Here is a 70,877-nt window from a genome sequence, read left to right as displayed (position 1 = left end):
GCTCTATTTCTTAGCAACTTAACAGTTTCTTAACAATTCTACTAACAACGATTTCTTAACAACTTAGCAACCCTCTTAACCTCTACCTATTAACAAACAACATTACTAATTAGAAACTATGTAATTGCTGCGGAATCTCTGTGATGTCTCTAAGATGTGCCGTGCTGTGGTCCGTGTGCAGGGTTGGGGCGGCAGGTGCAGGTGGGGCAGTGGGGTGGCCTTGGCCCCAGCAGAGCTGAGGGTGCAGCCAGCACGGGGATTGCAAATTGCGGCCCAGCCTGAGCAGCGCACTGGAGGCCCGCCGGGGCTTGGCTGCTGGGTGGTGGCAGGCAGAAGAGGGCCAGAGGGATGAGCCTCTCGCTGCCTGCTGCTCCGGCAGGCTCTGGGAGCGAGGGAGGAGCTGCTGGTGGAGATGGAGGGACGCTGCCGAGGCCGGGAGGTGTTTTAGCCCAGCGCTTTGTGGGTGCCTGCGTGTCCCCTGCAGGCTGTCCCTCCGGGCTTCTGGAGGGGCGGCCTTCCTCCACTTGCGGGGCATCCAGGGCTCTCCGCTTGACGCCCACCCTCCTCTTGCACTTCTGCAGCAGTGTGGGCTGGTCTCGGTTAAAGGAGGGGTTGAAGTAGTAGAGGATCTAAAAAAAGCAGAGGAGACGAGTTAGTTGCCACCACCCCAAGACTGGAAAACCCAAAAGTACAACAACTAAGACTTTGAGATACAAAAGACGATCGTGGATATTGCAAAGGTCTCTGAGGGCCGTTTGAAACCTTAAACTCAAGCTAAAATATTAAGTGATGATTCTGTTCAGTCATTGCCACCCTTGTGTTTTGCCATCTGGGAGCAGAGCAGTGTAGGCTTTTCAAAAGCATAAGAACTGCTTTTGAAAGCCAACTGCCACAACATCTCAGCAACCTCAGTGTGGAATGAGCAGGCAGGTTTTATCTGCGTTTCTAGTAGCCCGAAAGACCAACTGATACCTTCTTGAAAACCACCTGAGAAGGAAATTAATCCCAGGTCGCTCGCTACCGCCCCCACCTCCTTCCTCCTCTCTTGCCCAGGCCCTGTTTGATGGGAAGTTCCATCTCTCCCCCAACACCACTGTGAGCATTAGCAAAGTGCAGAGCAAGTGCTGTACCTGGCTGTGAGCAGCAGCTGCCGCTTCTTCTGCCAGGAATTCAGGCAGGGAGGCAGATCTTTCAGAATCCTGCTTCATTTTGGTGAAGCCATACAAGTTGAGCTGCCGAAGGAAGCTCTTCATGGTCTTCATGGCAAAGACCCGCAGAGGTCCTGTCCTGCCCAGCACCTCCTCTTTGAAGAGTCCTTCGTCGATGGCCACGCATTTTCCACTCTTGCTCCACCAAATAGACCGAAACTGGTCACTTTCCACCAGTTTCCACAGCTTCTGGGGGAAGTAGAGGGTGGAGAATTCATTGTTTTCAGCCGCCCTCTCGCTGGAAACAGGTGCACCAAAGTTGTCATCGCTGGCCATTGCTGTGGACAGCCAGGCCTGGTGCTGCCAGTCAGCAAGCAAAGGCCAACTGGCGCCGGCTGAGTGGGGGCACCAGTGGGACATTCTGAGCTGTCATTGTGATGCCCATGCTGCACAGCGGGGACACGGCAGCGTGACATCATGGTGCTGTTTGACAATGGTGGGCTGGCAGAAGGGAGCAGGCAGGGGAGACATGGCTGAAGAGCACTGGCTGCTTTTCAGTGCCAGAGCCAGCAGAGATGGGACCCCAGAGTGTGGCCATCAATAAAGTGGTTTGGAAGGGCTGTAGGTAATGAGAGGACGGTGCTGTGTGCAATTCCATCCAGGAGTGGGTGCGCAGGGGGGAGTGGGGACAGCTGCAGCGTTAGGTGTCGAGAGTGCCCTGTTTGGGCAGCATTCCAGCCGGGCACCTCTGACACCTGCAGAATCATAGGATCATAGAATGGTTTATGTTGGAAGGGACCTTGACGATCACCAAGTTCGAACCCCCCTGCCATAGGCAGGGACACCTCCCACTAAACCAGGTTGCTCCTAGCCCCATCCAGCCTGGCCTTGAACACCTCCAGGGATGGTGCTTCCACAGCTTCTCTGGGCAACCTTTTCCAGTGCCTTACCACCCTCAAAGTGAGAAATTTCTTCCTAATATCTAGTCTAAATCTTCCTTCTTCCAGTGTGTAGCCATTTCCTCTCATTTTATCACTACATGCCCGTGTGAAAAGTCCTTCCCTAGCTCTCCTGTAGGCCCTTTAGGTACTGGAAGGCTGCAGTCGAGTCTCCCAGGAGCCTTCCATTCTCCAGGCTGAACACCCCCAACTTTCCAGCCTGTCCTCCCAGCAGAGGTGCTCCAGCCCTCTGACTATCTTTGCGGCCCTCCCCTGGGCCCGCTCCAACAGGTCCATGTCTTTCCTATGTTGGGGGCTCCAGAGCTGGATGCGGTATTCCAGGTGGGGTCTCACCAGAGCAGAGTAGAGGGGCAGGATCATGTCCCTCGACCTGTTGGCCACAGCTTTGCTGATGCAGCCATGCGTGCATGAAGAAACGTCCTCATGGCCTTTCCTGTGCTGGTACTTGCTGAGCTCCTGCTTCAGAGCCTTTGGCCGCAAGTGGGCAGCAGCAGGGCTGGGGCTGCAGCCAGTGTCCGGCCTGCGGGGTCTGTGGAGCCCCCCTCAACGAGGTTTTGCTTCACCTTCCCCATGTCTTACCCTGACTACGTCCCTCCTCATCTCCTTTATTTCCCTCTGGGTCATCCAGCAGTGTGGGAAGTCCATTCCCCAAGCGGAATCAAAGGAAGAAAATAGAAGTCTCTTCCTGATTACTGCCTGTTTCTTCTCCAGACGGAGAAGGGCTGTGTCGCTTGAAGAGCACTGCTTCAGCAAGGGACCAGGGTGCACCCAGGCTGTGCTCCCCTCCCAGCTTTCAGCAGTCTCCCTGGGGCTGCTCTGTGGGACCAACTGGAAGTAAAACCCTGCAAAGGCCGTGTAAAGGCGATGGGAGAAATGGGAGGTGGGCAACCCCCTCTTTTCCTCGGTTTGGTTCCTCTGCTTCTCTTTGCTCATTCACATGTGGGAACAGAAGCAACAAAATTGATGCTGCTCTGCAAAGCTTTGGAATCACCCCCCTCTTCACAGGACCAGGTCCTTTTCCTGTGAAGGAAAGGGCTGATCTCGAGGTGGTGGAACTCCGTGAGTCTCTTCCCTTCGGCATTTGGACCCGGCCCTGGGAGGTTCATGAACCCGTGGCATGGACGGGCAGTGCAGGCGAGGCCACGAAGCATAAGCAGAGTGTGGGCAGAGCTCAGTGACATGCATTTGAGCAGAGCAAGGAGGGTCTCCTGGAACTGCTGGCGCATCCCCAAAGGCCTGGCCCAGGCAGAGCACGGCACAGATCAGCTGGACTTTGCTGTTTCCCTGCAGCGCTGGGAAAGGCAAGAGCCTGGGGGGCAAACAGGCATGGGCCAAGTAGGGACAACAGCATGACTTCACCTCTTAAATGACAGTGAAGCTTAATTTCTTCTTATTTTTTTCCCCTCTACAATAAAGGGTCTGCTATTTCCTTGCTGCACCCCAGTGGATGTTCTTGCTCTCCCCCTAGGATTTATACCTTTGCCTTTGGGGCATGGGGGCTTGGCAAAGTGAAGTGGGGATCAATCTGCGTTTCCTCACCTGGAGAGCGTGCTGCAAACCCAGAGGTTTGTCACACCTGGCCCAGTAGCCATGACGTCCCAAGTCTGGGGTAGCGTTTTTGAAAGGAACGGTTTCATTTGGTGCACTTTGGTGAGACCTGTGTTCCCCCTTTGGTTTGCTTCTTTAGGAGTTTATGCAAACATGGGAAGCTTTCAAAATACCTGCAAGATTTCTAAGAACCTCAGCTTGACTGTTGGGGAAGATGATTAATGTGCTTGTGGGCCCGTTGCTTCTACTTTGGTGTGGAAAATATAAACTCTAACTGAGCTTCTGCTGCGCAAACAGGACAGGACAACTGGAAAAGATTTATTGTCCAAACAGTTTATTAATAACTCTACTAAACTCTATTTCTTAAAAGCTCTCTTAAGCACTATAAATTAACAAACAACATTACTAATTAGAAACTATGGAATTGCTGCCTACTCTCCATCCACTCTCTATGATGTGCCGCGTTAAGGTTCCATGTGCAGGGTTGGGGCGGCAGGTGCAGGTGGGGCAGTGGGGTGGCCTGGGCCCCAGCAGAGCTGAGGGTGCAGCCAGCACGGGGATTGCAAATTGCGGCCCAGCCTGAGCAGCGCACTGGAGGCCCGCCGGGGCTTGGCTGCTGGGTGGTGGCAGGCAGAAGAGGGCCAGAGGGATGAGCCTCTCGCTGCCTGCTGCTCCGGCAGGCTCTGGGAGCGAGGGAGGAGCTGCCGGTGGAGATGGAGGGACGCTGCCGAGGCCGGGAGGTGTTTTAGCCCAGCACTTTGTGGGTGCCTGCGTGTCCCCTGCAGGCTGTCCCTCCGGGCTTCTGGAGGGGCGGCCTTCCTCCACTTGCGGGGCATCCAGGGCTCTCCGCTTGACGCCCACCCTCCTCTTGCACTTCTGCAGCAGTGTGGGCTGGTCTCGGTTAAAGGAGGGGTTGAAGTAGTAGAGGATCTAAAAAAAGCAGAGGAGACGAGTTAGTTGCCACCACCCCAAGACTGGAAAACCCAAAAGTACAACAACTAAGACTTTGAGATACAAAAGACGATCGTGGATATTGCAAAGGTCTCTGAGGGCCATTTGAAACCTTAAACTCAAGCTAAAATATTAAGTGACGATTCTGTTCAGTCATTGCCACCCTTGTGTTTTGCCATCTGGGAGCAGAGCAGTGTAGGCTTTTCAAAAGCATAAGAACTGCTTTTGAAAGCCAACTGCCACAACATCTCAGCAACCTCAGTGTGGAATGAGCAGGCAGGTTTTATCTGCATTTCTAGTAGCCCGAAAGACCAACTGATACCTTCTTGAAAACCACCTGAGAAGGAAATTAATCCCAGGTCGCTCGCTACCGCCCCCACCTCCTTCCTCATCTCTTGCCCAGGCCCTGTTTGATGGGAAGTTCCATCTCTCCCCCAACACCACTGTGAGCATTAGCAAAGTGCAGAGCAAGTGCTGTACCTGGCTGTGAGCAGCAGCTGCCGCTTCTTCTGCCAGGAATTCAGGCAGGGAGGCAGATCTTTCAGAATCCTGCTTCATTTTGGTGAAGCCATACAGGTTGAGCTGCCGAAGGAAGCTCTTCATGGTCTTCATGGCAAAGACCCGCAGAGGTCCTGTCCTGCCCAGCACCTCCTCTTTGAAGAGTCCTTCGTTGATGGCCACGCATTTTCCACTCTTGCTCCACCAAATCGATTGAAACTGGTCACTTTCCACCAGTTTCCACAGCTTCTGGGGGAAGTAGAGGGTGGAGAATTCATTGTTTTCAGCCGCCCTCTCGCTGGAAACAGGTGCACCAAAGTTGTCATCGCTGGCCATTGCTGTGGACAGCCAGGCCTGGTGCTGCCAGTCAGCAAGCAAAGGCCAACTGGCGCCGGCTGAGTGGGGGCACCAGTGGGACATTCTGAGCTGTCATTGTGATGCCCATGCTGCACAGCGGGGACACGGCAGCGTGACATCATGGTGCTGTTTGACAATGGTGGGCTGGCAGAAGGGAGCAGGCAGGGGAGACATGGCTGAAGAGCACTGGCTGCTTTTCAGTGCCAGAGCCAGCGGTGGTGGGACCCCAGAGCGCGGCCGTCAAGTGTTGTGGAAGTGCTGTAGGCAACGAGCGGACAGTGCTGTGTGCAATTCCTGCTGCTTTTCAGTGCCAGAGCCAGTGGTGGTGGGACCCCAGAGCGCGGCCGTCAAGTGTTGTGGAAGTGCTGTAGGCAACGAACGGACAGTGCTGTGTGCAATTCCATCCAGCAGTGGGTGCGCAGGGAGGAGCGGGGACGGCTGCAGAGTTGGGCATCCCAGTGCCCCGTTTGGGCAGCGTTCCAGCGGTGTACCTCTGGCACCTGCAGATATGTCCTTATGGTCTGTGTTGGCTTGTTGCTGGATGCTGACTGTAAGGAAACATCATCCAAGCTTTTAAGGCTGTCTAATATTTGCATTCACCTAAACACAAAGAGCAGCAGCAAGTATTTAGAAGAAACTTCTTCCAGGCAGAGGAACAGGTAGCACAGGAGACAGGGACGGCCTTGCAGAAAAGGAGGAGCGTTCCTCCAGTGCTCCACTTCTAGTGGCATTCCAATAAAGAGCCAGAGCAGGATGGCAGCTCTTTCTGAAGAACAGAATGAAAGAAGGTAGGGAAACTGTTCATCAGGGTCTTTTAATTTCTCTTCTCTCCTGGGGACCAGGTGGCTCCTCCCTTCTCACCAGTACAGAAGTTTTAAGTGTAACAGGTAGGAGAGCTTGTACAGGTGACACATTTGCATCAGTTTTGGCAACAAAACTCTACAACCATGAAAATATTTCCAAACATCTATTTTCAAAATGTTCTCTCCAGGGCACAGATATCTTTCAAAAAGCAGTTAGTAGCAACAACATGCTGGCTCAAATAACTTGGGGTTGTGAGAACCCCCAGCATTCATACAGACCCCAACAATAATCAGTATTTTATTTCTGCTGTTACTACAGCTGACTTGTTTATTTCTTTTTATTACGTTGAAGAAAGTTCTGAGAAGGTACCAATGGAGACCCACTTATACCTTTGGATTCCTCAGTCATGGCTTTCAGAAACATGAACTGATTTATTACCAAGCTCCTTGCTAAGCTGGTGGCCCCTGAAGAATTAGTCATAATTGGATTTTGGCCCAGAATGGTTTAATATAATTCTTATAGAGATAGCTTGTTAAATGTTGGGTGTAAATGTTGGAAATAATATTATCTTAGTATTTTTTGTACATGGAATGTGATTTAACTTAATGAATGCTCAAACACACTCCTCCCAAGCTACAGAGAATCTGATATTTGCCACGTATTAAATGCTGAAATTGGAAGCAAAGTTCACCTTGCTATTCACACAAAAAAAATTACTTTGAATTTCAAGTCCTCTTTATGCCTGGAAGGCATCACAGCTGTGTGCTTGGAGCTTTTAGTCATTTAATATCCTTCAAGTGCTGAGCTTCTGAATGTCTGATGCATCGTTAGGGGCTGGTTTGGGGCTTCTGCTGGGCACAGAAATTTATGTGATCTCAATCCATTAACTGAACTGAGCACTGAAATGGTCATCAGGAAAGAGACACTCCCTCTGGAGTTGCAGGAGGGTCTAACGCTGTCAGAAGCTGCATAAGCACTGCAAGAAACCTTGCATCTAGGTGCTGGCTCGCAGCTCATCTTAAATAAAAGTGAGGCTGGAAACCTGGACTAGACCTGTTTCTTGTTGTTGAAATAATGCAAGCTTGGGCATGAACACAGTTTGCCACCAACAAATAATAGTTTTAAGTGTGTAAGAGGATTTGTTGTATTCATCCTACTTATGGTAGCTATTCCTGAGTCCTTGCCTCTTACAGTATATCTAAAGACACTGGATTTCATGTAATCTAGCTTGTCTTACTCCAGACTCCGAGGAATAGAGGCTAGAAAGACACTGCACATCGTGCCAACAGGCAACTTCGAAGCATTGAACATCTGCTGGGTTGGGTTTTTTTCAGGTCTGCAAACCACGCTACGCCTTGTAAACGTGTAGTGCTCTGCAAATCCATCTGCAGCGCCAGAGCGAGCCCACGCTCAGCGAGAATGTGCTGGAGAGGAGCCAAAGCAAGAGGTGCCAGCAGCAATCCGACAGTGGCCCCAGGCCTTTGTGCAGTTCACATTTCTGGCTGCTCCATGTCTCTTGGGTGGAGTATGCTTACGGTGCCTTCACTCCGGCTCCTGTTTTCTGCACTCAGGATGACTGACAAATCTGCTGTGCTCAGAGCTTGCTCTTCCACTGCCTTCGCATAAAACTGATAAAACTGATTCCTAGGCTTTTTCCATGTGCACTTAAAAAAAAAAAAAAAAAAAAAAAAAAAAAAAAAAAAAAAAAAAGGGGGCAGGCTGTCACTTAAAACTCTCCTTACATTGCCTAGTTTTTCATTTCAAACAACTGAGTATTTTTTTGTCTAGGAAACCCAAGCCACATGTTATCTCCCCAAAGAATTTACCTTAGGCACTTACTATGGTTAACTATCCCAAACAGAGAAAATCAAATTGCTGATTGCTCTGAAATTAGAAAGATTATTTTATGATCTAGAATGAAGCTGCTAATAGTGAGAAGCCTTTAAATGCTTCAATATGACTAAATGTTAAAATCAATAAAGACAGAGAAATTTCCCATGTTGTTAGAAGTTGGTTTAGTCAGGCACTACAATATTGGTTTTGGTTTTGTCTTCGCATCATTAACAGGCCATGCCTATGGTTAGGCAACCAAGAGGATGACTGTCTTTTGAGACCTCACTAGTTATCATTTGCCATTGCATTTCACTTCATCCCAAGCTTTGGACAGAAGTCATAAAACCAAAGTCAGAAGATCAGGAAGCAGGTTCTTCTGGACAGCTTCTCCTGCAGCCATTGCAGCTGGGTGCTGAGCTTCTCCTGGGGCCTTTGGACTCAACCTACAAGCAGAAAGCTCTTTTGGAAGAAATAAATCCTTCCCAAAACCAGTCACAATAACTGTATGGCTTGAAATTAAGTATATGGCACATATGTCTTCAAAATGCCTTTTATTCCATTTACCTTGTGGCACACACATGCTGACAGCTGTCCAAGAGCTCAGGTTGCTTTGTATGTATGTATGCTTTGTATGTAGCAGCTCAGGCTGCTAAAGTAAGACAGAGGAGTGACAAGTGCTCCACTTTCAGAGGAGACACTGATTATCGGTGCCAGCTTGGTGGCATTAGATGCATCTGAAGAGACATGCTTTTGGCTGAGATTTCTGGACTAGTGAGGACCTGCCACGTGCACATAAATTATCACAGCCCTGGGGGTGAGAAGTGAACAAAAATGCATTTCTACCACTGACCCAATGTCAGTCTGCCTGAAGTGGCTGTGGAACCCTCAGTTTGTGTGAGACCAACTTTAACCCAACACAAGTTGAGTACAAAACACGACAGACGGAGGGGAGGCAGGACCCGGCCAAGGGGTCAGCAGAGGCAGCTGCTCCAGTTAGTGCTGAAGCATGGGGATGTGTGAGTGCGAGTCTGGGAACGGGTTCTGGTTGTCCTGCCTAGCTGCAGTTACAGAAAGTCCACCTAACTACCGGATCAAGCACCCATCTGCTATATCCAAAGTTTACAGGTGAGCAGCTCACCGAACCACAGCAGCTAGATGGGCTTGGGGAGAGGCATCTCAGAGAAATACAAGACCAGGAAGAGGAAGAGGCACAAAAATTGCCCCCCAAAAACACTTGAATGTGTGAGCAGCTCAAGGTGCTACTCAGAGCAACAAAAGTTTCGTTGGTTTTGAATACAGCATGCCCCCATACATGCCAATAGCATCAAGGATGTGCACAAGGCTTCATTGCTTTCCTGATGATTAAATACATTTAAATAAAACTTGCAACTTCTTTTTCACATGCAATGTCAAAGCTCACTTCTGATTAGTTTTGAAAAAGTGAAATACCAACCCCCACAGAAATAAATCCCAGAAGCTTGGATGTAAGAGCACATACCTGCCCCCAAAACCCAGCACAGTGTCATCTTTTGCTCGCTCAGAGCAGCACTGAGTTGAACACGAGATCTGCTAACTACCAGTTGCCTAAAGTGAAAGTGGCTCTTCCTTACAGTCTCTTTGTGTTTGGGTTTTGTGTTTGAAAATCACCCGCTTCTTACCTTTTCTCTTGCTCAGGTATTTCTAGGAAAGATCTGAAAAGATCCAAATAAAGATGTAAGATAGGTCTAAAACGGTCTTCAGGGGCCACATACTGTGCTGCTGCCCTGGATTTGACATTCCTTGTCTCAGGACACTAGCAGGGATATCAGATGTCATTCCTCTAATTCAACAGATTGCAATTTCAGACATTACTTGAAAAAAAACAACTCAAAACCATAAACCCTGAAGCACGGATTGTGGGCTCTCATCAAGTGTTTAAACATGCAGCACAAACAGCAGACCCTGCTTCAGGTTATATAAATAACAACGCCTCTGCATTTGGAAGCTTGTCCTACTTTGTTCCATAATTTTTGTAATCTGCCAGCAATGGGGCTGGGCACCAGAACAGGACTTTCACCACAAAAATGCGGGTGCAGGAGCAGCTTCTTTCTCGCCAGTGTTTCCAGTCTCACAGAGGCGGTGCTGGTATGCGGGTTACAAGCACTTCCACATCCTCTCTTAGAGAAAACGCAGTCTCTGCTTTTCACTGTAGTCAGGACCGTCAGAGGCAGAACACTCGCGCTATTTGCAGCACCTCTGCTGCTCTGATTTGGCAGCAGCTCCTCCCTGAGTTATTTTCCACCCCGAGGTTTTAAAAACAGGCTAATCAGTGTCCTGTGCTGGCATCAGTAAGCCACCAGGAGCGTTACCAACAGCCTGAGGAGGGTCAGAGTAAGGCCTTGTGAACAGACTCGAGGGAAGCTGATTGCTTGCACTGTGTCAAACACCTTGCAAACTAATTTGCCTCCAATGACACGTTAAGCATAAAACCATACAGTGCTCCAAACACTGCTCTCATCTGCTGACACAGACTTAAAGCAAACAACGAATATTACAGCAAAACAGTTCGCATGAACTGTCCTGCATTTGATTGTAACTCTTCTCAGGAGGAAAAATCTGTTTTGACAGATTACTGGTCATAACTCCCAATTAAGACATAAATAGCTGTAATCCTCTGTGCTGTCGGGCAGAGTTCAGGGTCAGTTTTGGTGAAAATAAAAAAAAACAACCCACAAATCCAAACCCAAACAAGCTGGAATTGAAGGGATTGGGGGGGCGGGGAGGGGGAGGGGATAAAACACCCCTTTGAGACTGTACCTGCCTTCAGTGCAAAGCATATATGCTTTACTATCTTATTTGTTTTAATACACACCAACGGATACCTGCACACAGCAGATATCAGCTGAGATAACAGGGAGTTCAATATTTGAACTTTCTGGCTTTTCTCCCCGTAACAACAAATCTGTAAAGAGAGTGAGAGGACACGGATAACTTGCAGCATCCAGCACAGCAGGCGCAATGCTGTTGGAAGACTGACTTTTGCCAGAATATATTATATACAGTCACGGTGCATGATGCAGAGCTACAGTGGATGTCTGAACACAAATGTCCTACATACTCTGGGAAGTGTGTGTTGTGCAAAGCATCAGAAGAATATACATGGTGCCAGAGGCATGTGCTCGCTTCCTTGTCTTCAAGGCAGCTGGGAAAAGGGGTGGTCTGCATCTAAATAAAATAGTGGAGGTGGTGACCTTTGAATATGGTCATCTGAAACCAGCCTGCTCTCCCCGACTGCATAAACCAGCCCTTGGGGCACAAGTGACTCTTTATATTCACTGGCCAAGAACAGAAAAGCCTTCCTAAAACAAACTACCCCCTTCTCCCTGCATCTCTGCCACCCGATCAAAATTAGTTGGATGGAGCAGATTTTCTGTCAAAAATCCATACTGCTTTCAATCACATTGCAAAATACCTATGCTGCTTTTTATTTCATGTACTAACACTTGTTCAGTTTGCTTTGACAATCTGCTTGTAGAACGTTGAATCAGTAATTACATTCAAATTGAGTGATATAATTTGAAAAAGCTGCATTCTCCCCATCAGTGCATGAAACCAGGTGAGCCCAAGAAGAACCACCACCACAAATCTACCAGGAGCTGCTATTCAGGATGTTGGTCAGAAGGGTCATGAAACCTTTTCAGTTATGGCTAGAAGGCATAATGTGAGTGCTAGTTTTCTGCCATCTGCCAAAGTAAGCATTAACTTTGTTTTCCAAGTAAGGAGAAACTATTTCTACATATGCAGGTTTATATAAAAATACCTACCACTAACACAGGGTGGAGAGATCTCATCTTCAGAATGCCTTAGTCTGGGTTCTTCCTAGAAAAAAATCAATGTAAAAGTTAAAATAACAAGGCAATTAATTGATGAGCAATCCACAAGTGAAACCAAAGGAATATACATCAGAGTATTAATTTCTCTCATGATATGAGTGTGCCATTTATTTCTTCTATTACACAGACACTAGTGGAAAGAAGCGCAACACCAATGCAAGCAATTTGCCAAAAATGTGCTTAATGTAATATTTATATAATCTTCCTACATGCTGCCTGTTGTGATGAGGAGCTGTGATGAAAGATACGGGGTTTTCTTAGTCAAAGGTTATGGAAAATCTCAGTTGTCTGGGATCAAGAAGCAGCACTTGACTACAGCTGCACATAGAGAAAACAAGCAGTACAAAAATAGCCAGCCAAACACTCCAGCAATGCACATAAGATTCCCCCTTCCAAAGAGCCTGAGAAAGGCCAGGGAAGCTCTCGGGGTCTGACCGAACTCGAGGTGAGCATTCCCACTCACCAAGATAAGGCTTCCCAAACATCTGAAGTCTCCAGTCTCAGGGTACCTTAACATGTTTGTATGCTTCAGGATGAGTCCACCTTGCTTTTTAAGGCGTTATAGTCTGGACGGATAAAGTAGCTCAGAGAAAGGAAAAATGAGGTAGAGTGTGATTACATGAATGACTGTATTAACTTTTGCTTGCCAGTTCACCAACTGATGTTTCAGCCTGTTGTTCTTCTGCACACTTCCAATTTATTTTGGTAAAGGCTGCAAAATATATCAAGAAAAATAGTTGTGTTGCCTAACTCAGCCAAGTGCAATACAGTCCTGCATCTGCCCACTTCCCGAGACATTTAACAAAGGACCCAACAGCTTAAATCTTGCAATGAAACAGAGGAACGCAACCACAACCCAGCTAAAAAAAGTTACAAAAAAATCTCATTGATTCACCCATCTTTAAGTCCTGTCATCCAGGGATAAAAATTATTGGCTCACATTAAAGTGGGAGAAAATTAACCTGTGAAAATAACAGTTAATAGCATCGGTGTCCCCAGCCCATCTAGGCTTGTCACAGCAAAGTTGTTCTGATATACCCAATCAGACGCTTTCCCGTGCCAAGCAGGGAGGCAAGCTGTATTTTTGTGGCCTTTTCTGTGGTCTCAGGGTAGAAATACATGCTGGGCAGTAGATCTTGGAAGCCACAAAAGCATACTAAAGGCAAAAGATTTTCCAAGGTCTGTAAGCAGGGAAATGCTTCCAATTTAACTATGTTTGAGAAGGACACAAGACTAAATCAAACATTTTCTGAATGGATGACCCTGCTTGCTCAGTCTATCTGACCACAAGCTGGGACCAAATATCCCAGGCAGAAACTTTGCCAGCACTTACCCTGAACTCTCTTCTTTCCTGCTGAGTCCTCCTACATGCAAATAAATTATCAGATTTCCCCCCCCCCCCCCCCCCCCATATTAATCTGTTCCTAGTTCCGCTTGCCTAATTAACTGCACCTCCTTCGCTTGGGCAAAAACTCAACAACCCAATCAATGGTTAGCTGCACCTTTCGAGCAAAACCCCAAGATTTCTAGCAATTCTTGCTACTAATACCTGTACTGGTTTATCTGCAATTTAATATGTTTTACTTTTAAGAACACTTAAGTCCTCTGCAAACTTAGTATCCCGCAGTACAGCTTTTCTGGGAGCGCAGCCGGCTGCACAACGCCAAACCGTCTGGGACAAGAAGGGACAAGCCCGACCGCAGGCAGACAACAGGAGGAGCATCATGGGGGCTGAGGGCTAAGGTTTGTCTTCCCACCTTGAAGAAAAGCTGTGGAGGGGGCTAAACATTGGGAAAGCAGAAACCCAAAACCACCAAAAGAAAACAGGAGAGCCCTGTCTGATCTGCAGCGAGGCTCTGTCCATCAGCCCATGCCAGATACAGACTGATTTGGCACCTGGTACTTGGGACCCTTTTCTTCTGCCAAAAAAGGAGTTGAAATTTCTGGCTGTTACCAAGCTACTTCTCACTGGCTGGGGAGAGGAGGGCATCACTTTGAACCCTTTTACCAAAATTAAGTAGTAAGGAATCCTCACAGCTGTGTGTTTTTGTTGGGTTTTCTTCGTTTTTAAGGCCAGGGACAGGAGAGCGAACTGCTGCAGTGCCCAGCCCCACTGAGCTCCATTTCTGACCCTGCCTCATGCTGCTTCACACCAGCTGCAAAAAACTATTTTATAAACTTTTTTTTTTTTAAGAGAACAAGGGGATAAGGTTTCACAAAGCCCAGAAGCCATTGACTAAAAAAACCTAAAAACCAAAGATGTTTCAAGGGGAGAGGAAATGGAGGGCTGCTCCCCTATCCCAAGGGCTCACAATCACAGGACATTTCTTATGGAGAAACTCCAACAATTCCAGCAAGTGGCTCTTGCTCCAAGCTGGAAGGAGTCATATACCAAAACCAGAGTAAACTGAGTTTTGAGCTATGCCATCTGTGCCTGTGATAAATGCTCTGCTCCAGAGCACCACAGGTGACGTGGTGGCTGTGCGCATGCACTGTATCATCCCCTTTCTTCACACTGTCAACAGTGGGCAACAAAGCTTGCTAACGCAGAAAAGGCCACAGTTACATAAAGTCACTTGAGCTTCCTAAGAAGATAAAGCAAATGAATTATTAATACTTTGAATGAAAGCAAAGTGAGATAATAAGGATTACATATTGCCCAGAAGGTGGACACAGACAACTTCCACCTGCGTAGAGCCAAACACTTGCTCTACGGCACCTTGAGAAGCTGTTCAGCTCTCTAGGGGATGCACAAGGAGCTCAGTCTTATCTGATGGCTCCCCAAAAGAAATGAAGGTTGCTCCTTAGCATTACAGCACCAGCGACACTTTTTTCCTCCCCTACTTACCCTCAGTTCCTAAAAAAAAATAATCAGATTTCCAGAGGGGTTTCTGCATGGGTTACCAAGCTCTTTTGATACAGCCTAGGGCTGGAGGAGTGGCAGGGGTTGGGTTTCTCAGCCCACAGAAACTCAACCCTCGCCCTGAGTCACCACACACACACTTCAAGGAAGAGATACCGAACACCGTACTGACCTCAGCTGCTGAGTTTCCTCATTACAGGAGGCATCATCATCTGGAGATAAGCATGCAATACTCCCTGTTTACAAAAAAACACAACCAGCTTTCTTTCATGTGCCTTAATTTCTGTAAGTGATTAACATTTAAAGAATTGTTAACTAAAGGTTTAAAGCATCAGGTGGCCCCCAGGCAAAGCCAGTGTAGTTACACTGCTTATGTAGTAGGGGTCTGAAAACAGCTGCCCAAAGAGCAAACTTAGGCTTGATGTCACTTGGAGAGAGTCTAGGTAGCAGAACAAAGATGCGAGGGTAGACTGAAAAGCATCCTGCCAAGGTAAAGAAAAATTGCATGTGAACTTCATGCAGAACCAAATAAACAATCAGTCTTAATTCAGTTGTCTGAATTTTGCCATTTTCATTTTATGGGGAAGTTATTCTGATTTTTAACTACTAAGCAGTTACAGACCAATACTCCCTTAAGCCTCCTATGTTTTCTGTTTGGCCCCTTTCATTAACAGTGGTGTTTCCCCCTGCCAAAACGTGCTCGCCTATCTCCACGGACCAAATGCTCTGAAAGACAGATAACAACTCTCTCCAGGGCACAGTGCTGCCTCTCCAGCTCCTTACCCCAAGTACAGGACACAATTAAAGCACAGCAAGATAACATAACTCCCAAGCTTTCATCCCTACCCATTTATTTCATACCTACCTCAAACAGACAGCCTAATAAAATTACAAAGCAGTTAATGAAGCCAAGCCATAAAAATAATCAGTCCCTACTTGAACAAGGTAACATACACACTTAAATATCACCATGAGGGTAGTGTAGAGTTATAGGATTGTTATCACCCATCTTGAGCTGCAAAACTGCCTTCAGGGTTTCTGCATGTATGGTGAGAGCAGGCAAAAGCTCTGGCATAAAGGAGGTAGGTGGCTGTGCCCCGAGTGCATTTATGGGCTGCAATTGTCCTGATTCGCTCCACCTGGGACCCCCTCAGCTCACTGAAAGGCGGATCCCAGCCCTGACCTGGGGATACTGGGGGGACCGTGCTGCTGTTTGGGCACACTGGCTCTGTGCTGGGGTCACTTGCGGCTCCATGCAGCAGCTGTATGGCTGCTCTTGAGCATGGATACATGCTTGCCGCTGATCAAATGCTTTTTTTTTTTCTGGGGGCTGTTGATCTCTATCTTGTCCTAGGCTGGCTGTGTTTGCATCCAGGGCTGCAAAATGGCTACAGTTGCTCCACCTCCCCTGTTTACTCGAGATATTGTTTTAAAAAATTCTGCTCGCTTTAAAAAAAAAAAAATCAAAACAACAAAAAACCCCCAAACATAAACCCCCGAGCAGGAGGTGAACGAACGGCCCAAGCCCCAGGAGGGAGTTCGCAGCGGCGGTACCGGAGGGGGGGGGCGGCAGGGCCCGCGCCGGCATCACCCCCCGGGGGCAGCTGGTGCCCGCTGAGGGACGGGACCGGGCGAGCTGCGGTGCGGGGTGAGTCCCCATCCATCCATCCATCCATCCATCCCGCCACCGGCAGGGCCGACCGGTAGGGAGCGGCGCTGCCCGGCGGGGCGGGGGCTGCCCGGGGCCGGTCTCCGCCGCTCCGCCCCGCGCGGGGCGCGCACACCCGCGGGCAGCTCCGCGGGGCTCCGCGGCTGCCAGGACCCTCCGCCACGGACCGCGCACCGCCGGACCGGACCAGGCTGGGCCGGACCGGGCTGTCCTCTGCCGGAGCCGAGGAGGCGCCGCCGCAGATGTGGGGCTGCCGCCGCCGCCGCCCCGGCTGCCCGCAGGGCCGGCGCTGCCGAGGTAGGAGCCCCGACCGCCGGGGCCTCCCGCGGCCTCCCCGCCCGGAGCGGGGCTGCTCGGCTGGGTGCCCACGGGGGGGCTTCTCCCTTTCCCCCGGGGAGGGCTTCTCCCCTTCCCCCGGGGGCGCCCACGGGGGGGGCTTCTCCCCTTCCCATGGGGGTGCCCATAGGGCAGCCCACCCCCGGAGAGTCCCACGCGTGTCGGGGCAAAGCTGGAGGGAGGAAGGTGGTGTTTTCTTGGACGCCCCGGTCTGCGTTTTCCCTTCTAGCTCCACCATAGGAGTAAGGGTGACCGGCGTCTCAAAGGTTCGGGGGGTGGGATGCAGGGAATCACAGCTTCGTGGGGGGACAGCCCAATGCGGCAGAAGGTTTGGGAGATGTCGGCATGGAAAGAGGGAATCGTAGCGTACCAGCGGCTGTTTGCTTTCAGAGTTATTTTTGGAAATTGCTTTGCTGTGAGGGATTATTTTTTTTTAACTGTCTGTGGGAAGGTGTAAGGTATTTACATCACGCTTCTCTGAGTGTTGATGCTTTCCATTGGCCGAGGAAGGCTGTAAAATCAGTGTTTTGGCAAATGCTGACCCAGCCGGTTAGTTGTTCTTTCCTATTCCTAATGGCAACACCATAAAAACATGTAATCTGCATCTTTTTTATCTTGCCCTGTGAGATTTGGCTGCTGGCTCGCTGGAGCCCTTCCTCGGAAAGGGCTGACTCTCCCTGAGGACTGAGGGGTCTGGCGTGTTCGTTAGGCACTTTGTGTAATGCGGGATGATAGCTCTGACGCAAGTGCACCAAAAACTTTTAAACATAGGCTCAGTCCTGGTTATGTTTGGGCGTTTTCCCTCCTTTCTAGGAAAACTGTATTACATAGGCTGGAAGACAAACCTGGCGCCTTCCCGGGCTCTCCTGCAGCCATGGGGCAGGTCGGGGAAGCGGAGACGGAGGCAGAAGCAGGGTGGTGGTGTAACACAGGTCTGTTAACGGGACCAGAGAGCCCTGGCCTGGCACTGAGCTGCCTGGTGCCGTAGAAAATTTGGGTGTCACTGGGTGTAGAGCGGCCATGGCTCCTGCCTGATGACTCAGAAGATTGCTCTTGTTTACAGCCATTGCTTTGCTTCTGCCGGCATTATAGTAGGCAGCTGCCTACTTTGTCCATGCCCGACTCCAACCCAGGGCATGGGAATGGATTTTAGTAAGGTTGGTGGTTTCCAAACCACCTGAACTAAGAGGGGGGTGACCCCAATTCAGCTGTTGAAATGCGGTGATGGGCCACCACTTACCCGTGGGTAAACTGAAAACCCTTCATTGTTCTTTGGGTCATGTGCCGGTGTCTTCAATGAGCAGTGATTTGTTGGCTGTGCCAGGGTAGCTGCCGAAATGGATATTGCTCTCACTCCTCATTCTCAACACCTTGTAGCCTGGTTCAGTGGTGACTCTGTAGCGGGTCCCGTTGTGCTCGTGTGGCTCCTCAGAGTGTGTGGAGGAAAAAAAGAAACACGTTACAGTTGAAGGAACTTGAAGACTCTTCAAGATTTTTAAATCTTTAAAAACATTAATTCTGAATTAAACATTTTATATTGCTAAGTGCTGTAGAGAAACTAGCTAACATGAGGCAAAAGCATACTAAACCAAGTATGACTCGGAGCAATCCCATATAGGGTCAATTGATTTTGTAGTGCCATCCCTTATAGGGTCCATTGATTTTGCAGTGCTCTGCAGAGAGCTGAAGATGGGACTGAATAAATACTGTTTGTGGGACTCCTGGTGCTCGTCCAATATGTTGCAGAGCAGTTTGTGAAGTTTCCAGTAAGTTTGCTTAATGCGGCCTTACTCACTTGTGAGGCACTCCCATAATTATGGCTGCAATTAAAAGCAATAACGTCCATTTACATAAGGTCCCGGTCCTTTTAAATCAGCGCATCATCTAATGAGAGCATTCGTGTAGGGATAGTTATGCAGGACGAGGACCCAAAGCTGAGGGCATTTCAGGGAGGATTTTGTTTCAGAACTTTTTTGAGGTCGTTTGAAGGAAGGGTCTACTTTGAAATGCAACATTTTGTTATGGAAAAAGTACTCAGTAATAAATATAACCCTCACCCGTAGTAGGATGTTGTTGAATTAAGTGCTTTTCGCACTTTATTTTTTTTTTTATGCATCATCCATCTAATTTAAAAAAATCAGCCTGGTTACACCAGTATTTTTCTCAATTTGATTGCATCAATGTTCCTTCTGCTCTTATGAGTAAGAGATTTGGTAAATCCAACTTGCGGGTGATATCTAATTGCTGACGAAGCACTATGGATGTGTTCTAAATTGCTCACTGAAGTTGCATGGTTTCCTTGGGGCTTAAACTGTGCACGTAATGTCCACAGATTTTTCTGTGAGATGAATGTAAACATTAGACTTTAAATGTTGGAAAACATCATACATTTGGGGAGCATTTCAGCTTTCTTCTGAAGGAAATGACTTGGTGGAGTACTCTCACCTTCTCACTCTGTGTGGATTTTATTTTTTTGTCGTGGATTGTTTGTTTGTTCGTTTGTTTTTTTTTAATTTACTGAATATATGTAAGCTTGTGTCCCCACACCCTGGGTGGGGCAGGTTCTTGGGAAGACTCATAAGGCAAATGTAGTAGAAAGGCTAAAAATTCTCAAAATACAACTGAGAAACTACCAACCATGGGTCTGAGCAGTGCTGGTTTCCTTGCGTCTGCTCTGGTTTTCCCTAGAAGCCTTTTTTTCCCCATTTTAAGTCAAATAATTAGTCTGTTAACCTTTTGTCACAGACATAGCACTTGGCTTGCGGTCTCTGACAGCGTAAGAGGTTAAGTAATTAAATCATATAAGGGAGTAAAAGAGAGTAATGAACTCCAAACTCACTAGTCTGCCTAGTTGGGCTCTCCAACGGCTAAAATGAAGTCATTTAAGTTGATTCCTGGTTTTACTCGATTTTTATCGGGCGCTCAGAGCGGGTCATATGGGAAGGAGTCCCACGCTGCTTCACACAGGTGGTTATTTTCTGAGGTGGTGGATTTATTTCGGGTACAATTTGGTTGTGCAGAGGGGTGGTTTGAGGGGGGAGCGCTGGTCCGGCTGACTCCGACAAGATACCACGTGGGGCCAGATTGGCTAATAACCAGGCTTGTTCTTGGGTGCCTGCCAAAACCTGGCCCTAAATATTGTAATTGCATGCTAATTACGAATGCTAATCTCCAGATGTACTTAATGTATTACCAGGTGAAGCACTGACCTTGTAGCTCCCGGGTGGTGCTGGGTGCAATGTGGCTGTTTTCAGTGAAATCACTGTAACGTGGTGGGGCTGTGAATTCGTGTCCAGGCAAAGAGAAGCAGTATTTGTGGCTTTTGTGTGAAATGTGTTAAACTTACCCATGCAGTGCAGTTGTAAGTGCCTTTGAGGTTGCGTTTTGATTATGGCAAACTCACCTCTCATTTGAGGGGAGGGTGGTAAACTGGGGGGCTCTTGGCATCTGCAACACTTCAGGATCTAAAGCGATGCACCAGAATTAGTCCTGAAGTCTTTCAGTGTGTAGCTGGCATGGTAGGTCCTGAATGCAAACGATGAGTCTCCTAATTGCAACTGACTTTTATCCACGTGATGGATAAAAGCAATGTTTTGTAATGTTTTATTAATAAAATGGGAGGGATTTGTCATGAGTGCCCTTGTGGAAATAATGTGCTTGTTACAGCTTTACATTTGTGTGTGTTGGTATAATTTCATGGCGACTGGTTACATAGATATCTGAAATGACTGTGTGGCATGAGTTTCCAGATGATTTGGTACATCACTATCTTGTTTACAGGCCATGCGCAAGTAGGAAAGGGTAAATGAGAATGGGGTTTAAGTTCTTATTTCCCTTTTTTGCTCTAAAGTTGACTGCCTAACTCGTGCCCAAATAATTATTTTTCCGAATGTGAGTTTTCTTTTTCTTTCTGCGTAGCGTCAAGTCTTTGTCGGTGTTGCGGTCTGGCAGCTGGCCGCATGCGTGTCGTGCCTTGCCAGCGGGGATCGCTGGGCTGGCGGGAGAGCTGCGCCATGCAGGCTCCCCGCCAGCTGCTCGCTTCTAAACTGGAGGTACAACCGCCGCCGTCCGCGATGGGGTTGGTTCGTCGCTCTTTGGCGATACCTAGAAGTGATTTCGGCGCGCTGTTTCTGCCTGGCTCGGAAAAGCCACTTGTGATGTTGCGTCTTTTGAAGTGGATTCACCGGTGAATGGTTTCCTCATCTGCAGACAGAGATGTATTTTGTCGGTTTGGTTGGTTTGCGTTGAAACTGCGGAGGCTTGATGGGTTCCTGCACGTGTTTTAGGTGCATAAGCGGGGAGATCTCCTTAAGCAGCAAGAAATCCTCGTGACCGGATTATATACAGTTTGCCAGTGGGTAGTTTAAATCAAATGATGCAAGGGACAAAATATTTGTAGTGATTTATTTATAGTTAAAAGCCTCCATATGACACTATGCAGCCCTTTTGACAAAAACTAATCAAGGCGCACAACGAACGAGTTGTTTTGATGTATCTGAAACTGCTTCTGACAATTATCACTGCCACAATAATACCTGGATTTAAGATTGGCTTTGTGTTCTTTTTAAGTTTTCTTTTATGATCCCTGGAAATCTAAGAGATGTTGTCGGTTAATACAAGCAACATTCATTCTTCATGGGAACCCTATGGATATTCTTAAGCGTGGAACTGCAATGTTTACCTTCTGCATTGAGGAGGGGAGAAATAGAAGAGCTTTGTAGTTTTTCTGTTACCAGTGTGAAACTGGTTTCCCCAAAACAATGGGAAGATTTCAGGGGTTCGTGACCTCTTGCAATTAAAAAATTTCAGACGGCTTGTGAGAGGCAGGCTGATGGGGTGGAGGAGGAGGGGCAGAAAATGGCAAGGCAGCCCTTGCCATGGAGGAAACAGACACTCCTGTTACAGCCAAAGTCATTACCCCTTGTTTGTAGGAGATTTTTATAGCTGCTTTTAAAATTTTTTTTTATTTTATTTTTCTGAGAATCGCTTTGTTTGGGGATTAGAATACAGGAGCTTAAAATTTGAGCAGTTCTGAAAGAGATGTTGTTGTTAAATCACGACAGATGTCTCCCATGGATTTAGGTCTTGGGGTTGCAGTTGCTTTTCCTGCCCCAGGTTGGGTCAGTTCCAAGGACTTGGGCTCATCCGGTGTCAATCTTGTGTCTGATGGGACAGGTTGAAGCACTTTGTGTCGTGGGAGCGCCAGCAAGGCAGCTCTTCTCTCTTGGTAGCTGGTTTTCACTAAAATACAGGAGACCAATGTTTGAGACTTCTGTCCTGTGTCAAATAGGGGTGAAATCAGTCAATGGCTTCAGATGTCCTTGGTGGCGAGGGGGAGACCTGAGGAGGACACAGACCAATACACCATGCGGTGGCCGGAGCCACCAAGCCTGGACAGCTGGTATTTCACTGGAGGTGGCGAGTGTGAGGGCTGGTGTGCTGATTTGCTTTTGTTCTTTTTTTGTTTGTTTGTTTTTCATCTTTACATCCTGTATATGTTTTGCTTTCAGTTTATATTTCAATTTAAGTGTTTGAAAGTGTATTTACACATTCTGGTGGCAAAGGCTCTCACATACGCTCTGTGTGATGGAGTATGGCCTTCTGCACACCTGAATAATTTTTTATAACTTCTTTTCTCTAGGGACACTTGTGCTGAAACAAAGTTATTTTAAGGAATATAAAGAGAATTCAGGGGGAGTATTTTTTTTTTAAATAAAAGGTGTCTTTACTAATATGATGTTGGCGACTCTAACTTGGTAAATATTTCCCCTTGCAAGAGCTTTTACTTGTAGCATTTCTGTTGTTTAGCCTATCTGCACTCCATAAATTAGATTATTTTGGCTGTTGTAATTTTATTATCCTTATTAAGCTTCCTCATCTACATATTGATCCTGTTATTCTCAGGAAGCTGATAAGCCATCTAGCTGTACTTGCAAAATACGCAGAAAATGAGAAATCTGCCCTGGAGGCTATGAAGGCAGAGATTCACCAGTAATTTGGATCTCCGTATGTCTGGCCTGTATTTTTTTTCCCCCTTCCGTGCTAGGTTTTAGACTACATGACAGCATTGCAGTTTGCCAAATTAAGATTAATTTTGCTTTTGTTCAATTATCAATAGCTTCTGAGAAGCTTTGCTCTAGTTTGCTTGTAGTTTTATTGAATAAATACGCTCCTTTTTCATAACGCTTAAGAATATTTCCAGAGGCAGCTGGCGTCACATATGCTGTGAGGTTTTTTTCCTCCTCCTGTCAGTGTCAGTTTTCCATGCTGGCTTTCCTGGGGGATTTATTCTTTACTTTCAGAAAGCCACTTTCCCATCTCCATCGCCTACAGGACACGCATGAAACCAAGTATAACTGTAGGTGCGTGTAGAGGACTGTGGGTCCAATCACTGCCCCATTAACTCGTTTGCTCTTGCTTCCGTTGCCATGGGCTTTTTCCTTAATGACCTACTTATCCCATACGGTAATATATGCTGGAGTACTATACTCTGTTGGACCTTTAACTCCGGTCTCCCCATTTGCTCTGCTCTATCTCTCGGCCAAGCCTAGTCCATCTTATGATGTGAGGCTGTAGAACCTCCCCCTCAGCCCCTGCTGGGCTCAGTCCATTTTTGGGTGCTTCTGTCTGTTTATTTATGTCACTGAGACCTTTGAAGGCTGCTGTTTTATTGTTGTTCTCCGTGACCTCTCTGCTTATTCTAACAAATTGTTGTTTTTTCTTTCACGATACTCTCTTTCCCCTCCCCGTCCAGCGTTTCCTCCTCCTCCCACAATTTGACCTTGCCTTGCTCTTGTCTCCCCGTGCCCTATTTCAGGCGTTCACATGGCTTCAGCTTCTATTATGTGCTGGTGACTCACAGATGCACTCTACACCCCTGACGGTTTGTCACCCGGTCCAGCGGCTGCCTTCCTCCTCGCCTTTTTCTCTTTGATTTCCCCATCAGTAGTTGTTCAATATGTCAAGCCCCAAACCCCTAATGGTGCTTCCTATGGTCTCTTTATCTCTTGTCTTTTAAAACGGGGCCACCTGATAGGTGGCTTCAACCCAAAGCCTGCGTGATTTTTAAAATTCATTTATTTTACTTCATGCATTTGGATGACATGCAAATGCTGCGTACACTTTATTGTCAGTCCATTTCTCCTTTTCTACCTCATCAGACGACTTACCTAATGCATGTAATAAGGTTTTACAGAGGTTTTACTTTAAAGTGGCTGTCCTGAGAAATTCTACTTCTGGAGTCAGTTGATAGCGCTTGGTTTTAAAGATAGAGTGGAACTAAAATACTTAACGCTGAGAAGGCAGCTGCTCTTGTTTTGCTGTTTTTTACATTTAGTGGCCCAGATCTAGCTGTTAGAAACAAGTGAAGTTCATGGCATCCTTGCTGAATGAAAGGACAAAGGATACATACACATGATAAATGTTAAAATATAATATAAAACTAGCTGTAAGTGAGCCTAATTCATCAACATTTCAGCCTGGAGAAGTGTTGTCTTTTATTTAAAATTGCTAATCCTTTCCTTGTGCTCCTCTTAACTATACTTTTACTCGCAACAGCAAACCCAAACTTGGAATTGGGAAGGTTTTTCTAATATGCTTATTTGACTGGAAAGGAACAGAGAGTTTTAAGGTGATAGAGACGCTTTCAGACTGCTCGGTAGAGATTGCTTTTATGCAGGTTCAAGAGGCACAAACATCCTAGTGGGTGCAAGTATGTTTTGCTTTCCTTTGAAATATTACAAATTTATCGAGCCTTGGATTTCCTGGATTCCGTCATGGGTTCCAGCTAGCTGATGCAGCGGTGGGTGAGTGGAATCGCCGCTGTATTGCACTTCCAAGGAAGAGGAGAGTGTATCAGGGTACACCCAGCCAGAGGTTGTGCAAGGCTCTACGTGCTGTTGCTGTAGTAACATCGGATACGACCAGAGCAATGTGTAGGAACGACGGTCCTCGGTAGACTTTACTGTCTTGGAAACTCAGTATTTTCAGTTAACCTCAAGACCCGTGAATGTAAATAGGCAATTTGTGCAAGTGCCATGTATTTTAATGTCCTCTTTCTGCACTTCTTAGAAGCACACACCCCCTCATATGAATAGTTTGAAGTCCCTGGTATACAGTAACCTACAAAGGGTTTTTTAACACTGGGTTGCGCTCAGAAAACATGAATAGTGGCTGTCATCTTTCCTTTATGTTGTGTCATAAGAGGAAGATTTAAAATGTTGCTTAATGTTGTGACGATGGAAATAGTCTTAAGCAACACCTGGAAGCACCACTTGAGGATCTGGCCTATTTTTCAAGGAAATTATTTCAGCGTTCTCCGAGGTGAAGGCGGGAGGTGGCTGCTTGGACCGGAGGTGTAAAGAATTAGTGATTTATCCTTCAGATTTAAAGAATACAGTTAATACAGACCAGCCTATGCCTCATGTTGGACTTAACACAGGAAACTTCCTTGCATGAGGACAGTGGCATCTCATTGATAGCGTTTATCTCCAGACGTTAGGCTTCTCCCACGTTTTAAACAGAGCGATTATTTCTTCTGAAATATGATAAACATCTAAACTAACATGTTTATGTATTTAGAAATAACAAAAGTACTCTGAATGGCCATGCTTTCAAGAATGGTTCACATAAAGTTAATAAAAGAACAGAGTGAGGTGTAGCAAGGTGTATTTTTTTTTTTTTTTTTTTAGTTGATAATACTGTCTGTGTGAATCTCAGTTTATGCTTAGGGATTCTCATGCAAACTACGTGTTGGTGAGGTGACTATCTGCTGATAACCTGTATCTCCCCAAGTAATCTCAGATTGTCTGATAGGTTTTATATGCATACAATGTGCGGGTTCTGTAGAAAGCTATCCAAGACTTTATTGGTGCAATCCTTACAATAAACTCCCTTGTATAGCTTGTGTTTGTTTCCTGATCATTAGGTCATCATGGTTTTGAAAACACATAACTGTGCTGGAATCGAGCCACGCATAAACACTGCTGTAAGGGAGACATCATTGTTTTGCATGCACGATGAATAACTCTCATGATGTTTCAGCAGACGATGAAGAAAATACAATGAATGCAAATTAGTGTGGGAATTAGCCCTCTCTCCAGCCAAAGTGTCGTGTGAGGCTCCGGGGTGCCTGAACCTTGTCAGATCTTCCCCTGTATCAGATGTGTTGATGATTGTCCGAATAGATGGGAACTTGTTTTCTCACTGATTTACTTTGTACCAACATCTTCTGTTTGGATGAGTTATTTTCCTTATCTATGCTTAGGAATATTATTTTGTTTCAGCTTAAGGAATCTCTCTAGTATCTGTATTTATACATCTTTGTCTTTGTGGGATCTTGGATGTTGTTTAAATCTATTCCCCAATTAGCACTGAAGAGATCTCTTGTTCTTAGTAGTAGCTTGTTCTTATATAAAGCATGATTATGTATGGGTGGGGTTTCTTTTTCTGAATCCCTTTGATAGATTGATCTGTAGCCAGGAAGTCTAGTAGTAAAATGAACTCTCATAAAATAACTTCTAAAGGTGTGTATTGCTGAGGGCAGATTCTTTCTTAGTTCTTCTGAATCCTCAATGACTTTGCTTGTCTTTGAGGTAGCAGTGTACTTCAAGACAACAAGAACTTTTTCCCTTTAGGCAGTGATAGGAAATAGGATATGGAGTGGATGGTGCCAGTAATAAACTTATTTGTTGCTCAGAAGAAATGGAGTAAGTGCTAGGGCCATGTATCACATGGTCCTCGTGATTTCAGTTGGTTTGGAAGCAAGTCCTAAATGGAGGGAGGTGTGAAGATGGTATGGGGAACCTGCTGAACTCGTCATGAGGGATGCTTGAAATTTTTGGGGACTTAGTGGGCTATTTGTCATTTTTGTTTGGTTGACTCCTGGGATATTAGACTGAGTGGGAAAACAAAAAGGATGGTACTTTTGGTTGAGGATAAAACCGTAGGCAGTCTTGAGGAGATGGGAAATCATCAGTTAACAAGTTGACGTAACAAAAAGTCCCGAGAGACTGAACTGAGAAGGTATGAATCAATGCGTGTCATTTTGCTAATATAGTATTACATCTCTCTTCCCTTATTGCTCATTGTGCTTGCTAAGCTCTTAATGGGAAGGAACTTACTCTATTCTCTGTGGGAAGTTTTTTAACTCGTGAGGCATCCATTCTGCAGGATGACTGTTCCCAAGGCATCGTCTGTCATCATCCAGGAGATAGGAACAGCCTGGGAAGGAGAGAGCTACCTTTTCGGTTGCTAGTGCACCTTCCTTATCGCTAGGTTTCCTTGGCAATTGAAGAGCAAAGTTGAGTTAGTACTTGCTTTACAAAGGTGACAACATACCTAGCAGACAGGCACTGTGTTTTAGGCAGGTTGTTAAGGGCTCCTCTTCCACAGTGAGGAAAAACCTGCTGGGCTTGATCTGTACTTCAGGATTATGAGAATTACCTGGGGGAGGGAGCAGTCTGTCCCCCGTTGAGGTGCTAATGTAATAAGAGATGTGATCAAACAGGCCAACGTCCCATCTGTTCTACAGTAGTTTTGGTCATTGTAGTGGGAACTCAGTACAGTTGCAAATTTGGGTGCTGTCATTATCCAGAAGCTGCAGCTTTCCACCATGCAAGAGCACCGTAACAATGCCTGGTCAAAACAAAAAAATCAGCACTACAGCCTATAAGGTGTGTGGGGAGAATTTTTTCCCATTCCACCTGAAATCCAGTTTTGAAATGTTGGAGTGCTGTTACTTGTGAACTAAAAGAGTGAAGCATAGTTGTGCGTTTGGTCACCGTCTCTTCTAATTGGCTCGCAGTGTCATAGCTGCCTTGTATATTAGATAGCTGTCGGCGGCTGTCCTCAGGTGATGCTTCCAGCTGCACAGATTTTGGCCAATGAAGGACTGCCACGAGCCTGCTGAAGGTATACTTGACATCTTTTTTTTTTTTTTTTTTTTTTTTTTTTTACGTTAAAAGAGAAAATCAATTATAACTTCAATAGGAATTATCGTGTATGCTTTATACGAATGCTGTGATGCAGCATAGCAGGCTGCCAGGTAGCTGGTCAGAGCCATCTCGTCCACGTGGGAGCGGGGAGCGTTGGTTGGGTGTCGAAGCTGGGTACATAAGATACGCGTGTGGCTGAAGACAGTGCTGATGTGCGTCTGTATTTCTTGAATAACATTCATACTTAATGATCTTTGCAAACCCTGTGTTTCTCTGTGCCTCCTTAAACTGTGCTGAAACTATGCTGGTGTTCTGCTAGGCGGCTGAAGTCTTTTAGAGTTGTAAGCTGGGGAGGCATGCAACCATCTCCGTATGCCTTCTGAGAGGAGGGATAAGGACTCTGTCTCCTCCTCTCACCATTGTAGGAAATGTAGAGGTTTATTTTAAGATGGGTTCATTTAAACTAATTCCTGCTGCTTACTTCTAGCTAGAACAGTAACCTGCCAGTTGCGACAGAGAAAACCTGGATTTAGGTTTTTTTCCCAGCTATTTATTGCCTGTTGTGTGTGTAGAGGTCAGATACTATTCATTTTCTCAAAGTGACAAGTAGATAGCTGATAATGCAGGGATAAAAAATTTACCTTATGACATTCTGGAAAGAGAATTGCTTTAGAGAAAGGGAAGTATTAGGTCAATGATGAAATATAATTTGTTGGTGTTTAATATCCAGAAAGAAATTGGGATATTTAGTTCTGTGGACTTCCCCCCCGCCAGTAGTTTATGTTGGTTTTTTTTTTTTTCATTTAGTTGAGAAAATAACTCGGGATTAGTGGATAGACTTTTCTTCACTGTAGCTTTGTGTAACCTCTGAGTCTGCCTTGGGTGCTTAAAACCCAGGAGCCGGTGTGTTTTACTACCAGCGTTCCACGGAGCTCCGCTCTCCTCTGGCACAGCGTTTAGTTGCGCGTCTCTCAGATGGAAGAGTAACTTAATTTTTCCAGGGGAACAGTCTGGGTACAGGCCAGTTGCTGCCGTGCTTAAACGACCTTCCATCTCCCATCTGCTGCCCTGCGGACACCGGCTCTGCGGTCCGTGTCCCCCCGCCCCGGGCGGTGCCGCCTCGGGGGGCGGCGCGGAGCGCGGTGCCGGGTGCCTATGCCTGCGGCTGCCCGCCAGGGGGCGCCCCCGGAGTGGCCGCGGGCGGTGCCAGGGCGCCCCCTGGCGGGCGCGGGCGGCAGCCGCGGTGTCCCGCCGAGCCGGGGCGGGGGAGGCGCCCCCGGCAAGGGAGGGCTTCGGCGGCGCCCGGTGGCGGGCGAAGGGAGGGGAGGAACCGACGATTTGCGTAGAAATCTCCGGTTTGTGTCGCATTTTGTACACAGGGTAACAGTGCGGGACGCTTCCCTCTCTTGGAAAGCACGGCTGGCGTCACAAACGGCTTGCGTAAACACCGGGGGTCAATGAAGGGGGGAATGGGAAATTTGTGCTTTAGCAGCTTTTCGTCTTGGAAGTTGTGGTCTGTATTTCAGGAACTTCCCAGAAAAAGCTTCTTCGTGCTTTGCTGGGAGAGCAGGGTCGGGATGTTGTAGCCGTCTGGTCAGGGCTGCAAGTGTGGTGCCGAAACATCTCCCGTGCTTGATCTGGCCCAGCGTGGGGACCCCTCTGCAGCCACCCTGCTCGCAGAAACCGGGCACTGTGACCTCTGGCTGCGTCTCTGTACCCCTCTGTACACATCCCTGTTGAATCTCCTGTGCTGCAGAAGGTGTTTGTGAACTGTTTTGTTGTTGGTTTTTTTTTTTTGTGAGCTGTACCTGCTGTGCTCGGTGTGGCAAGAGCGTGGGTACCCGCAGGACTGGAAAGTTGTCTTTTCTTATTCCAAATAGTGAGCTGGTGCTGCCGGAGCCATGGTGGGAAGACAGGAGGCAGAGGTGTTGCATGGCTGATGGGTGTTTTATAGGCTGTCAGACTATAAAGTGATATCTTTACTAGGGAAAGGAGATATGTGAAAGTGACTTGCGTGTATCATGGAACTTATATGGTTACCATATGGTACAGCTTATTTACAAAGTAGGGTTTCTGTATGATCAAGCAGAAGCCTTTGTTCGGTCTCTTTTATTTCTCCCTACCTCAGAAATAATTACCCCTTGCTGTATGCATTAAACCATAAGTTTCCTGTCTTGTCAGTTGTTTGAAAAGAATAAGCATAACTCTGTTACTTGGCTCAAGCACATTCTGTTTCTGCACAGCAGTTCATTTTCCAAGACTGCCTTTCCCTCTCCACGTTTTGTCTGTGCCAAGAGGTGCTTTTCCAGGTAAGCTTTCCGCTCAGCACGGCCCTGAGAGTGGAAGCTGTGCGTAAAAGCCTTCTGAGGAGTAAAGGCTTATTCATGGTTTCCCTGTAGTAGCAAGCACAGCCGAGTCTCCAGCACTTCACCTGCAGGAACCGGCTCTGCTTCCCAAGCCTTTGTATTAGGACAGCAGTTGATGACAACGTGATGGTGCAGGTGGTGATCTCTATCATTTATTGGGAATTTAATGAGCAAAGTTTATTTGTTCTGTCTTTTTCTAGGAATTGAATGTAGTGCCCTTGAAGACCTCGGGAGTGGCACAGTGTTTCTGTATTCGCTTTCTCTGTGTCCTCAGTCAAATAGCCCATTACTGCACTGAGGTTATAAACAAAAACCAACCCAAACCCACAAATCCTAACCCTTAAATAAGTTTGATCAACAACATAAGTTTGTTGTCAATCAAGCTGAAATCTTTACTTCACAAAAAGAAAGGCTAGCAGGTGTCCATGCACACCTCTAATGCCATTACAAACACCTGGATGAATCCTTACTTCAGTTTTGCACAGGTGCCACTGGTTTACATCTGCCTGAGCAAGAAGAGAGTTCACTCATGGTGTGCCTCGTGCTTGGGGGACAAGACTTAGAAAGGTAATTAGCCCTGCAGACACGTGAAAAATGCTATTCTTGTATCAACAACATCGGGTCGCTGTTTTCAACTGGCATGTGAGCAGAGTTTCAGTTCTTGTGCAGCATGTGGATTTACAGAAAGGAGGTACAAACTTTGTTTCTCGAGACTGGAAGGATTTTGTAGGTCTTCTACTTAATGTATGTAAAAAAACCCCTGAGAAGTGTGTTTTTTAAGTCAGAATTCTTGTTAATCTCTTGTTTCTGTGAATATTGCATCTGTTGTGGACTTGCCTGGCTTTACTGTGAGGAAAGCTGGAGGATCTTGGTGGTGGCATGCGGTCGGGAGGGCGAGGTGGGTATGTACTGGTGCTGGACACTACCCTTGAAGTCAGCCATCCGTTGGTCACCCAGGGGACAGCCTTCCAGGGTTAACCTGGAACGCAGATTAAACTGTTCCCACTCACAGCTCTTTTGGCAACTGTTGGAAGTAAATATGTGCTTAACAGGAGAAACCAAGAAGCTTTTAAGTGTTCAAAAGCTCCCTCTCTCTGCTCCTAGTTTTCTGACCTCTGTAACTCCTATAACCTCTCCCCGCTGTGGCTATCGACTCAAAATCAGGAAAAAAAAGAATGCTGGGGTGAAGATATAGTGCAGGCGCCCGCAGTTGAAAACTGTAAGCAGTCCTGAACAGAAGGAAATCCACTTTGAAAAGAGGGAAGGGCAGGGCAAGCAAACATAGTTTTGGAAAAACAGAGCTAACTCTCCCGCCGGGGTATCTCACCAAATGTCTCTGAGAATTGATTTATTTTCTGTTGTTTGGAAAGCTGCGTTTGAGCTCGCAATGGAATAGAAAAAAAAATAAGATTATCCTGGGATGCTGAGAGTCTGACTAGTATATTATATATAATGTACTGACTTTCATTTGTATTTAGGCCAGTGTCATAATGTCCAAGTATCTGAGAGTGATAATGAAAATGCATATTGCGCTTTACTACCGCATTTTTAGCATGTTGCATTTATCTTCTGTGAAATACATAGAGATGTGCGTAACAGTGAAATATTGAGCTTTTTTTTAGGGCTTTGCCCGGTTAACAACCTGGGGTTCTCCCAGTTGTAAAGGTGATGTGGAAATGTGACCGAGCTGGATGTTGCGTTTGGCCACACCACCGCTCTTGCTGCCGCGCGGGGTCCAGTCCGTCTGAGGTACCAACGGCCTTTTTCGGTAGCCGAAGATGCTAGAAACCGGTTGCTTACGTGTGATTTTCTGCACCGACATTAATTTAGCCTTTGGGCCAAACCAAGAGCTTAACTGGAAAAACATATCGTGCGGTCCACGACCCCTTAAAACATGTTGCGCCGCTCCCTGGGCGCCCTATTTTTAAGGGCGTTAAGAAACGGCCCCCCCTGAGGTGGGCTCTGCAGCGGCTGCCGCCACCGGCTGCGCGCCCGGGGACCCCTCCTGGTTGTCGCCTGCAGGCCCAGCCCCGCTCCCCGGCCCCTTCCTCCCTCCCACCGGGGCCGGTGACCGCCCGGGGCCGGCGACAGCCCCGCTCGGTTCCCTGTGAAGACCCCGTGTGGAAAACACACTGCGCGACGCCGCCTCAGCCCCGCTGGGAGGGGGGGGGGCGCGGGGACAGAGCCTCTCCCCTCAGGGAGCCGGGGTGCCGCCCCGGGCCTCGCTCCTCCCGCTGCGGAGCAGGAACAGAGGCGGGGAACGCCGTGAGGGGCCGGATCGGTGCGGCGACAGGCCGGTTCCCTTGGTGTGGGGAGAGGGGCCGCGGGGCTTTGCCGCTTCCCGCGCCCGGCCTCGCCTCAGGGGGGCGGTGCGGCTGAGAGGCGGTGCCGCCCCGCCCGCCGCCACTGCAGTGGGAGCCGGGAGGCGGGCGAGGATGGCGGCGGCGGCCTCGCCGGCGCGGGAGCTCACGCAGAACCCGCTGCAGAAGACGTGGGAGCCCTACGACAACGGGCTGCCGGCGGGGCACAGCGCCCAGCGCGGCGGTGAGCGGGGCGGCGGCGGGGAGGGAGAAGGGGGCCGCGCTGTCGGAGCCCCGGCGGGCGGCAGCTGTCAGCGGCAGCCCCGGGCGGCCGCTCCTCCTCCTCCTCCTCCTCCTCGGTTGAGCCGGGCCTCAAAGGGGGTCGAGGTGCGAGGAAAGCCGGAAGGGCCCCGCCAACGGTACCGACCCCCTCTAGTGCCCAAAGGACTGCGGAACGGTTGCCCCGGCCCGGGGGTGGTGTGCCGGGGGCCGGCGGGGGGTCTGCTGGGGGCGGCGGTCGCGGCCTCCTTGTGGAGGGCGGCCTGAAGGGCCGGGGAAAGGCAGAAAAAAAACCCCGAAGCTGCCGGGTCTGTGCCCAAGGGCGGGCAGCAAAGCTTGGCTGGGAAGAGCAGCTTCTTCTCTTGCTTTTTGTTGGGTGCTTGGGGTTTTTTTTAATTTTTTTTTTTAACGTTCTGATTCCAAGGAGCGTTTGCATTCAGTATGTTCTTGAAGGGAGGACTAAAAACGTCACTGTATTTTTGTGGTGTTTTTTTTTTTTTTTTTTCTTTCAAGGCCAATGCTGTATCAGGCCATCTGTTGGTATGAGTTAATGGCTTTCCTTATTTTGAGGCGCAGCCAACCAAGTTATCAGCCCCTGAAGACTTTGGCTGTGGCGTTTGTAAACCTTCGTTTATTAACAAACTTTGCCTCTCCTTCTCTTTTTTTTTTTTTTTTCCTTTTTTTCCCTCCCCTTACTTAAATAACTGAGGTTCGGTACACGGCAGTTTTGCAGACAAAAGGGGCTTTGTCGTGTGGAATTGTTTTTATTTGTCATGCAAAGAGGTAGCGCTGACAGAAAGAGCTGAGGGCTCTGCTGGTGTGGCAATCGTCCATGGGCTGCTGCCTCTCGGCGCTGGTCTTGCTGGGGTCCAGCTCTTGCTGAAAAAAACCCCGAGCTTTCTTGGTCCCTGCTAGGAAGCAGGTGTATGATTCTTTGTGAACTGATTTACTCCAGCATCTGAAAAGTAGTAGGCGTTAAGAGGAGATGGACGCTGAAATAGGAAAAGGGTCAGAAAGTGTGTGTCATTGCCTCTGTAAACACGCTAAGGAGAATGCTTCATTTTGGCCTTAACGCGGCATCTCTTTTCCAAACAAAATAACATTTGTTATAGCTTTGACACAGACACTGTTTTACAAGAAAAACCCCTACAAGAACAAAATTGCATATTGGTCACATGTAATCTGATGACATACGGAGCCTTCCTGGCAGAATTGCTTAGCTCCCTTTGACTATAAACTAACTTTAAAAACATTATTTTACATATCTGTTTTTTTTGGTAGGATTCTATAATTCTTGATGCCCAGTATCCACTATAGTTGTGAAATCATTTTGCTAAAAAAAAAAAAAAGCAGATTTGGAAATACGTTTTAAAATCTTTTTGATTTTGCACACATTTGCTCTTGCCATATACCATAATATGTCTATGGTAATTTGCGATACGTAAGAATTGCAAACACTCTAGAGAGGAGCAGAGCTTACTCTTTCTTGATAAAACAGTCTATCTTGTTTCAGCAAACTGAAAACATGCTGTAATTTTTCCTGCGCGAGGTGTCTGCAGAGTCTTTTATCCTCAGATTTCCATGTGTTGTGCGTCGCCCCGTGTTCTGATGAGGCACTGTGACCTGTGGGGCCTGTAGCTGTGCTGTGGCAGCTCAGGATGGACTGCCCAGGCCATGGGTCATTTGCGGCGGTGCTGGGTTGACCGGTTTTCTGCCTTTACAGGTAACTGTTAAACATTGCTGTTCCAAACATACAAGTTCAAGTTAGAAGTGGATTTCTTGTCCTCAAGAGTAGCTTTCCAGTTGAAGCAGTTAAGCTGGTTGATCTGATGTCTTCTAAATTTCTAGGCTAAGCAACATGAACTCTTTTAGTCTCATTTCATTGTGTTTTTTATTTCCTCGCTCATACTGATGACCTGTAACTGCACTACTTTTAGTCTTACTTTACCTTTCTTGAAGATGGAAAAGCAGAATCATGCATGCTTTCAGTTGAGGACTCGGCTGATCCGTTTTCAAAGGGACTTACCTGTGTTAGCTGGTTTTAGTGTGATTTTTCTAGAAGTTGTAGGAATTGTAGCTATCTGGGGAAGAAGAAATCTGGTTAGCCGTGCCAGGGTTTAGCTGTCACTGGGGTTTGAAGAGCTAGTTCTTTTAGTCTGTGCATTATGAGGCCTTCAAGGAGGAGTTCTGACTGCACGTAGCCTACTAAGCTTTTACAGCTGCTGAGACAAGGAAAAAGAAGGTAGCTATTCTAAATGACCTTCCAAAGTAAGATGTCAAGTCAGTAGAAATGCATGTTTTTTTATTAATAACTGCCATTTACCTTTTGTGGTCTTTTGTGAGAGGTTTTGTCTGTAAATAGGCTGCATTAAAGCTACTCTTGGCATTGGATGTCAGATTGCTTCAAGCTCTCTGAATCTAGCATTGGGCTTTAAACATTGACATGAAAAATAAATGACCAAGTATGCTATAGTGAAAGTTGTTTGGAGACCCTAGCAGAGGATGTTTGTAGAATGAGAGATAAATAGTGAACTTCCTGTGGTTAAACATTATTTTTCCCCCTACTACAGTTGACGGCTTTGTTTCCGTAAAGCTGCTGGAATTTGGTCATTCTAGTCATTTTTATTTGCTGTTTGTACAGCAGTATGAATGTACATTGGGTCCAAAAAGAAAAAAAAGTATCAAATTAAGATTGTCTTTGCTCTAAAGAACTCTACCCTTTGAGCTCACGCTGCTTATGTGTATTTGTACTCCCAACTGTAGGAACTGAAGACGGAGAAAGCAAATGAGGTAAAGAGAACATGCAGCTGTAGCTTGAGGATCAGGGTGTATGATGGGGCCATCCTGGTTGGCATCAAAGCTGTAGGAAGCAAATGGTAACCCCCAGTAAGTGGGTGGCAGAGCTGCGAGGAGCAGCTGGTGGCACGAGGCTGGCTAGAGGACAAATAGGAATTCTGAATCCCTTGTACCGAGGTGGTGTTAGAAGCTGGTGAATTGGACAGAAAGAGGAGAGGCAAGTTGGAAGATGATGAACTTCAGGTATAGGAGCAGGATGCTGTTCAGGAAGAGCAGCAGAATGGGGAACTCATACCTGCGGGATGTGAAAGGTGACTGATAGTCATCATTGATCAACAGGAGAAAATGAATTAGCAATAGTTAAATTGGATAAGTGATAGGGGAAAGCATGTAGGGCTAACCTTATTTGGAAGGGTGGTTGTGTTGACTTATAGTTAAAGACATTTGTGTATAAGCCTCTAAATAGTACAGCGATTCTGGAGAACAGGCCTTGAGTCGAAGGCTGCAGAAACAGCAAGAATCCTTTGTAAATTTCAGATGGGTAACCATAGCAGCTTGATAGAAAAAAACATCTGACGTTAGAGGTTGATGTAAAAATTTAACAGAGCTAAGGCTAAAAACCAAAATCTCATTTTGGGTGACAAGAAGGGACAACTGATCCTATGTTAGGTAGTAGGTGAACTTGAAAAATACCAACTCTTGTCTCTGATTTCATAAGATCATGTGAGTTTTGAGGGCTGATGAAATGCTGTGCAGCCGATGTAGGTTGTTCAATGTCCCAGATTAGTTTCACAACCTTCTGCATCTTGCATTGTTTCACAATAGAGTTTAAGAGGTAAGAAATGAGCCTGTAGTATCTTCTTTCCTTGACTGGTAAGTCTTAAACTTTAGAAGGGTAGGCAGTTACAACTTTACTCTGAGCTGCAACTTGCTGTGCTGTTCAGTAGTGTATAAGAAATTCTTAAATGGGGTAATGACTTTGCTTCAATTGCAATACTTGCTTTTAGTGCACTTCATGACTTGGCCGTTTTCCTTCACTGACTGGTATTTTGGGTGGGTTTTTTTTGTGCGTTCCCGTTAAGCGAAGGGATGCAACGTAACATTTCTTTTTGATGATGCTGTTATAGATGTGCAATCTTACATGCATATATTACAAACATCTATTTTAAAGAAAAAAACTGAGTAAAGTCATAGAGCATCTTTAGCAAATGATGGCACACAACTCTGGAAGTTTTGTTGTTCTGAATGCATGTGTTTTTGTAGCAAAATTAGTGTTGATAGCCCGTGCACAGGTTGGGGCTGTCGAAAACCCTTAAGAGTTACATATGTGAAGCAGCATTAAAAAAGGAGTTTGTTTTCTTGAGACTAGATTGTGTAGAGAGATTTCTGGAGGTAAACCAGACAATCAAGTGATGAGGAATTGAGAGAAAGCTACGCTTTGGTGTCTGCCTTGGCTCTGCTTCAAATTGCTTTTCATACAAAGTGAATAATGGTGAAGTGCTGTGAAAAGGGGAATTGAGCATCCTGCCTTTGGGAAAATACTAAATTAAAGAGGCTTTTTTATTCCAGGAGCTAGATATGTGTAATTTGTGGTTTGTATTTGGTTTTCTTTATCAGTCCATGTCCTCATGTCAAAATTGCTTACATTTCTTCAAAGGAAGGTGTTAAGTCTTGAGACACTGACATTTTAAATACTGTCATCAGAATGAACGTTTCTCCCCACTTACAGTGAGTGTTGGCAACATTTTGTTGAGAAAGTTTAGATAAAGTTAAAGAAAAATTATTTTTGACTTTTGACGATTAGATACATCCTCAGAACTTTGCATTTTGGTTTAATCTTGACTTATTTACTGAGCTGATGAGCAAAATTAAGCCTTGTTAATGACACAGGATCGTAAGGAAGAAAACGAAAACCTTTGTTTGCCATGCTGAGTCTTATGTGTGTTAAGAACGCTACACTGAGGTACAGAAGAAATAAAATAGTTGCTTTGTGTGCTTTTATTTTTAGTCCTGTCATTTAGCTATTTTGGCCAGCAAATATGCCTTTGACTTCTACTTCCAAATGCATACGTGTGCTTGTCACTAAGTGCCACCTGTGTAAGTAGTATTAGACTGCCAACATTGTTGGCCATCTAAATCAGAACACCAAACACTTTTTAGTGCCCGAATTTTAGATTGAGAACTGGCATCCACTGGTTGAAGACAAGCACTAATAGGTGGTACATGCTGTAGCACCATGTACTGTGTCCTGGTGTTTACAGGGCTATGGCGTTATGGAAAAGCAGAGTGTTTAAGATCATTGGAATCTCTGGTATTTCTCTTTTTGGTCTGCAGGGCACCTGTCTTACTGGTATCTGCCTTCAAAGAGGAAAAGCGCTCTCCGTCAGTCTGGCCCCTAGTCAGAATAGGATTGCAACTTGATTGGGATCAACAGATAATTCCCTTGGTTTCTACTATATGGTCACACGCTAAATAATGGAGCATAGAGTGATCAGAATAACAGATTAGGTGTGCATGTGAAACTGTACGCATGGGGCTCTAATAAAGGCACTTTTGCTAGTTTTTGTACTTTGAGGAAATTTACGTAAAAATGCAAGTGATGGCAGACTTGCACACTAACTGCTTGGTAATGGGAGGAAGTGTCTCTCTTGCATGTTGTTGTAGTTGTGTTGATCCGATTTGCTGCTCAGTGAGATCATCTGCTATGAACTGGCATAGGCAGTAGGACTTGGCTTAGAGAGTGATTGTCGGTCTAATCTGTGAAGCAACCATTTAAGCATGTGGCAGGTTTCTTCATGGTAGCTTGCTAGTGCTTAGTTTTGCAAATGGAGTTTTGCCCCAGTAGAGGTTTATTGTTACATTACCAAAAGATGAATGTTCTGTGAGAAAGCTAAAATTTATATGGCTCACGCTAGGAGAAAAAAAAAAAAAAAAAAAAAGGTGATCTAGGTACAATGTCAGTTGGTAAACTGAGTAGAAAAGCTTGTTTCAGTTAGCACACACAGTTCCTTCCAGAGCAGGTGGACCTGAGGCTGTGTACAGCACCTTTCTGTACAGATTCTGGTTTGTCTTTTACAACTCTTACTTCACTGTTTATACTGGCAAATTGTTTAAATCTCGAGCTAGGTGAAGAACCTTTCAAACTGGCTTTGAAGAACAATGTCTTCTCTCAAAATTTCTAGGGGCTCAGGGATTTCTCTCATCTCAATATTTTATTTTATTCTTAAAACTAGAAGAAGCAAAGTTGTTAAGCTTAGTAAGCACTTTACTCTTTGCAGTTCATAAACTTTGTTTCCCCAGAGTCTGCCTTCCTCCTCTTGGAAAGGGGGTTCACAGACCTGAACTTAGGACAAAGAGGAAGAGGGACAGGAAAACATTATCCTTCTTGTTTATAGGCTTACTCTGAGGGCTTTTATCAGTGTCCTTCCAGAGACATGGACATGTCTGGATGGATCTGTTTTGGTTTGCTTTCAGTTCCCTGTAACTTGCATCACATGGAGTAGTAGACTGTTTTATGGATTTGAGGTTAGGTATGGTTTTGCCTCCTCTGTCTCATGAGAAGTGTTTTTTTTAATGGGTTCAGGTTTTGTTTTAAGAAAGTGCATCTGTCTCTGCTAATCTGTTTGTTCTTTTTTGATGGGTTTACTGTGCAGAGTAGCTGTGCCAGATTCATGCAAGTGACTCTGTGGGATGGGACTTTGTCAATCCATGGGTTGGGAGTCTCGGGCAATCACAGTGCTTTGTACAACAGTTTAGTTATGCCTTTACGGTGTAACACTGAGATTTAGTCTTTTGGGGTGAATTGAGTCCTCTTCTATCATGACATTGAGGAAACTGATGCACATGTGGATTGTATAGAAATGAATTCCCTTTGAAATAGGGGATGGAGGGAGACTGTGATATCTTTGCGCCACTTAATTATCTTCTTTCTTTTTAGGCAGTTCCTTGTAGCGGTGATAGATTCATGCAAGGTATCCATAGTTTTGTGCCATTAAAATGTTCGAAAACTTGTCATTTGAAAGGAAATGCCTCAAGGTTTTCAGTTTATACATATAAACTCCTTTAACTTCCTACAGTGTTGCCTTTTTAATTAAACACTGTGCCTTTGATTAGAGTCATTCTGTATGGATACGGTATATCAGATTATTGTACTGGATTGCGTAGAATACTTGTGCTTTATTCCTAGTAAAGATCAAAGAACAGTCAAAATGAGCTCTGTTTCAAAAGAGATTTTTCTGTTCATAATATTTAAAGGAGAAATAATAAATAGTGAGTACCATGTCATACTATAATGCATTAAGCTGCATCTGTCATGCTTGTTTCACTCAAAACCAAGAAAAGGTTGAGCAGTGTTGAGGTCTTGTCTTAAAGATTTTAAAAATTTCTAAATATTGTGTACACCTTGCTGTTTCCTTTCAATGCAAGCACTGAACTGAGGGACATAGGGCTGTAAGATGTCAGTGTCCTTTTTTTGGTATTGTTTTTGTATGTCTTAAAACATGTATGCAAATACATAGGTTTCTTGTCTTCTGCCTGCGTATGACTCACGTGTCCAGTGTTGCACTACCACCGACTCGCCCTTCCAAAATTCAACACAGCTTAAGAAACCTGGTTAGGTCCACTGTGCTCCTGAAAAAAAAAAACCTGGAAGAGTGAGACACAGTGCATGAGCTGCTTGAATGGTCACTTCCTTGGAGAGCACATGGATTGTAATTTTCCACTACAATATAAGCCTTTGCTTTGTGGCAACATCAATGGTGAATCCTAGTTTTCTGTTTTTCTGTTTCAGTATGTATGACCAATTGCCCTACTCTGATTGTCATGGTGGGTCTCCCAGCAAGAGGAAAAACCTACATCTCGAAGAAGCTGACACGCTATTTAAATTGGATTGGAGTGCCTACAAAAGGTGATGGATTTACTTTTGTTTACATCAGAAGGATAGGGCAGATGTTAGGTGTTTTTTAAACCTAATTCCCATTAATTTTGTTGCTCAGTTTGACTACTTAAAATCCTTCTGCTGTGTTAACTTATATTTAAGCAATAGCCTACACAGGCTCTCTGTTTTGTTTAGATGGTTATTAATCAAATTCTGGTGATTGTTCATTTACCTCCTTGTTCTGCCAAGTGCCTTAATCAGCTTTTTGCCCTTGTTCCTTAACACTTTGGTTCTTCAGCTTTTTTCTTTTTTTTTTTTTTTTTTCCCTTCCCCTTTCTTTATGTGGGTGAAAGGGAATCTTGTTTACGAGAGCAGTCAGCACTTCTAGGTTAAAGTTCTGACTTCTCCGTCTTCTTTTCTCTGTGAACTTTGTGCAAGGTGTAATTCTCTGTAATTCTTTGTTTAACTGCATTTGTGGAATGAGTTACAGCTCTTTGTCTGAATATTAAGAGCCCAAGGAACTGAAGCAGCTGATTGTTATCACTCTCTTAAGGACTTTATGTGTGCTTTGAGTGGGAATCGATGGTTCAGATTGGTTATGCCAAGGACCTGGCTGTCGTACCTGGTTCCCGAGGTGCTGTGGTACCTTGTGGACCCAGCTCAACAAGTGAAAAAGACCTAAGTCCATTTGAGGTTCTGAGCAGCAATCTCGCCTGCCATCTCTTCTGTCTCTGTAGAAGAGAAAGACAGTTTTGATGTTCTGTGATTCGGTGTCTGGTGCAGTAATGGTAGCTTTATAGTTATGGCTAGTTAATCATTTAAGTAACATTAAACATGTTAGATCATACCAAAGGGTCAACTTTTGACTGGATATTCAGAGGTGCATTTCCTAGTAGCTAGAAGTCAAGATTAAGAGTTTTGGCCTATGTTTAAACTGCCTTTGGATTCTAGGGTATGGCTTTTGGAATTGGTGTTTTCTTAAGCTCTTAGAAACTTGTCTAATATGTTTTCAGATGACATGTTGTGGAGGATGTTATATTGTTTGAGTATGAGAGTTTTCAGGATTTAAATTATCCCCTAAGTTTTGACTGTTGTCACATAGGATCACCCTTCTGATGAACAGTGTCAGATATTTAGGCACTTCAGTTTTATCCATTACATTGAAGCAGAATAACAATCTAAATACTTCAGCCTATATCCAGGCTGATAAAATGTATAATATACACACATGTAGGTATGTGTATATGTCATTGTGTTGAGTGTTTTACTATGTGAACTTAGAAAAGCAGTAACCTAGTATTGGACAACAAACAAGACACTGTCCGCATCTGGCTCATGCTTGCTTGAATATATCCCAAATACAGTAAAATAAGTAGGGGGTCGTCTGCTTCAGTTATAGGAAAAGTTTCATGAGCTACTGTAAGCAGCACATCTGAAAATATATGTGCCTGTGCTTAATAAAAATAGTTACAACATTGCTGCCTAATTTTATGTAAAGTTTCTCGTATCAATATAAAGTTGCTACACGAGCTTCCATCCTAGGTTGCTAGTTATGGTTTGTCTTTGTTAGAAAGCGTGACTTGGTATTTTTTTGGAAAACCACAGACCCTTCCTGTTATTTGTGTCGTCAGTGATGCGATTTTACTGAAGCTGAAATCAATTTAAAATACCTAACTGGCTGAGGGAATAGATGACATGTTGCCTAATGCTTCCGGTTGATCGGGACTGAATCGATACATGATAAGTATCGAGTAGCCCTAACAGCTGTTACTCTTTGGCTCTCAATGTCTTAAAATTAGCGTGTGCTTAGTATAGTAAATGTTCTTGTTCTCTGAGAGAGAGAGTTAAAATTACGAGGTTATGTAAACCAGAGAAAAGATAAATGCCGTCTTTTCGTGTAACATACAGTAAGCAAACTGGAGTGTTCAAAAGCAGAAGGTGGAGGTAAAATAGCCCAGATTGATGTTACTTGGATCATTTTGGCCATCAGTTCTGTGTTTTCTTTTATTGCTTCCAAAATCCTCGGTCATCTAGAACGGGAAATGGTTAAAAATACAAAGGACTTTTGTCTGGGCTTTTTGAAGGAAATGAGGTCAATTAGATGCCTGAATAGAATTGTGTTGCAATGTGGTTTTCAGATACTAAACTTTGGAAACCTTTTTTGAATAGTTCTGGCTGTGTGGTGGTTGTGATACCCGTTAGCTTTCTGAAACTTTTCCACAGGGGCTGATAACAGTAATAAGGGCTAGAGATCGTCCTGCTAGATAACACTTTTTCCTTAGCTGTGCATGACCCTCTTGCCTAACTATTCTTTCTTGTGAAATTAATTATTTTTAAATTTTTAAGGAGTTATTGCCTGTCAGCACCAGCCATCTGAACTTCTTGCATCTTCTGTTTTTCTTACAGAGAACCTCCTTTTCATGTAGCTGGCTTGGCCAGTGCTCATTAAATCTGTCACAGAATAACCTGGACTGTACTATAATCCATGTCATACAGTTGACCACAAAAAAAATGACATCAACATTGTTGAATTAAAAAAAAAAACTTGACTTTTGGGGGGATAAGCAATATCTATTTCTTTATCCTCCTCCCCTGATCCCAACAGCAATCTATATACATCAGCTGATGGTTGAGCTCTCTCATCCGATGTCTTTTTTTCTTAATTACAACTTGGCAATTGTGTCTGTTGCTTCTTTTCCGCTTTCTGGAAACAAAGTCTGGCAAGTAGTTATACATTGGCAGCTTCTCAACCAGAATACTTCAGTTTGATCTGATGTTAAAAAAAATGCTTTGCAATTCTGCAGAGACAGCCTATAGGTCAGAAACAAGTTAAACATTAATTGCACTTTAGAGACCTACTTTCAGAGCTGCCGAATGAACTTAATTAGGGTACAGTGTCATTGTCTGCTCTGTGGCAAAACAGAACTGCCTTGCCCTAATCCCGTATCCAATACCGTGACACGTGTACGGCCATAGACCTTATGGACCTTTGCCCAGATAAGGAATAATTTTCTTTGACCACTGTTAAGAGATCACAGTAAGATTATGTTTGGTACTTATGCTGATTTTTGGTTTTTTTACAACTTAAGCATTTTTTAAAAAAAAATGGGGCAGGTTGTGAAATAATGTGTGCTGATCCTTAAGGAATAGAAATATTTGAGCAAAGTTTGGAAAAAATGTTCCCAGCTTGAAGTTTTGTTTATAAAAAGCAAGATTGGTTAGTTATATTTAGAACCCTTTCTCACTTAAATAAGAGCTGAAAGTTTTGGCAGATGCTGTCAGAATACTGTTTCACTGCACATATACACAGAAGAAAAAGCTAGGTTATTAGTAGTCCTTTGTAGACTACTGAAATAGACTTCCAACCACCCCTGCAAAGGAAGAAAAGAGTTTCTTTTTGTTGTTCAGGCAAACTGGCAGACAGAGGCACAGCAATATGGCCAAATGACTCCTACAGCCCAAATGTTCTTCTGCCATTTCCATGATTATTTGTTGTCTTTGTAGTTAAAAACAAACAACACCCCCAGAAAAGCCCACAAGAAGTGGTGTGATATGTTGACTATGTATATGCTGAATTATTTTATCTTTGCAGGTAGTTTGGTTTTAAAGCTGTCACAACTTTTGTCCTTTTTACGTAAATATCATTAGTTCCCACTAATACTGGTTTCTTCTTGGCAGAATTTAATGTTGGTCAGTATCGTCGAGATTTGGTGAAAAAGTATAAATCTTTTGAATTCTTCCTGCCTGACAATGAAGAAGGCTTGAAAATCAGGAAGTAAGTTTTGAATGCACAATACTAATTGTATTAAAGTGGTACCCTGTATAATTTGCTCTTAGAGACTCTTTTAAGTTGTGTTTTTATATGCTCAAGAAGATCCTTAAGATGACAAGGAAAAGAAATTCTAGAGAAGGTGGAAAAGTGATTTAAGCTGCTTAAAATTTGGGGTATTTTTTTCTTAATTGCTTCATCTTAAGCATCAAAAATGCAGAGAAGATAATATTTGGTTCCTTTTCACCTTTCAGTAGGCTGTGACTGCTGTTAATTCCTACAGATGTTCCAGGATATTTTCACTCAAAACAAAGCAGTTTTAACAAATAGTTATTACTTTTCTTACTTTTTTGCAAGGTGTCAGCTAATCGATGTGACTCTTTCTATTGTCTAACTCCTAAAATGCTGGTTTTTGACCCTAAAGAAGAAAAAAAACAACAAACACATAACTGCTTTTCATTTTGGTTTGCTTACTAGATTTTTTTTTTTTTTCCCTGGAGTACTTTGAATGTATTTGTCATTATCCATTCAAATGAGTGGGAATGAAACACTATTATTCTATCCCTAAAATTGAGTTTTTGGCCGCCACGGTGCTTCATGCAGTCAGTCAGTGCACTGCCTCGAAAATTGCCATGTTTTGCTAATACTGTGCAAAGCAGGGTGAGCCCCAGCGTGAACATCAGTGCCCAGATGAAGCACTTGAGACTCCCCTCTTGCCTGGAAAGAGGCTGTGCTTTAATGTGGAGGAAAGACCCTGAGAAGAAAGGGTAGATGAAGAGAAGGTCAGAGCAAGAGGGAGATGCCTCTTTCTTACAGAAAATCAAATGGGAAGGTCTTTTGATTTTCTTCACCATTCATTGTCTTTTTTAGTATGTTAAGGAAAACATTTAAAAGTGTGCAGTATGAAATGAGAAGGAACAGAAATTCTACAGGAATAGAAACAATTTGTTTAGGCTACTTATAACACGGAGTATTTTGTTCTTAGTTGCTTCAGCTCAAGCATCAAAAATGTCTGGACTTTCCTGTGGTCTGGACTTTCTTTTGTGGCTGTTCCTCTGCTTGTCCTCTCTCTCTTCCCTTTCGCCTTCAGCAGCAGTTGAGTATTGCTAAAGTCAAAGGAGAACAACTTGCATAAGACCCTCCTAATCCTTTGGGACCGAAGAGTAGATATGAGGTGCATTAGCCTTGCAAGCCCCTACCATTTGCTTAGAGGTACAGCCAAACCTTTTAACATGCCTCTGTGTCACCTATTAGTCTAAATGGTGGGGAATATAACACGAAATGGGCTGTGTGAGCTAATCTGCTTAGTTAGCAATGAGTAAAGAGGGTTTTATATTTATTTAGTGAAGACTTGACTGCTGAATCTCAGTTCCTGACATCTGTTAACCATGCTAATGTGGAAATACTGTCAGGATTGAAAAGCCTTCATTTTTCTTTTAAAATAAAGCTGTGCGTGCAGAATATGCTAAATATAAGAGGAGAGTTATGTGTTTCAGTCTGGAAGTCAAAATAAAGTAGTAATGCATAAAAAGGCTGTTGAAATGGACAGGGGTTTATGTTGGTACTGCAAAAAGATTGTGCTTATTGGAATTAAATGGGGCTTTGTTCTACTAATAAATAAATTGCGTACAGTGTTATTGTTTCCCTCCAGTATTATTTATGTGTTAGAAATCCTAATGGACTTTGAAGATAATGCTAATGCTGGGGAAATAGGAAAGTTGCAAATGAACTTATTCTCATCCAAATTTAACACAAGTGTTAAATGGAGGGGTGTGGTTTTTGGTGTTTGTGTCCTCAGTGGTCTCCAGTACTAATTACATTGGGTTGGTGACTACAATGGGATGTTATTTTCATTTCTGTCCCTAATACTTAGTGATAACTTTGTTTTACTCTGTTTTAACGGATTTTTTGACATAAGCAATTCTTACACAATAGTTCGAAATAGAAGTCGATTACTGAAAAATAGTTGCCTATCCACTTTAACTTAGGGTCATAAGATAAAAGCCTTAAGTTGATATTTTTTCCCCCCTTTCTTTGAGAATCAGATGAAGAAGCAAGTATCTATGAATAGATAATGGAAAAAAGAATACAGTTGCAGGGATGATTCAGTGCTGTTACTTTAGGTCAGTGAAAGTTTATCCTGATCAGTAAAGTTGATGGGTGTTCTGTGGTGATATATAGTTGTACCAGTTGCACAGAGGAGCACTGGACTGGTCTTTTTTTAGGCAGATGGCCATGACCACGTTTCCTCATTACAGTTTTGTTGACCTCTGTTGGTTTTTCCCATATTTGGAGTGGTGGTGGGGCTGATTAAAAAATATGTGGTTTTGAGAGAGATTAGCTAACATCTACAGGGCACTTTGATCACAATGCACAAGTGCATTAATAAAATGACTTTAACTAGCATTTGAGTTTTGCTCTCTTTCATTTTTAAGACAGTGTGCCTTAGCAGCGCTGAATGATGTCCGACAGTACCTCAGTGAAGAAAACGGGCACGTGGCTGTAAGTTTCTTGTTGAAGACACATTCTTGAGATGCTTCTCTACAAAATAGTGTGTGTCTGCTGGATAATATACAGCTTGAGTAATTCTAATATCTCTTTGATATATCGGAATCCTTCTATTTATGAGTTCTATGTTAGATCTTCCTTGTTCCTGCAGTGAAAGGAGCACTTCAGTTCAGGGTGATGATGCCAGATTGAGCAACCACCTTTGTGATGTGAGGGCTTAAGTGAGGAGAGGGTAACATTAAGATAAATGTCCCCCTTCTCTCCACATTATATAACGTACTGTTAAACACATCTGTTGTTTCGAATGCACTTGTGTTTCTATTTGATAGTCTAGTGCTTCAAGTGAAAGTAAAGACTTACTGAACAAAAAGCATCCTGGGGTATTGCTTGGCACTTGTGTTACTGATGTGAGAAATCTCTGAAGAGAGCAGGAGAAACTCAAAATAAATTGCTGCATAGCTGAGTATGTAATAAAGGGATGCAAAATCAGCTGTTCAACTATTGAGGTTACATATTCACATTAATATTTTGTGCATAATGTTTTTCTTAAGACTACTGACAAAACTTGGTGGTGTTTTCATTAACTAATGAGGGAAAACAATTAACTATAATTGTAAATTGTGCTGGGACATGAGGTAAACTCTGTACTTTGGCAAACGTCATACTTTGGTGTTATGGTTTGAAGAAGCCACAACAATTTATTGTCATTTATACAATTATTCTATCACCCAGTGACCCCTCCCCACCCAGGAAGGGGAAGCGGGAGGAAGCAAGGAAACCCAAGGGTTGAAATATAAACAGAATTAGTAGACTAAGACTAATTAATATAAATAATACTAAAACAACAATACTGATCCTGGTACCAATATAAAATATACAAGGATTATTCTCAGCCTATTCTATCAGTAGGAAACTGTGCACTCCCAGCAGGGGACAGCAAATGTGGGACAGTGTGAGCGCTACGGCTTTGGGAGGAAGGGAAGGGCTCAGGGGTCTGGCACCGGGGCAAGAGGTTCTCAGGATGGCAGGCATCATAGAAGAGAGAACTCCTCAGCAAACTTTGTAATTTATATAGAATGTGACATTCATGGTATGAAATAATCCTGTTGGCAGCTTGGGTCAAGTGCTCAGGTCTCGCTCCTCCTCATCCCCGCACCTGGAGAGCTCAAAACCACTGACACCTTGAAACCCACAGACCATAGCTGGCTATAAAGTAAATATTTTCACAAATTCAGACACCAGAGTCTTCTAAAAATGCGTTTTCCCAAGCATTAGAAGAGACCTTACTCAAAAGTAAAATTACTTAAAGATAATTAATCCTGTGTGGCTCAAACCAAGACATTTGGTAAAACGCTGGTACGTTCAGAGCTGAACATAAGTCCTTGGAAAAATGGCTGCCTATTTCCTTTTCATTAACAGGCAGGATTTACAAGTCTCGCAGGTCTTCTGCCCTTTAAAAGTTTTAGACTTGCATTTTGAATAGCATATTGATTGTAGCATCTTTTTTTTGGTGTGGTATAAGTTCCCTAAAAAACTATGTGTTAGCATTCAGTGCTGATATGGGCCAGGAGGAAGATTCTGCTCTGTATTGTGTTAGGCTTAAATTCTGGTTGCTTCTTCCAAATACAGTGTTCTGCTAGTGGTGCTTTCAAAATAGTACTCTTTTTATTGTTTAGAAAAAATTATGTGTGTAAAGTAGGAAAGTCTTGTTTTCCTGTTGAGCATGTTGAGGTGGTGGGATAGAGGGAAGGGGAAGTGTTTTCATTCCTTTCCTTCACGTTGAGGGACTTTGAACCTGTATTTTTGTTGTTACTAATACAGTGCTTTTCACAGACTATGATGCTTTTTAAATTCCTCTCTCTTTCTTCGTAATTATTCCTAGGTCTTTGATGCCACAAACACAACTCGAGAACGCAGAGAAACTATTTACAAATTTGGTGAAGAAAATGGTTATAAGGTGAGTCAGAAACAAAGGAGTTCTGAGCTAATGCCTGAACAATTAGGGCAGTAATAATTTTTGCCCTGATCTGTACTCCAAGTTAAGTGCACTAGCATAAGCCACATCCTTTCTAGATGATTAGTCAATGGAGCATTTTGTGTTATCAAGCATTGTTTGTGGTTAAAAGTCAACCCATCCTCACTTTTCTCATCTTTAACGTTTTCACGGTTTGGAGCTAATCTCTTTTATGCTCTTGGTGCAGTTCAGTTTTTTGCTGGAGAAACACATAGGGAATTCTGTGTTAGTTCTCTACAAACCAGGAACTTTCTGTGGCTTTCTGCCTTCTGTCCTGGATTGTTTGTATTTAGCTGTTCTCCAGTAATCTTCCATTTCCTATAAACTTGTATCTCCATAAACCTTTGAGACGAAAACACAAGCCTCTTCTTAAGTGAGACTACTCCATTAGTTGGAAGGCTTCTAAATTATTATTTCAGAAGCATTAATTACTGTTTGCATGTCTGAACTTGTGTCTTTCCCATTTATTTCTTCCTCTTCCATCCTAAATTTTTCTCACTGCAAAATTTTTCTACTTACAAGCCTTGTTAGGGAAAGTAGTACAGAGCATGGTGCTTCAGGGAATGGTAAGCCAACAATTTCTGATGAGAAAGTCTGGAGAAACCTTCTGAGTAAATGGAGGAAAGTTTAAGGCATGGCTCTGTTAAAAAGGGGTTGGCATGGAAGTGACCACATTCTGCTCGTGTGTATTAGTCTCCAGAGGTGTTTTAATGCATCTTCTTTCTTCCTTCCTTCTGTACACGTGACTTCCCATTTGGACTGAAGACTTTTTTTGTTGAGTCAGTGTGTGTAGATCCAGAGGTCATTGCTGCAAACATTGTGGTGAGTACAGAAAAGTTTAACTTTACTGCTTTAACTGATTTAAGTCAAGAGATTTGAAGTAGCTCAGTATTTTTAGAAGTACGTTATAAGAACTTCCAATAGCAAAAAAGCATTGACTCCTATTAACGGAACAATTTTCATTTATTTTCCTGTCCATGTGTATACTAACTCAGAAGTTTAATTCTATGAAGAATATCTCTTTTTGCTTTACATGTATTTTAATTCACTTCCAAAAAATAATTTTTTGTGTTGTGTTCCCCCCCTTTCTATTTCTTTAAACTTCCATTAAAAAGGGAAAGAAACTTATGTACTACTCTACTGTTTTTATTTTAAACAGCAAGTGAAACTGGGTAGTCCTGACTATGTTGATTGCAGTAATGATGAAGCAACAGAAGACTTCATGAAAAGAATAGAGTGCTACAAGAACTCATATGAGACGTTAGATGAAACTCTTGACAAGTAAGTGATGAGATAATACTGTGATTGCAACTGGGTTATTTTAAGATGTTTCCTTAGGGGATGAAGCATCCCATATTGGGGGTCAGGGCTTTCTAGTCCTGGTTTTTTTAATGGCTTGAGCTCTCTTTCCTTTTGCAAATTAGAGAGAATTGACTCTGGGATTGTAGCCTGGAAACTTGCTTGCTGGAGGAGAATTGGGTAATGAGTCTACTCTAGGACAATATTCTTTTTTATTTTTCCACTTAGAGAATGGTATGATTCTTCTGGGGTAGAACCAGCATTTAGAAATTATTCCAGACTTGCTGTAGCGGTTGGTTATTTGTTTGTTTGTTCTTTTTTTAATATTTAGATGAGACCTCAGTGATTTGTAAGCATAACTTCATTTGTTGACATGGCTAAGGTGAATTTTGAACACATCGGTCTTAAAAATGTGACTTACAGATTTATTTATTTGTGCTTGCAAATTATCCTGCAGATACAGGGCTCTGAGAAACTTTCAAAGCTAGATTATTTGCTCTTATGACAAAGCATTCATCTGTGTTTTTCATTCACTTTTGATATTTGAAAGTAAGGTAGGGATGAACCGTGCGAGGAGGAGCCCTGTTTCTCTTGCTACAGGCCAGGATTTCACAGTGTGATTTTGAGCTGCAGTCATACCAAGTGCTCCTGATTTGTTTCAGGACCAGTGCTGTAGAGAAAGCTGAGCTGCATTTTAATGTAATTGAGTCTAAGCAGTGTGAAGCTGGTTCAATCAAATCAGTTCATGCATGTAATTTTCTCTGATGGACCTAATGATTGTGCCTGGGTGAAATAGTAATGATTAACTCCAAGGAACGTTATCAGAGATGAGGTGATGATGGTTGCTTCTTGTCACCTCTATTTGATTTTATTACAAATTTCTTGGTTTCTTGTGGTATGATGTCTCAAATGCATCACTAGAAACCGATAGTGGTTATTTTCAGCATATTGGACTTTTTTCCTCCATTAAACTTGATGCTACTCTGAAATTACAGCTCAAGACGAGAAAGGATAAGCAGTCAGAATTTCAATTAGAACCTGTCTGATGCTGAGAGAAGGTAGTGGTGGGGTAAATTACAGTACTGTTAATAAATAGTTGCTGATAGAGTGGTTGAGAATGTCTTGCCTTCAGGCTAGTCCCTGGTCCTACTGATGCTGTAGTTTTTCTGGAAGGGTTAAGTGAGCTGGGTCAATAGTGACTGTGCCTTAGCCCCTGCGTGCAATTAGACAAATCCTTGCTGTGGGAGAAGTGTTTGTAACCTGGAGAAAAACATCTAGTATTGTAAAATACGTGGATATCTTATTGAAGCTACCACAGTTGAATGACTCCACAGAATCTTCCTTTCAGTGGGAGGGCTGTATTTTTCTGAGAGTAGGATCTAGATTAGAGAGACAAAGTACAAGTAAAGTGAACAGAAAAGAAAGTGATGGGAGCATCTTACATGTGAAATGAATCGAGTTCATCCCGTACCTTTGGCATATTGCAGTGTTTCCTAGGATTTCGGCATGTTCCATAGGCAATTGAGGGTTTGTTTATTGCTTTGGCTTGTTGCCCCTTTCCTTTATAATGGGAGAGAGGATGGGAAGATTGTGGTACATGCTAATAGAAACTATGTGGAATCTTACATAATTTTTTTTTTTTGCTTGTGAAAGGGATCTTTCTTATATTAAAATTATGGATGTCGGAAGGAGTTACCTTGTGAACAGAGTAATGGATCACATCCAGAGCCGGATTGTCTACTACCTCATGAATATCCATGTGACTCCTCGGTCAATCTACCTCTGTCGCCATGGAGAAAGTGAACTCAATCTGAAAGGGAGAATAGGAGGAGATCCTGGACTGTCTGTCAGGGGGAAAGAAGTACGTACCTTCTGGTGGGACTGGGTTTTGTGTGTATCTGTGCACATATGCAGTTTGTGCTGTGTAATTACAGCTGTCTTCCTTACACCCTTTTCCTCGTAACATTTTTAAGAAGGATATTTTTAGTTGCGTATGTGAATAGTGGAACCTGGATGGACACCTTTGAGTGTTGTGATGTGGTACATGCTCTTTTATCTGTCTCTCATTCTGTGGGTTGAAATTCCTTTTTATCCTACAGCACAAAGCAGTTGTCAGGAGGACTTTATTTTTTAACTCTATTTTTGTAAAATCCTGACTTCTAGGGTAATTGGGAAGGTTCACAAATTAAAGCTGAAAGGAAAATACCTGGAGGTAAAGATGGGAACTGCAGAAAACTTGCTGCTTATTTGTATGCCTTCCTTTCCCTGTCCCTCTTGGTTTAACAAAATGTGTTGTATTTCTTAGCAAAAACTTCAACGGAGCCTTTTGGAAAAGTTATAATGAGTTTACAGAGGCTAGAGCCTGTATGTTCCAAACTGAACGCAGTGTGTTGGCTTGGGGCCCTCATCCAGTGTCTCATGGTTTTTCTTTCAGTTTGCCAAGAGCTTGGCGCAGTTTATTAATGAGCAGAATATCAAGGACCTGAAGGTTTGGACTAGCCAGATGAAAAGGACAATTCAGACTGCTGAAGCTTTGGGAGTGCCTTACGAGCAGTGGAAGGTTTTGAATGAGATAGATGCAGTAAGTTCTTCTTTTCTAAATATCTAATAAGTTGCTTTGTTTGCTAGGGATGAAGGAAGTACTTAAATTTTGTAATGATATACCTTTTATGGGATAGAATGTCATTTAAGCTGGTTCTAGAGGCTGGAAAAAATGTCATGAATTCCTGTTAACAAGGCTTATTAAAAATTGTGATAATTAATTTAGTCTTGGTTTGTCTTTCCTGGTAAAACATTCCCCTGTAGAAGCCATGATGCTGTGAAATCTTTGGTAGGTGGGAGTTGGAAAGAAAAAAAACCCAAACATTGGTAGTTGGCACTTTCCAACTGTACCTGTAAGATATATAAGCGGTGCAGTAGCTAAAATGTGACCTTGCTCAGTGACTTTGCTTGCTCTTACATGTAACTTCACTTGTATAGAGACTTAATGATTCCTTCTACCCCCATCTGAGTGCGCTGAGTGTACTGTTCATTGTGTGTCACAGTTTTGTCTTTAAGTGTCAGAGTAACAAAATACATTTGCTAAAGATTATTTATGTATGGTTTTATTTAAGGGTGATATCAGCTTTTTGCACTGCTGGAAAGACATGCTTTTTAATTATTTTTATTACCTATAGGGAGTGTGTGAAGAAATGACATATGAAGAAATACAGGAAAATTATCCACTTGAATTTGCACTGAGAGACCAAGACAAGTACAGATACAGATACCCTAAAGGAGAGGTATGCTATTTTTTCTCTCTTAAGGTGAAGGGCTTCCTCGTCTTCCTTAATAGATGCATGCTGGCTTCAGGAAGGAAAAAAAAACAAAACAAAAACCAGGTTGTTCCTTTCTCCAGGGGAAAGCACATAGGAGCTTGCAAGGATTGAGCCTGGACCATTTAATTTGATTCAGGGCTTGAAAAATAAAACAATAGATTTGGAAAAAAACAGTTGAGGGCTTTAATCTTGTGGGCTTCGTTCCTATGCTGGTCCTGCAGTGATAAAGCAGGAAGAATGATTGCAAGGCTTCAGACTATTCCTTATGCAAATGTACTGCCAAGATTGCCTTTTTCTATTCGTCCTGGCTGTAGATAATGGCTGATTTGCATGCAGTTCTGGCTGAAATGCTAGGGAAAGCTGTAGCCACGTTGGTCTTTCACTTTAATAAACTCCTTGCCTTTGGGGAAACAACTTGCTGACAGCTTTTCTAAAGCAAACCTATTACAGCGCAGCGATTACCAGATGGTCACACGTGCTCAGGCTGGAGGGCAGCGGGGTAGAGGGGGACTTGGCCCAGCTGCTCGGCTGTTTGTGAGCTCTTCCTCCTCAGCAGTCAGGAGTAATAACTGTGCTGAGGGCAGCTTGTGATAAGAAGAGTGTTCTGGCGGCTGTGACCCCTGTCTCGCTAATGAGGCAGTCATTAAGCTGCAAAGTTCTCCTAATCCGTTTGAACAAGGAGTGTTTGTTTTTCAAACTGATGCCATCCCCTAGGATGGTGACAAACATTTCCAACTCCCTCATTGCCGCGGGCTGATGAGTTGATCTGTGGTGTTTGTCAAAGGCAGTTTCTCTGTCGCCGGTAACCGTGGCAGGGCTCTGCACAGCCTCACCGGAGACCGCTGGGTTTCTCTTGCCAAGGTCTGAATCAGCAGTGCCACTTGCCAAGGGGGCAGCAGACTGCCTTGGGACCACAGTGATGGCTTTCTGCCGTGGTCGTGCCCTGCCCGTGCCCTGCCCCGCTGGGTGATGTGCTGCATACTCCACATGTGCAACGCATGACACGTCTTAAAAGTATTGTCTTTACTGTGCATGTGAAAATTAACTTAAGCACGCACATGTAGAAAGCCTGCCGCTTACCTGCGGCAGCAGATTCGCTGTGCGCATTCCATGCAGGACAAGTTGCAAGAGAAATCCGGCCTCCTTGCTTTGTGACTTTTGGTGGGATGGTGACTGACATCACCAGGCCGGTTCATTAAGCCCACAGTTTGTTTTCAAAGGGCAGCCTGAACAAGTCAGACTTTGTGAACTGTTCGTATGCTGACTGTAGGCTGGGCTTCCCAGATTTTTGCTTGGAAGAGAGATGCTTTTGAAGCGGTATGGAAAATAATGTGGAAGGCTTAACCTGTGCATTTGCAGGTGCTGTGAATTAAATTCTAGGCATTTTGTGGAAATTCTTGATCATAGTAACTAATTTAAGAAATCTTTTCCATGAGGGGGATATATTTTGTCATATATATGCTCTTAGATAGTCTGGAAGACCTGGACTGTGTTCTTAATTTAAGGAAAATTATTACTACAGTATTTCTCTGTACAGTAATATAATATTTAGAAGATGACTAATACGAAAGTAAGATCCACTTTATATAGATATACCGTTCAAAGAGTTTTCCCTTTTTAATATGCTGTGTATTTCTCCTCCTCCCACACCCAGTCCTATGAAGACCTTGTTCAGAGACTGGAACCAGTAATTATGGAACTTGAAAGGCAGGAAAATGTGCTTGTCATATGTCACCAAGCTGTCATGCGCTGTTTGCTCGCATATTTTCTTGACAAGCCTGCAGGTGAGTTTTCCTTGATATATTACAAGTGGACCGTTTTTTGAAAACGTATCGATTAAAGTTCTAAACAGCGGATTCTAACAATTTCCTCTGTCGGCAGAGGGTGGTTGTGCTAGGCAAGTTCGTGAGTGTAATTTTTTTGTATTTGACCTACACGTGTTAATTTCGTGGGCGATTTTTATTGAGCTGTTTCTCACCTGAAAGGCTGTAAAGTTTGTTTTTCTGCAGCTGTTTGAATAGCAGTGCTGGGAAGAAAGCAGGTACATGGTCAGATAACAGGAGAGTTTTTAGCAGTTGGCCTGGCAGAAACATAATAGAAAAGCTAAATGGTTTTGTAATCTGTATGTCATATGTGATTTGTTGTTCAATTTCTCAGAACAACTGCCTTACCTGAAGTGCCCACTGCATACTGTCTTAAAGCTAACCCCGGTGGCTTATGGTAAGTAGTATTAAGTATATATAATTTACAAGTAACTATACTGTTACTTATGTCTGTGTCATCAGTGAAATTTGTGAATTAAAACACATTTTTCTATATTAGAATTGATGAATCCTTTGGTTTATGTTTGCTTTGCCTTGTGCCAGAAAATTGTATGTATTGGTGAAGGCCTGAAACTACCAGTGGCTGTAACTGCTAGTGGACAATTTTCTTTTGTACTCAGCTCATATGCTATTTCACTAATTCTTCTGGCAAACCCATGCCACTTACCTGTGTCTGGTGCAGTAAGATACTAGTTTTTATTGATGTATCTGATGGTATTGTTTTTTAGAAGACAGGCAAACTTAACATTTATGTAGGTTTATCATCTTACAAAGGGTGTTCTCCTTACCCTTAAATAACTTTTGTTCTCTTTTCCTGAAGTATTTGTTTGTGGACCTTCGTGAACTTACCTTGTTTGTTGGCATACATTTGTGAGCATCTTAGCTCAGGGGCTTTAAATGAGATTTGCCACTAGCTTGTAGAGTGTGGGGTATGGGTTGCAACATGTACTTCCTCGGTTTTAGGCTGATTGCTAACTGAGTTTTATGTGTGTTTCAACCTCAGGCTAACACGTGCCTGCTGTTAATTTTCTTTAAGTGATGGCTTAATTATATCTTCTGGTATCACACTTCAGAAGATTTATAGACAAAGAGAGCTATCTGTACAGTTTACCAGGAAATGGATTGCCAAAATAATGCTAGTCGAGTTATTAATCAGAAATGCAAAGCCGTCTCTGATTATCAGCTTTGAAAATTAGCAGTCTAGACCTTTCCTTTGCTTTTTTTTTTTTTTGACCAAGTTTCAAATAAAGTTGAGACAGAGTAACTAGCTGTTACACTGGGAAATGTGTTTGAAGAGATTTTTGTCATTTAATTGCAGTGTCCTGCTACAGTAGTAATAACCGTCTGTGCTTTGGTGACATCTGGTGTTCCTAGCTTAGCATGACAGGTTGGAGTTTTGAAAATGGAGAGTTAGAGCAGCTAAAACTATTTTTTTTTTTTTTTTTTTAAAAAGGCTCAGTTTTTGGAAACTGGATTCTCTCGACTGGCTAGTCTTAGCCTGTTTCCACAGATAGCTTTTGGTTTTGGGGTGGGTTTTTTTTTTGGTGGGAAGGTGGGTGACTCTTCATGAATTTTAAGAGGGCCTGGATGTTTGCAGTATTTACTTGCCCGCTAAATGAGGAAGGAAAAGAAGTAGTATGAAATGCTGACCTTTCACTTTGACTTCAGTGAAAGAAATGCCATGGTTCTTTTTTGAAGTGTTTCATACGTATGTCTGATTAGCACATTTCAGTTGACCTACTTTTTGGAATTTGACCATCTGAAAATACAAGGGCTGCGTAAACTATTTATATGCTGATATTCTATAGCATTATTTCAGCTTGATATCATCACTTGGCTCCAGTGAGGCAGGATGCAGGATCAAACATGGTGTGTTTAATATCTTCCAGCTAATCCTGTTCTGGGGTAACACCTCCCTTAGGGGGTTGCTCTTCCTGGCGTTTGAAGCTAGTGTCATTCCCATCCCGCGCATCTGATCTTTAGTAGGGGAACATCTGTTACGGCCTGACAGTTGGATTAGGATAGAATAGACTTTTTACCCCACAACCCAGTGTAGCGGTGGTCTGTGTGGGAGCACACAGGAAAAACAAACTGTATCCTGCTGTAAGTATAAACTTGCACATCGGTAATTAAAAATGAGTTGGGAGTATGCACGCTGTAATTACTGTGAAATAACTCATGTCCCTTTCGTTTATATTTAAAGCTTTCCATACGGTATTTTTTTTCTGGTCTTAAGCTCAGGTAGTGGTAAGGGCTGAGAGGTCGCTGTGGAAGCGTGTCTGCTGTGTAACCAGTCCTTAGGAAAGACCGGCATCAGGAATCAGAGCTTGCTTTTGATTGGTGTCAGGGGTCGCAATGGGTCTGTGAACAGAAGGATGACTTGGGCACTCTTCCACTGGGAGATGTGCACTTTTCCCCCTTAAAATCTTTTTTCTTGTTGACTGTTTCTCTGAGTGCTGGCCCTGCTGCAGTGTTCACTCACAGTGTTTATGACAAATGGGGTTTCTCAGAACAGGCTTCCTGAAAGAAGGCAAATATTTGCCCTACTAATTTTTTTTTTTTTTTTAAGTGCGGTGGCTTTCTAAGAAAAGGCTAAAATCACCTTTCTCTGTCATGTAGTAGTTCTATGGAGTGTGTTACGACATTAGGAAATTAAGCAGAAAATTCTGAAACCTATTTGTGATAGAAGATGGACTCTGGTATGTCAGAGGAATTTGACTATTAATGAATGTTGTGTAGGGTAGTGGTAGCTTATAAAAGTCATGTTTGTGTGAGATAAGACAGTTTTTGGCAATCAGATATTGCTTAAAATGGTGTGGCCACAGTGTATTGAGTAATTTTAATTCTCCACGTGTGTCAGGTTATACTACCTGAGTAATAGTTGTCTCTTCTGACAGTTTATTTTTCCTTGCTTCTCTAGAGTTTTCCATTTTGGGGTGAAAAGGGGAAGTTCCTTTTCAGAAGTCAACTTTAAAGTTCTGTTTAGCTGGGGGTTAAAAGTCTGTTGTGCAGTGTAGAGGGATGGTGTTGCCAACAACACACAGTGTACCTTCTTGTAATCATTTTGATGTTTTAAAACATGAGAGCAGCATTTATCTTCTGTATTACAATGAAATTCTAAGTCGTCTAGGATGTTTAAAAAAGCAGAAAGATACAAGTAAGAACTTTCTGACTGAATGTTGTTGTTCATGTATGTTTAAAAATGGGAATTTGTTTCAAAGAAAGTAATGATAAAGCTAAGGTGAGAATAAGATATGGATTATCAGATTGAGAATAATCTTCATCCTGGTGGAATCTATCGTTTCAATAGCTTCAGCTATTCAGAATTTGGGAAACTAGTAGAAATCGGAAGGGGGAAATGATAAACCTTCACCAACTCAAAATTAGATTGCATCTTTACTATAATTTAATTTTTAAAGCAGACCAATTCTAATAATGTGTTTTCTATCAACAGGATGTAAAGTAGAATCTATATTCCTGAATGTTGAAGCTGTAAACACACACAGAGATAAACCTGAGGTAAGAATATTTTTCAACTCGTAGAACTTGATGTAATGTACTAGCTGAGCTGATTTCCATTGTCCTTGTGGTTAAAAGTGATTTCATAACTCAACTGAGTATATTTAATTTTACGTATCAAGCTTTACTACTGGTTTGCTGTCGAGGGGAGGAGGGAAATCCTTTTCATTGAGCAAATTTATCTTACATACCTGCTCTAGCTGGAGTAGTTTATCTTCAAAAAATGAATGAGAATTTGAAGATATGGTATCAGTGTAAAAACTGTATAAAGTTCTTCCAGGTTTTGTCATTCAGCAGAAGTAGTGTGTAATCAAAAAGTACGTTGTTAGGAGTGCCACATTTATTTTGGAGAGCGTAAATAATGAAATTGTCAGCTTTGTCATCACTGTGATCATTGCTGTATGAAAAAGAGGAATCGATTATGCCACCTGTTCTTTAAGCCAAAGCTGGAGAGGAAGACTAGCTCTTGGGATACAGCAGAACAACTGGGGAAAAGGAAATTGAGTGTATCTGTGAAATGTAAGTGGGGATAAGATGTCAGACCACAGCAGCTTTGTACTCTCCCTGTGTCAGGCACGCTGTTCTGTGTGCTCTGAAGTGTTCACATGAGCTGAGATTGATCCTGCTGCTCGCGCAAAGCTCTTCCTTTGCTGCATTATGAAAATTATGTAAAATGTGTCATCATTAAAAATGGCTGGGTCCCTTGCAGATCCTCATGCTAATGCTACCAGGTATGGTACCGATTCCTTGCTGAGGTTATGAGCCATGCCTACCGGGGAATTAAAAGTTAGTTTGACAACGTGAGAAAAAAGGGCTGTTTGTGGTGATTTTCAGGTTTAAGGTGAAAAGGAATATAGTGATAAACATGTTTACATGTGTGTGTTCAATAAGGCATGTGGCACAAAATGCCTTGCTTATACGAGGGTACACGTTCGTGGCATTTGTGCAGGATTCATGCTGGAGTGGTCTGCAAAGAAGTTTTGTTTTAATGACTTTGGGTATTTGAGATCTGAAAATACTGACTTCTGGTCACTCATAGCCATGACATTTTCTATTAGATAGTCGTGTTGCGTATTTCCTCTCTCTTCCCCTTTCTCCTTTATTGTTCTGCTTTACCACTTTTGTGTCTTACTTCGGTTTGTTAGGTTTAGGAAATCCATTCTGTTTTCACAGTGCCTAAAAGGTGAAGCGTGGTGAAAATAGATGAGCGTGTCTTAGCACAGATGTTAGGTTATCTGTGTTAAATAACGTAGAACAACTCAACATCTTTAGTTTGGCTGTTAAAATATTGGTGCTGAATTTATAGCTTGCAAAAGTGTCTTGGGAATTGCTCTTGGAGATACTGCTTCTCTAACTGAAGATTTTTATTTTGAGGGGGAAAGCCCTGGCTGAACCACCAAGTGACTCTTAAGGTGTCTGGCAAGTGATGTGGTTGTACTGGCATTGGCGTTGGGTGGTTGTATTTCATGTGCACGAAGAGGATCATGCAGATAGTTGCATTGCAGTGGACACAAAGACACAAGGCTGTTTATTTAGAACAGAAATAAATGGAGTTAATGAATTTTTAAAAAGAAAAAAAAGGAGCAGAGGTACTTTTATTTAGAAGACCCAAACATTTTTATCCCTCTGCCCCTAAAGAAACCCAGACCCAGGAGTATGGGTGAGATACAGTGCTCATTTAGTAGGGCTGAATGAAGGACTAAGTTGATTCTGTCTGCATTTAAATGCTGCTCAGAGGATGACAAAAATTTCAAAAGCTTTCATTTACATCACCTACAAAAATATTAATTACTTCTGTAAAATTAAATTTTCAAATAGTCTATTGAAGTCAAAGCATTTAATTAAATGCAGCCTCACAGATAACAACATTGTTAAACAATGAAACTATTTGATTAAGAATTGCCCAGTGTGCTGTTCTGTGCCCCCACAAGTAATTTGTAGTCTGTGTTTCAGAACAGCGCACTCACTCCTTTTTGGCTTCAGCTGAAAGCATCTATTTTCACGCTGCAGAAATGCCTACAAAGCACTAGAGTATTTTGTTTATAGTGTGTGTAAACTTCATTGTATGATGATGATTTGTCTGAAGTGGATTGAAGCCTTGTGTTTGTCAGCATTGTAGTGGCTTAAGTTCCTGACCTTTTCAAATGAAGGAGTCTGTAGTCTTTTTACTGAAAATAATTCAGGGGAATTACTTTAGCTGTTGCTTGGGGTCCCCTCTTTGGGCCAGAAAACAAGCACTGGGGTAAAATGTCTACTTTATAGCTCTGTCTCAGTGAATGATAGATAGGGAGAGTGCTCGTAGCAAGAAACCCAGATCTGCTTTTTGATTTTCTTGGGGGGGAAGGGGAGAGAGAAATATTACTGAAAACTGTTTGCTTACCACAGTGTAAAACAAGTAAGACTCATGAAGCCCATCAGCAAGAAGTTTGAAGAATTGGCAATGATTTGGCCTAAAATCGGCCAAATCTTAGATCAAGATCTTAGAAGGAACTTCAGAACAGTTTATCATAGTCTGCTTTCTTGGTAGAAGGGAGAATATGAATTGCACAGTCTTTGGGATTTGCATGAGGTGGTACCACGGCAGGTGTGATTCCTGAGCCTGGTTCTGCGTGGCTGCACTCACTCGAAGCTGTGCTTCCTAGCGCGGGTGTTTGGCAGTGCTGGTGGTTTGATTTTTTCTTTGGTTTTGAATAATTTGCTGCATTGAATGTCATGTTTTTTCTACAGCCTCTGCAAAATGCGGTGAAGTCTAGTTGGTGTGATCAGTCTTGAATGGTTAAGGTGTCTGGGAAGAGCTTTCTGTTTTGGTGGGTGTAGTACATTGCCTATAACACAAAGGTTAAAGTCTTCCCTTGGGCAAGATGAATAGGGCATAGTTCAACAAAGCACTGCAAGTTGCTTAATGGATAGACGTGTATGTGCTGAAGCACGCATTTAAGTGGATTCCTGCTTGGGCCTGTAAAAGGCTTCTTCCTGAACATGAATGACTTGAGCTTTTGGTAATTGCTGATCCCATGCCGATATTACTACTGTAGGTGTGTTTTCCTGCTGTCTAGTTTTGGGATGCTAACCAGTGATCAGTCTGCTGCATTCTCGGGCTGTGGGGGGTTAAAAAATCTCTGCTTTTAAATAAGTGCAGCTGCAAACTTGGGAAGGAATCTGATTGGTATTTTTGTTGCTCTTAGTGCTGCATGATAAATATTCTCCTCTGTATTTTTATTATTATACAGAATGTAGACATTTCCAGACCTCCTGAGGACGCTCTTGTAACAGTCCCTGCTCATCAGTGAATCCTGTGTGCTGATCAACTATCGAACTTGGGGTGCTGTTTCATCTTACTACTTCAAAATAAATTGAAAAACTAATCATTCCAATCACTTTGAAATAAAAAAGCCCCACCCAAACCCAGCAACTCAAAACCCAACCCAAATGTTTGTACAGTGCATGACTTGAAAAAAAATTATCAAATCACAATGAAACTGTATTGGACTGGTTCATTTATTGCGGATGAGTTATCAAACATTGATCGGCTGTCACTGGAATGCTGTTTTTGTAAATTGCTATTATTTAAAGATCCTGCAGCATTAAGTTTTACTGTAACAGCCAGCGATCCTTTAATGTTAGTTGGAGCATGTCTATGAAAACCATGAAACGCAACATCCTGTGTGAGATAAGAAAAAGTTGAGGTTTGTTTTCTAGGCACTGGTAGTGTCTATTTCAGTGCCCTTGGGAGTGATTGGAGTATTATGTAGCATAAAATAACAATCCATAGTTACTGTAAAACCTTAATCCTGCTGATCCATAGCACTAGTGCTTTAGATGTGCTAATTAATGATGTGCTGTTTGAGGAGGGTAGCAAGTTTTCACTTAGTTCCAGAGCAATTATTCAAAGTACAGGAACGTGTATAAATGTTTTTATGTTTTTAATATATGACTTTTCTTAACAGCTGTTCTGCATTAACTAAGCTTTAGGGTTTGTCTGCTGGCAGAAGTGATTCTAGATTTCCTCTTTTCTTGCTTCTTGTATGGTTGTGAGCGATCAAGTGTTTACAGCTCTGCTCTGTATGTTTTGTACCCATATTTTATCTAGGCTACAATAAGCAGTGTCCATTTCAGAAGGTGGAAGCAGAGTTAGCCTGATGATTTTGTAGCTGGGTTGTGACTTGCCTCGAAAGGGATGGAAATGGAAGGGATTTCCTCCCTCCAGTAGGCGTGGGGTCTCAAACCAGCAGTGTACACATCCTAAATTAAATTACAGCAAAATCTTTCACAGGCTGCGGAAGACTGCAGCTTGCCTGAGATGTGGTGCTGTGCCTCGGCTCCTTGCTCTGTGGTGTTACGGTGGGCAAAACGAGGCAGTGGGAAGCATCTGTGCCGTTGAAGCAGCTTTGTTTAGGTAGCATCGAGTCTGGGAAAGGCAGAAAATCACCAAGTCCTGGAACTGTTTTCTGTGAGCAAGAGTGGCGTGTTGTGGAAAGCTTTTATTGGTCAGGTTTCTCAGGGGGTGCGTTTTCCAAACCTGGGATTTTGGGGAAAAAAGTGTTACATATCGGCACTTCTAAAAGTACACTGAAGTTTTCAAAGATTTATAGCTGTCTATTATAACCAAATAACCTCCTGGCCAGAGAGCCTTCTGCTGTACCGCTTGGTATTTAGTTAAACAGGTATCCCAGGATGGGCTGAGACTGGGGGGAACCCAGATTATTTTCCTCCCTCTGTCGTAACCGTGACGTGGGAGTGTGTTGTCACTTTTCTGTGTTGAACTGCCCCAACCTCTTGGCATGTGCTTTGCCATGAAAAGTGCCATAGAGGAGGAGATCTGAGCCTGCCGTAGCCACTTGCACACATTAATTATTGAGGTAACCAGGGGACACTGGCTGTAGTTGGGTATGGAGAAACCGTCCCGAGATGGCTCGGGGTGCTGTCACCTCTGCTGGGCCATGACTAAGGAAATACTGTGCGAATTTAAACTAAATGCATTACATTTTTGATGGAGCCAAAATCTGTGCAGGCGTCTGCTATGGAAAAACTGAGTTTTGCTGCTTGAAAAAGGATGGCTTGGGCTGTTGGAGGAAACAGAGGGGAAAGATGGAAGGGGTAGGAACTTGGCCAGAGGGGAAGGCCGGGCTCGTGTGCTCTGCGGCCGGCAGAGGTTGCGAAGGGAGGAAAGCGGCAGCAGCGCCCAGGGCCCTCCATCCCTGCCAGCTGCTGCCAGCCCGATTTCCTGGGGCTGCAGCTGTGTGGTGTTCTCTTTGCTGAGAATAATGCTCGTTGTGCTGATGTGTACAACGGAGTTGAAGTGGATATTTAAAAACAGTTTTGCACTCTAAGGGGTCTCCGATTACAGCAGGATTGCTTAATAGTTCTCTCTGGCTTATTTTCTCGGTAAAAGAAAGCCTGACACTGGGCGGGAAGCAGCAGTGACAGTTTGTGGCACAGCTCGGCGAGGCAGAGCTGGCTGGTAAGAGTACTGGATTGTTTCTATCATGCTGTTTATTTCTCTCTTTATGATTGTGCTGGTTTTTCAGCTGTGCAGGGCCTCTATTAACTGCATCTGCTTCGGCTGTTTTCATGGCTCATGTGCCCTTCAGAGCTCTCTCGGGAAGAGGAGCCTTCCTGCGAAGTCTTCCCGCTCTGCTGTGAAGATCGCATGGAGCTAATCAAAGTAAAACTGAAATGGCAGATGCCGTGCTGTTCAGAGACCTGTAACACTTTGTTTCTCGGGGAGGCTGTGTTCTGTAGGGAAAAATGGCGCAAAGCGGGGGTAGTGTAATGAGGAGAAGAGGAACAGTGTTATGAGCATATGTTTGAGTTAATTTGCATGAGCCGTTCCAGAGGGGCCGGGTGAGATGGGCCCTCGTGCAAGGCAGAGGGAGCCCCCTCCTGCCCCAGTGAGTGCTGAGCCTCCTTGGGGAGCTGGCTCCAGAAGCAGCGAGCCCTTGCCCAGGTTGACCGAGGGAGAGCCCATATGCCTTGGTCAAAATAGTATTTTAAAAAGGTGTGTGTTGTTTTTATTCCCACTCCTGCATTTCCCAGGCTGTCCAGACCATGTTGCCGCTGGTGTGTGGCAGTGGCAGTCCTGTTCCCAGGGTGGTGGTTTCTCCAGGGCTGCTTTGGTAAGGCACTGCTGAACAGTTGCAGGGACATCTTTTGGTCCCAAAAGTAAGGCTAAAACCTCAGTTGTCTTTCTAAGAAGCAGCACTGATCTTGTTGCACGACTTTTCTTTCTCAATGCCTGTATTCTGGAAGCAGGTACAATCCCAGCTGCTGTAATCTAATCTAATTTAATGTGATCCCTGAGAGTAGGAACCCATTTACCATTAATGAAGATACTGGTCCCTCTCCAAGCCTCGGTTTATCTGGTCTTGCAGTGGGGTGTTCTGTTTTCTAATAAGCTCTAGGGTGTGTTTATTAGGGTTTATCCCAGATGGGGTTTTCTTTCTTCAACGTGACAGTTCAGTGTGCGTCGCTTCTACAGCCTTTTCCTCTTTGTATTTACTCAGAAAGACTTCTTGCTTTCAGCTTAGTTGACTGCATGGTGATATTCCCTCTGGGGTCTGTCTCAGTTGCTGCTTTCGTCTGATACCTCTCATTGACTTAAATAAGCTGCATCTTCTGCCTTGTCTTCACCACCTTGTTTCCTTTTAGTTTCACATTATAGCTCTCCAGTTCTTGCTGCTTATGGACTAATTTCCAGTACCTCTCCAATTCCTGTGTATTGATGCTCCATTTCACACTCCATTTAATTTTCTTTGAATCAAAAGCAGATGCTCAGCTTAAAAGATTTTAGCCAATATTCTTGGAGTGCCTGTGGAGACATCTCCACAGTCCTGAGGAACTTCTGGATATGTTGCATCAGTTGCTAAGAAAAATATAAATAAATGAAACATGCCAGCATGTTTTGAGTTTGGTGGGCTTGTTTTGGTTTGTTTTTTTTTTTTTTTTTTTCCTTGTAGTCATGCAGAGCATGAGTCCTCACGTTCTCAGGCAGATGCTGAAGCTTGCTTGGTTTGCTTTATTGCAGAAGAGGAAGCTGTAGAAGCTTCTTGCTGAAATAGGGGTGTTGCTTTTTTTTCCCCTTCAAAGGGAGAAGTCAGAGTGGGGTGGGCTGCATGCTGGTGGGTGCAGAGATTTCCATGACTTGGACGACTCTCCAGCAGCGTTCATGTGTGTCTTCTCAGAAACCTTGGTGTGGTGGGTGTGTTTATGGTGGAAAACAGGGTGATCTACCCAAGGGCTTGAAGGCTGGTGAGAACAGAAAGGGCTGACAATAATGTAGGAGAATTGGTAATGGTAGAAGTGATGTTGGCACACTTCAACCACAAAATCAAATCTGGTGCTGCTTGTTTATCTCCTGTTTTCATAAGAACTAGAAACTGGAGTTGGGGAGGGGAATGACTTGCTTTTCAAGTTGATGCATTTTGGCTGGTGGAGTTGTGTGTGTGCTGTCTGAGAGCATGTGCTAGTGGGGCTCTTCTTTTCCTTGAGTTGGACTGAAGAGACTTGTTTTGACAGTAAACTCTAATAATTGTGGTTATAAAACCACTGAAGCATTATCTGATATCAGTGTGACATCTGCCTGCATGCCCATGTATCCTGAAGTGCATTTGAACTTCACGTTACTGGCTCTTAGGGGGTTATTCAGAGTCCTTCCAGTGACTCAGCTGCCTACAGACAGGGTCAGAATTAGCTTTACAGCAGTTGGTGTTGAGGAGTCATTTCCCAGAGTGTGCTTGAAACAAGGAGAGATGGGCTTCCCTTCCCTCTGGGTTTTATCAGTTCTTGTGTGGTTTATGACCTTTGCTGCATGGTTCTGTTTTTTTCTTATACTATACGCATCAAGACTAGAAGAGGTAGTGGCTTAGAAAAACGTGGTTAAAAACGGTGGTTAGAGGAAAAAGTCTTAGGAAAAAGTTCTGTTTTTTTCTTATACTATACGCATCAAGACTATAAGAGGTAGTGGCTTAGAAAAATGTGGTTAAAAATGGTGGTTAGAGGAAAAAGTCTTAGAAAACAAAATGCTGTGACCTGCCTATGGTGTACAGAGACTGATTGTCCTGCCAGACCCAGTGTAACACGTCTGAGAGAGGCATTTTCCCTGGCAGCAGAGAGCCTGTGTTTAGGTGTCTGAGGGACTTGGGCTCTGCAAAGCACTTAGTGGCTGGGACGAGGTCTAAGCCTGGCTTCTGACTTCTGCTCATGGGACCTTTCCGTGTGTTTTGCAAAACATTTTGAGGCAATAAGCATTAAAACTTGCTCATCTTTTGCCTTGCATAATAGCCGTGTGTTAAGCAAAACTACAGCTGACCATGAGACCCTTGCTTTAAAACCTTTTTTGTCTTTAAATTTGCAGAATGTAGGTGTGGATCGGTCGAGAGAAGAAGCTTTGAGGACAGTACCAAACCACCTATAGCTCCAGTCCCCGGGGGGCGGCAGCCCTTCCTCCAGCGCAAGAGCGTTAAGTAGCAGCTCAGGTCCCGGAGAATGGAGAAGGTGTCGCTGAGCGCCAGGCAAGTTGGAACGAACGCTCCTCCCCTTCACTTTAAGACATTTCGAATGTGATTCAGCTTCTTTGGAGAAAACCTGTAGTTCTGGATAACTCCCAGTGCCGAAAGGTATCGGTAAAAAAGATTTATGGGAAGCAGAGTAGAGTTGGGTTTCGATTTTTCATATGTAAATTTGTGCAGTTTCAGTGGTTTTTATTTTTCATCTGTGGATACTGCAAGATGGTTAATTGCCCGTGTCAATTTTACTGTCAGATTTTAACTAGATTTTACTTTGTTTTTTTAAGTGTTTTTCTAAGAGTTCTTATTTTTACTGTGAACAATTGCCTAGAATTACATGGAGATTTTTTTGATGGCGTATTTAACATAGGTGAAATTCTACATTTTGAGCATCGGAGGCTTCATGTTGCAAAACTACTTCAAATGGGAAAGCCTGTCGGCTCTGACAGCTTTTCTGTGTTTTAAATTAGCTTTGGTTTTCCAACCACAACTTAAAATTTTTATGAAATGGGGAGACTTTCCCCTTGGAAAGGAAAGCATTAAAGCTAGATTTGCTACCTGAAAGATTCTGCTGTTTTAGCAAGATTTTAACATTTTCCAGGGGCCAGCTGTGTTTTGGAGGGCCGTGGAAGACACTGTATTAGTGGGGGCCGTGAGCGTGAGCATAGCTGGTGGCCTGGGTAATGGAGAGAGTGTCGTCCTTTCTGCTGAGGGGATGAGGAGACTGGAAAGGAGGGGAGAAGGATTCCGACTGTCAAGGGCTGGAGAAGCTGCTTGTCTTATTAGTGCTGTGATTTATTTTATTTTTTAGGCAATTTTTGGAATGAATTTCAACATAAAAGTATATGTTTCTCTTTTATAGCCACATTTAATACATACATCAGGAAACAGTACAGAAAGGTTAGGTGGAGTTTAACCCTTCTAACAGCTCTTGCAAGACAAATACCAGGTAAATCCTGAAATGATTTTTAACGTGGTACACCTGCCTTGGGTGTTTCCGTGTTGTTTTTAAGCACCTTCCACTATTCCAATTCTTCGATGTTCTTTTACACCTTGTGGAACTCCAGTGCTAAAAGTGGAATTTTCAGTGTCGGTTGAGGCCATGACCTTTTAACTGTTCTAAGTGGATGTGTATTTTGTGTGTTAGCAGACAGCTGAAGTGAGCTGCCAGCGCTGCTGCTGGCTCTCGGCTCCGAAATGAGGAGAACTGTTCTTTGGTAGTTGGACTGTGTTTTTTCTATGGACTTCAGTTCAATTAAGTGAGCTTTTACCATGTATGTTGTTGGGCCTTTTTTTTGTTGTTGTTGTTTAGGGTTTTTTTTCTTAATTCCTGTCTGAAATACCGAGCCCTTGTAATGTAGTTTTGCAGGCAAGGGCTACATTGTCTTTTGGTTGTGCAGGGTTTATAAAATAACATGCTGCTGTTGTGATTTGTTTCAATAAGCTAATTTCAGCAATATATTCAGCTCTGGAAGTAAGCCATACCGTATCACTAGGTTCTGTTTCAGAAGAGGAATGCGTAGGGTACAGAACAACCAGAAACACTTGGTTCAAGCGCTGCTGTCTAAAGCTTTGTGTGTGCGATCCACGCATTTGGTCATGCCCATCTCAGATCTTTATTAATTCAGCTGTGTCCGTAGTTATTGTGTGAGGAGAGAGACCACGCAGCGCTGCTCAGAGAAGTTAATTTATTGATGTGTAGTTAACAAGGCCACCTTGGTGGCAAAAACGTAGAAGTAATTTCCCCTCCCGATTTGATGTGTTCAGCGTGGGAAAGCCAGGCTGTGCTCCAGGCAGCTCTCGCTCCTCTGGACCTCCACCGTCCAGCCTTGACCAGGAGTTTTTAAATTGAGAAAGCTGGAGTTTATCCATAGTTAGAGGGCAAATCCCAGGAGACTGTATTAGAAAAGTGGGGTTTTACTGCCAGACTGCGGTACTTCTTGAGCTTGGGCCTGGCTGAAGAAATGTGGTGGAAGGAAAGGTTTTCTCTGGTGAGAGCTGTTCCTCTTCACTGGTGGAACAGCTTGAGGTGTCTCCCCTCTCTTCCCTCCTTTGTTTTCCCTCTCTCAACTTTCAGAGGTGCTGTAAAATTCCTTGAGGCTAAATGTTTTCTGTATAGTAGGTATTTTTATAGCCTGCTTTTGAATATACTGTGATGAGTGTTTTACTAAGTTGGGTGTCCAGTAAAAAAATTATATACAAGTGTGTAAATAAACTGTTATGCTGATACTTGAAGAGAAAAAAAATACAAAGTTGTCTGTTCTACTTTAGGAAGGTACTAAATCACTGACTGCATCTGACTCCTTCTAGCGGGCGAGAGCAAGTGTAGACAATGAATGTAGATTTGAGGTGAGTGATCGGTTTTCCCTGGGGCGTAACCACCTTTCTGGAGAGGCGCTGCCAAGAATTGCAAATTGTGGTCACTGTCTAAAAGCTGTGCGCATCCCCCACCCCTGACCGAACTATCACTGACAGTGTCCCGAACTTGTGTGTTTGTACTCATGTTTATTTTACTGCCTTCTGACTGTTAATGCACTTGCTAGCTCAGATGCAGTCTCTCAAATGGGATTAATCTGTCTTTTCTTACATCGTTGGCCTTCGTTGTAATCTTTCAGACAAATGTACTTTGATCCAAGTAATAAAGATCAAATGCCACAATGTGTGCTGATGTGTGTTTCTCTCTGTGCCTGTTTGCAGTAGCTGAAGTTCCAGGTGAGTGTTCCTGCAGCTCGGCAGGTTTCCACAGCTTTCAGAAGTGTAGGAATTTGTAGTGGGGTTAAGAGAGCTTATACATAGGCATAAGAATTATGTTAATTTGCTCCATTGGTTGATTTACTTTGACAAATAGTTATAATTAAAGTAACAAACTCAGTAACTGAGGAAGATGTTCGAAGAAGTTGTTGAACAAATACAAGTCAAGATTTGCACGTAACAGAGGAGGAAGGTAAGACTATTAATTTTACATGGTCAGTGGTGGTTTAAGATCTGATGCTACACTGTTCTTACATTGTCTTCCAAATACTGCTGCTTTTTTGAGAAGCTGAAAACCAACAGCGAAATGTTGCCTTCTAGTACAAATCTGCAGGGGTACTTGTTATTATGAAGGTTGAGGACAAAATTAATTGCTACTTTGTGGTTTGGAATTATGTATTCAGATTTTCGTGTCTTGTCTATGCTCTTGGGTGGTAACCACTTGTATCTTCTCTGCTAGGTGGAAGGAGGGTTTTCTTTGTTTTTAACTCTACTGTGTGTGTGGCAGGTAATTTTGTTTGTTCTAGAGCTTTTAGGCTGCTTTCTGGACAAAATTGTTTAATACCTCTGTTTCCCTGTACTGTGATGATGGCCCAGACCGTGATCCTTGAGTGAACCCATCTGTTTGCTGTTGGCCAGGTGGCCCTCAGGCACAGCAGTTCAGGGAGGAGGTTCCTGAAGCTGTGTGACCTGCCGCGCGTCCACTTCTGGTTGCTGTAATGAGCTAATGTCTGTGGTGGAGCAGTTCCCTGATCAGGTGGTGCAGTTAGCATAACGCCATGGCTCAACAGTATTGTGCTGCCCAGGGGGAGGAAGATAGTCACTGCTCTGGGACGCAGAGGCATCTCTGCCTGGGTGCTGTGAGCACAGCCAGGCTGGTGGAAGGTGCGCTTGTGGCAGCAGGAGGTGCACCAGGGAAGTCGGTCCAATCCCAGATGAAAGAGTGAAGACCAAGGTCCCCCCTGAGCAGGTCTGGCACCTGTT

The 70,877-nt window shown here is 43.8% G+C and overlaps 1 protein-coding gene across 3 annotated transcripts; it reads left to right on the top strand.

Annotated features, from left to right (window-relative positions):
- Positions 1-16,641: 16,641 nt before the first annotated feature.
- Positions 16,642-69,796, top strand: LOC309675325 (6-phosphofructo-2-kinase/fructose-2,6-bisphosphatase 4). 3 transcript variants are annotated; one of them, XM_082487615.1, is made up of 16 exons: positions 32,560-32,682; positions 40,303-40,419; positions 44,068-44,164; positions 46,594-46,660; positions 48,549-48,623; positions 49,446-49,502; positions 49,840-49,961; positions 51,633-51,840; positions 52,414-52,560; positions 53,156-53,260; positions 54,951-55,080; positions 55,454-55,516; positions 58,574-58,638; positions 61,869-61,960; positions 66,992-67,253; positions 69,414-69,796. In XM_082487615.1, exons 1-14 carry the CDS (start codon positions 32,574-32,576, stop codon positions 61,926-61,928), a joined length of 1,422 nt encoding a protein of 473 aa, XP_082343741.1. In that variant the 5' UTR covers positions 32,560-32,573; the 3' UTR covers positions 61,929-61,960; positions 66,992-67,253; positions 69,414-69,796. The 3 variants fall into 3 exon arrangements, with proteins under 3 accessions (XP_082343742.1, XP_082343741.1, XP_082343740.1); XM_082487616.1 differs by lacking the exons at positions 32,560-32,682; positions 61,869-61,960 and adding an exon at positions 16,642-16,799; XM_082487614.1 differs by lacking the exon at positions 61,869-61,960.
- The last annotated feature ends 1,081 nt before the right edge of the window (positions 69,797-70,877 follow it).

This window comes from Vanellus vanellus (genome assembly GCF_965231255.1).
Source record: "Vanellus vanellus genome assembly, chromosome: 9".
NCBI lineage: Eukaryota > Metazoa > Chordata > Aves > Charadriiformes > Charadriidae > Vanellus > Vanellus vanellus.
Note: the sequence above shows the minus strand (reverse complement) of the source record. Positions and strands in the feature narration are given on the sequence as shown.

What these genes read in the sequence shown, in the direction of transcription:
- LOC309675325 (XM_082487614.1), top strand. Translation starts at nt 32,574, where the DNA reads ATGGCGGCGGCGGCCTCGCCGGCGCGGGAGCTCACGCAGAACCCGCTG. An exon ending in GCACAGCGCCCAGCGCGGCG is followed by an intron (nt 32,683 to 40,302) that starts GTGAGCGGGGCG and finishes TTTCTGTTTCAG; the next exon opens with TATGTATGACCAATTGCCCT. An exon ending in TTTTCTTGACAAGCCTGCAG is followed by an intron (nt 55,081 to 55,453) that starts GTGAGTTTTCCT and finishes TCAATTTCTCAG; the next exon opens with AACAACTGCCTTACCTGAAG.